This window comes from Mercenaria mercenaria, chromosome 1, assembly GCF_021730395.1.
Source record: "Mercenaria mercenaria strain notata chromosome 1, MADL_Memer_1, whole genome shotgun sequence".
Taxonomy (NCBI): Eukaryota; Metazoa; Mollusca; class Bivalvia; order Venerida; family Veneridae; genus Mercenaria; species Mercenaria mercenaria.
In genome coordinates, this window is record NC_069361.1 from 89,977,573 (window position 1) to 90,047,605 (window position 70,033).

General features: G+C 34.9%; 4 protein-coding genes across 8 annotated transcripts; 2 read left to right on the top strand and 2 right to left on the bottom strand.

The window, feature by feature from the left end:
• Nucleotides 1-3,386: 3,386 nt before the first annotated feature.
• On the bottom strand, nucleotides 3,387-6,067 carry LOC128546390 (uncharacterized). Of its 4 annotated transcripts, none has more exons than XM_053516886.1 (3): nucleotides 5,818-6,067; nucleotides 5,342-5,408; nucleotides 3,387-4,417 (listed from the first exon to the last, which is right to left on the bottom strand). In XM_053516886.1, the coding sequence occupies exons 2-3, from the start codon at nucleotides 5,400-5,402 to the stop codon at nucleotides 3,705-3,707; spliced, it is 774 nt and encodes a 257-aa protein (XP_053372861.1). In that variant the 5' UTR covers nucleotides 5,403-5,408; nucleotides 5,818-6,067; the 3' UTR covers nucleotides 3,387-3,704. The 4 variants fall into 4 exon arrangements, with proteins under 4 accessions (XP_053372861.1, XP_053372854.1, XP_053372842.1 ...); XM_053516879.1 differs by having other exon boundaries at nucleotides 5,342-5,404; nucleotides 5,814-6,067; XM_053516867.1 differs by having other exon boundaries at nucleotides 3,388-4,420; nucleotides 5,818-6,065.
• A 9,252-nt stretch (nucleotides 6,068-15,319) lies between these two features.
• On the top strand, nucleotides 15,320-21,511 carry LOC123545408 (uncharacterized). The gene is made up of 5 exons (XM_045331734.2): nucleotides 15,320-15,472; nucleotides 16,473-16,606; nucleotides 19,436-19,617; nucleotides 20,294-20,620; nucleotides 21,278-21,511. The coding sequence occupies exons 1-5, from the start codon at nucleotides 15,382-15,384 to the stop codon at nucleotides 21,429-21,431; spliced, it is 888 nt and encodes a 295-aa protein (XP_045187669.2). The 5' UTR covers nucleotides 15,320-15,381; the 3' UTR covers nucleotides 21,432-21,511.
• Nucleotides 21,512-53,953: 32,442 nt separating this feature from the next.
• On the bottom strand, nucleotides 53,954-57,485 carry LOC123545407 (uncharacterized). Of its 2 annotated transcripts, none has more exons than XM_045331733.2 (2): nucleotides 57,017-57,485; nucleotides 53,954-56,389 (listed from the first exon to the last, which is right to left on the bottom strand). In XM_045331733.2, exons 1-2 carry the CDS (start codon nucleotides 57,075-57,077, stop codon nucleotides 55,686-55,688), a joined length of 765 nt encoding a protein of 254 aa, XP_045187668.2. In that variant the 5' UTR covers nucleotides 57,078-57,485; the 3' UTR covers nucleotides 53,954-55,685. The 2 variants fall into 2 exon arrangements, with proteins under 2 accessions (XP_045187668.2, XP_045187666.2); XM_045331731.2 differs by having other exon boundaries at nucleotides 53,955-56,392.
• A 3,011-nt stretch (nucleotides 57,486-60,496) lies between these two features.
• On the top strand, nucleotides 60,497-68,219 carry LOC123531028 (uncharacterized). The gene is made up of 7 exons (XM_045311810.2): nucleotides 60,497-61,561; nucleotides 61,772-61,857; nucleotides 62,157-62,395; nucleotides 63,716-64,723; nucleotides 65,091-65,200; nucleotides 65,438-65,647; nucleotides 66,298-68,219. The coding sequence occupies exons 1-7, from the start codon at nucleotides 61,403-61,405 to the stop codon at nucleotides 66,562-66,564; spliced, it is 2,079 nt and encodes a 692-aa protein (XP_045167745.2). The 5' UTR covers nucleotides 60,497-61,402; the 3' UTR covers nucleotides 66,565-68,219.
• Nucleotides 68,220-70,033: the final 1,814 nt, after the last annotated feature.

Here is a 70,033-nt window from a genome sequence, read left to right on the forward strand (position 1 = left end):
CCTTTCCGGAAGATACCTTGAGAACGCTTGGGCCTAGGATCACAAAACTTAATAAGGAGATTGATCATGACCAGCAGATGACCCCTGTTGATTTTGAGGTCAATAGGTCAAAGTTCAATGTCACATTGAACCAGAACAGGAGAACTTTTGTTTACAGTGAGCAAATAATTTCTGTTCCTTGTGAAATTACTGAATGCATCAAGGGGGGCATTTCGTGTTCGACGAACTCTTGTTAAATTAGTCTTCATCCATATCTTGTACCATTTTCGGTATTATTTTCTAGATGATGCTTTTATTTTCATAAGCAGTTCTCGCTATACAACAACTTGAATTTCAAACTGTTTATGTAAAAATTTGAAAATGCTCCAGTAAAATGTCTCAGTACTGTTATGATAAAGTACTATGATTTCCGATCATAACAACTATTTATTGCTGTGGAAATTATGAAATATAAATAAATCACACATCCTCTGAAATAAATATTTTCGATTTCAAAGTGGCCGTTTATTATTTTTTTTCCAAAGTGCACTATAATCAAATGAAAGAAAATACAAAAGATCTGGGTAACAATAAATATGATATCATTTTCTGTTAGTTTGAATGCAGATTGTTTTTGTAAAATAAATGAGCAGCAATATCAAATAACATTACAAATCTATTTTTAAGAAAAAATCATTTAAAACTAGAATAATACTTATGCAAGTGATAATTGTGTAAGTTTGTTGCCATGGTAACTCACGCCACAACGTTCCTACGACTTGTCTTAAAAGCTAGTTATTATTTTGCTCAATTGTTTCAATATGATAAAAGTTATTGCAGATATTTGTACCCCCCCCCCCCCCCGAATAACAAAGTTGTAAGGTTGGGGGGGGGGGGGGATACTGTTTCAGGTTGTCTGTCTGTCCGTTCGTCTGTCCGTAGACACAATCTTGTGCGCACCATCTCTCCTCATCCCCTTGACACAATTTAATGAAACTTCACACAAGTGATCAGTAACAACAGTAGTTGTGCCTGGGGCATGTTAGGTTCTTTTAGAATAAAACATTGCAGAGTTACGGGACTTTGTTTTTGTTAATATACTATATACATAGACACAATCTTGTGCGCACCATCTCTCCTCATCCCCTTGGCACAATTTAATGAAACTTCACACAAGAGATCAGTAACAACAGTAGTTGTGCATGGGGCATGTAAGGTACTTTCAGAAAAAAAATTGCAGAGTTACAGGACTTTGTTTTTGTTATTATACTATATACATAGACACAATCTTGTGCGCACCATCTCTCCTCATCCCCTTGACACAATTTAATGAAACTTCACACAAGTGATCAGTAACAACAGTAGTTGTGCATGGGGTATGTTAGGTTCTTTAAAAAAATGCAGAGTTATGGGACTTTGTTTTTTGTTAACATACTATGTACATACAGTCTGCATATGCAATATTGTGCTCGCCTAATCTTATGAACCCTTGCACACAATTTCATGAAACTTCACACAAGTGATCAGTACCAACCCTAGTTGTGCATGGTGCATGTTACGTTCTTTTAGATAAATATTCTGCATAGTTATGGGACTTTGGTTTTTGTTGCTATACTGTATACATACAGTCTACATACAGTCCACATAATTATGCAATCTTGTGTGCGTCAAATTGCAATGTACTGTGTCAGTGCATGCGGGGGGGTACACTTTAAGTGATAGCTCTAGTTTGAAATGATTATGGTCATACATGTGAAAGCTAAGCCGATATTTACAATGGTAAAATGGAGCTATCATAAACCTTTAGGTCCTTCAAGCGTTGTCTTATTGGTACAAATAACGGGACAAAACTAAATCATTGTCATCATTGTGTTCATCTATAACCTGGCCAGAACAATTACGCTGGAATATTGGTACATGGTTGGGTTCGTACACATGTAAGTAAGTAAGTAAGTAAGTAAGGTAAGGGAAGGAAGCAAGCAAGCAAGCAAGCAAGATTTTTATTTATCGTTGCTGTGTTGCTGTTGTTATTTTACGGAAACTTTGAAGATAGAAATTTTCTGCATAATTAAATAAATGTGCAAAATATTATCATATAAAACAAATTTAAGGAAATAGCATTTTATTCTCTCTTGTTTTAGATGTGTTTGACCAGTGTATGGCACTCCAATTGTCTAATTATTAGGTGAACCCAGGTTCACGATAAAAAAACTAGGATTAACGATCGATAAACCAGGTTTTTCGAACGTAAAACCAGATTTTTTGAATACTAACCTATACTTTCGAGCGAAAACACAGGATAACGCCGTAAACCGTAGTTCACGCTCGTAAACGTAGGTTCACGCTTGTAAACCCATGTTCACGGTCGTAAACATAGGTTCACGTTTGTAAACTATGGTTTACGAGCGTGAACCGGGATTCACGAGCGTAAACACAGGATAACGACCGTAAACATAGGATAACGACTGAAATTCGTAGTTCAGTCGAGAAACCTAGTTTATTTAACGTAAATCATGGTTTACGGTCGATAAATTAGGATTATAAAATCAACTATACATTTCGGGCGTGAACATAGGTTAACGGTCGTGAACCTATGTTTACGGACGTGAACATATGTTTACGACTGTGAACCATAGCTTACGGCCGTACCGTGAACTTGGGTATACGAGCGTGAACCTAGGTTTTTACGTTTTATGATTTTCGGTCGTAAACATAGGTATACGTTCGTAAACTATGGTTCACGCTCGTAAACATAGGTTCACGCTCAATCGAGAAACCTAGTTTATCGAACGTAAACATGGGTTAAAGACCGTAAACTATAGTTTACGCCCGTTATCCTATGTTTTTGCTCGAAAATATAGGTTAGTATTCGATAATTCTAGTTTTTCGACCAAGAACGTAATTATTGGGTCATTGGCTTGTCATGAGCCATAGTTTACGGACGTGAACCTATGTTTACGAGCGTGAACCTATGTTTACGACCGTGAACCATAGTTTACAAACGTAAACCTAGGTTTAATTTCGATATACTAGGTTTCTCGAACAAAACTATGATTTTCGGTCGTTATCTTAAGTTCACGAGCGTAAACCCAAGATCACGGTCGTTAACATAGGATCACGTTCGTAAACTATGGTTAACGCTCGTGAACTCAGGTTTGCGCCCGTAAACATAGGTTCACGCTCGGGAACTTAGGATAACGACCGAAATTCATAGTTTAATCGACAAACCTAGCTTATCGAACGTAAAACCTATGTTTACGAGCGTGAACTATGATTTCGCTCGAAAATATAGGTTAGTATTCGAAAAATCTGTTTTTACGTTCGAAAAACCTAGTTTATCGATCGTTAATCCTAGTTTCTCGACCGTGAACCTGGGTTAGGGTTGGGTTCACCTAATAATTGGACAATTAGCGTGCCATATTATGTGTAAGGTAGATACTGCACTGCTGGATGGTGATGACTGATTCTTTTAAGCTTGTTATTGTGTCTTTCTGCATTCTAAATTCCGGATCTCGATATATAAACGTAATAATTTCTAAAAAGAGAAATGAAAAAAAAAATGTTGGAATCACTAATACTTTACTGACATGTCACATTCTAAATTAGTGGTAAACTCCTTTTTCAAAAAATATTTTATTTTCATTGCCATGGCAGGTACACAGTATACTGTGTAACTTTGTTCAATTTCAAGTCATATATATATTGACTCAAGCAAACTACTGAAGTTACTGTGATGTCCTAAGTATGTTTCCTATTAGGCGAGAAATAAAATTTCTCCGATGTATTTGGCGTAAACGAACAAACAGTTTCACCTGTTGCATTCCTGGCAATACTTTTTCAAGTTTTTCCCGTATTTCTGTTTTATTTCTTGTGTATTCTTCAATTAAATAGATGTTTGTGGACTGCAGAATAATTTCAGCTTCGTCTGGGATCTGAGAATATCTATGCATATCTAAACCACGAGCATCTTCAATCATTATAAAAGTTTCGCAACCGGTGTAGAAGTCTGCGACCTGGGGGTTCATGGATGTGCTCGTTATTCTCCGAAAACTAAATTCGGACCGAGACAGGTCAGGATTGTGCAAACAGCCGCGATAAACCACTTGGTATGTTTTCATCCCCAGAAGCTCAATTGCTTTATTCACAAGATTTCCAACCTGTATCCATAGCCTAGAGTTTGCGTCTCTCGGATAATTGTTTTGTATCTCTTTATTTAATTTCTCATTGAAAAGTCCACCTTGTCTTTTTATAAAGAGATAACAATTTGGGTTAGAATACATATTAATCAGAATAACCGCAAAAAATGCGTCCCTGCTTCGTAAAGTATCTAAACTATCTCTCAACGTCTCTGCCTTTTGAAGTCCGACCCTATAGCAGTCTGGAATACCATCATATTGTCCTAGTTTACGAAGTGTTGATTTTACCCTGCTTGCGAATCCTGCTGAATATAAATTACAGTTAAATATTAGATAAAAATCATAAAACATTTATTAATACGGAACAAGTACCAATGCTAACTTCCCTTCAAATACAATAAAATCACAAGCGCTCAAAATTTAAACACTGTGTTTTTTTAATGAAAGTAAATTAACCATTCCTTTTCCCATTTGATGCCACCGTTACAGTTTTGCCAAATGTACATATATGAACACTGTAATTACATAAACAGTATATAATATACATGATTGATTGAAAAAAAAAACGTGTATATTAGCGGGATTTATTTCATTTGCATCAGTTTAATTACAAAATAATGTATCCGTGAGACAATTTTTTTTTCATTCAGTTATTCTGCACGAATATAAATGAAGGTGACTGACAGTATGCAATCCATTAAAGGTCCATTACTAAGGGAAAGTGAGTTGGCAATTTTTTTCATAGCCAGTGCATAGACTTCTTCAAGACACTAAATAATGAAGATTGGCAGGTCAAAATTTACAGAAGGTCTTTGGAACTCAAAGAAATGTATGTGTATTATGTTGAAATTTCAATGAATCGACAGAATGACCCCCCAGGTCTTTTTAACTTTCTTCATACTTCATAGAAAAATAATTGTACATATACTGCGAATTATTTCGAATTTCTACCTACCAACTTTCATTTTCCAATAAAATGAAATAGTTTCTGTGCTTTTTAAAAGAAATTAAAATGTTCACTTTCCTTAGTATTGGACCTTTAATAGAAACTTTGCACAGGTGAGAACCTCTTTTAAATAACTGCTTCAAATTTACCCAGTAAAAATGAAAATCAATATAGATAACTGAGTTTCTAAAATAAACATTTTGTCCAAAAATTCATGTATTAAAGACATGTACACATATATCTGTTTTATTAAAATGTCTATTACAATATATAATTATACCTTTAACGAGAAATGAAGATAAAGCCACAGTCAAGCATATCAAATAGATGTTCCTCATCATGACTGCCTTTAAATAAAATAACAATGTTTTACAATTGAAAGTAAAATATACACTTAATATAATACACGTCATAATCCTGCTTGGCGATAAGATATCTATGTAACCGAAACGTCATATCATGTCATACAATCATGTCAGATATTATTTTATCTTTTAACGATACCTTTAGCGCTATTTTGGCGTTCACGGTAAAGTAATTATAAATCTTTTTTTTTCTTCATTACTTTCGTTCTTTATATCGCGTATACAACAAATAAACCATAATTCGAAAAACATTTTTTAGATACAAGGAAAATGTTACAACACAAACGCACATAGTATTTGCTCAACAATAAAACTTAACGCATTTGATAAATTTAATGTCAACAGAAGTGTCAGGGTGTTCAAAGAAAAAATATCACAAAAAAGTACTTACATAAAGAAGAAAGACTGTTACCTCATTTCCTTTGAATAAAATGTTTCGGTACCTTCAACTTCCTGGTAGATAGGGTTCTTTTTATAAAAATGAAAACTGACATAGCGGAAATGACATATGAATCATTTTTATAGTTATTAAATCGTTATTGTTTCAATTAAATGATCGCCTATGCAAATAGCCAGTCCTGAAAATTGTTATATCCAAAGATAATTGCAAGTTCGTCAAAATGTTTTGAAAACCTCAACTTAATTTTAGTATTATCTTGTAATAATCTTCACATAGTTTTGTATAACTGCTATTTTGTGTTGATACTTCAGTTAAGGTCGCTTACACATGATCTAAGGATTAATATTTTAATTTTTGGGAAGCGTAGCCTTCTCCAAGTCGCCAAACTACATATACCGACATTGGTGAAATTGTAGTTACAAATGTCGTTACTACCTTTCTCCATACATACGCTATAAAAGTAGTCCAGTATTTCTATGAAATTCAAGGGTCTGATAATAAACAGATCGATACCACTTATTTAGCATCTGCAATAAATGTGAATACTTGTTATTTGTAAATGAAAAATATGACAGGGATTAAACGGTCTTGTAAAGAACTTCGTCTACGCGTTGTACTACTTTACGACGTAAATATTTATCACGTGACCAAGACCAAGAACACATGGTTCCGGTTCAGTGCTACCTTTCTCCATGCATGCGCCGTAAAAGTAGTTCAATATTTACAAGGAAATGAAAGATATGAGAGTAAACAGATCGATGCAATTTATTATGGATATGCAATAAATGTGAACACTAATTAAGTTTTAAATTAAAAATGTGGTTTTGATCGGATACACTCGGAAATCTTATAAATATATTGATTTTTGTCTACGCGGTGAACTACTTCAATTACGCGGTAAATATTTGTCATGTGACCAAGGCGAATGACACACGGAAAACTACATTAATCGGCTAAAAATATAAGTCGCCGGTAGCACAAATCTTTATAACGTGTAAATCACGGATATATATATTTTAGTGAAGTATTTGCAAAAAAATAGTTGTCACTTATAATTAAAAATGCCATTAGGGCCCTTTTGTTATATATTACTGATGTGATGCTAGTCTTGCCAACCCTCTTGTGGTATTTTGTTTTGGGTTCAATGATTTCAAAAAACTGGAAGCATTTAGTGAAATATTGCAAAATGATGGAATCTTTTCTTGCCTAGCTTCTCGATTAAAATGCATACCGGTTCAGCTACGCTTCCCTACAGTCCTCTCAGGGCTTTGATTTAATCAGTTTCCAGATTATCCTATTCATTTGTCATATCTTTGCTCAAGTATGATAAAGCATTAAATTCTGCCATGTAGTACACTAATCTTCTCATTTCTTCTTGTTGCTTTGGAGACGGACTATCTGGGTATGTGAAGGCGTAAATATGCATATAATTCCCTGTGGCAGGAAATCTTCATACGAGGAAGCCATCTAGCTTGCTGACGGTACGTCGATGATTTTGTCAAGATACTCGTCCATGCCTTTAAATGCTCGGAGGAGCTCCCATTGGCTTTCTTCACAATCAAAAAAGTGCACAAGTTGTCATATGGTCGACATTGTGTCTGCTGTTTACGTAAAGGTACTCTTTTTTACTCAAATATTTTTCAGTAAATTTACAGCCTCGACTTTCAACAAACAAAACCTGTACCTGTTTTCTTTATTCGAAACTTAGACTGCAGACAAAGTCTAAAATACCTTTTGGAAATACAGAACGCAAGGCTCTAAGCAAAGTATACTTAGTATGAGAGATAATGAAATATTTAATATCCCTCCCACCCTAAATGAAAGCTAACGTCCATAGTCATCTAGCGTCAGCTAGTCTAAACGTGAAAGAGATGTTTACTTATAAGCTAAAACTCCTTTGATAAGTTTCATAGAAAAATAGGAATAGCAGAAGTGCAGAAAAATGAAATTAGTCAAGCTTAAGGTTCTACCTTGAAATGTTAATGAAAAGCACTCAAAGCATTATGCAGTTACTTACATTGTTAGGCCGCTTCAAGTGCGGGAGGTCATGGGTTCGATCCCCGGCCGCGTCATACCAAAGACGTAAAAAATGGTACTAGCAGCTTCCTCGCTTGGCGCTCAGCATTAAGGGGATAGTGCTAAGACTGGTCAGCCCGGTGTCAGTATAATGTGACTGGGTGGGGTATCATGCCACGTGTCTACGGCGTGATATTCCAGTGAGATAGCACTATAAAGTTTGGCATTGTGCTCACTGCTACAAGTAGACACCGTCGTTTATATGACTGAAAAGACGTTAAACCCGAACACACATACACACAGACATTGTAAGGAAAGTTGTTTCGGTACATAGCAACCTCCGTTATTATTTCCTTTCCAGTGTTCTATGCCTTCATTCAAATCCCCAGGAAATGCAAGCCCAAGACACATACCAGTACTGAAATGTTAAATATAATACAAGTTTATGATATTTTGTCAAAACACAAGACAATCTATATTTTGAATAAATCAAATATCTAGATTTTGTTTATATCCACACTAAAAACACATTCTGACAACAAATATGATTTGCTATTTTGCCAAAATTCTAAAATGACCAATGGGCACATTTGCTCATTTTCAACATTCAGTCGTATCGTTTCATTTTTTTCCGGTTTAAGAACGGGTATTTTTGCAAATGAAATATTAATCTTATGACGGAGAAGTAATAACTTCTACTGTATGAGGTGATAATGGACATACAGACATACATAAGTAAGAATATTCGTTAAATCAAATGCAGGCGGCTGAAACAAACTTGCACTGTGTTCCTTTGTTTGTTAGTTTTTGTCCTTATGTGTTGGCTTTGTGTGTGTGCGCGTGTATGTGTGTGTGTTTGTGTTGTGCGCGTCTGCGTGCTGTGGAGTTCGTTTTGGGGAGGCTGCGTTTTTGGTACGTGGCATTCCCTGTTTGATATTTGTCTTTGTTTTTTGGATATAAAACACGACCTTAAAATAAGGAAACTTAAATGTCAAACTTTATATACCCTGAAAGTAAGGCATCTTAAATGTCATAATTTGCATCTAACATTTTTGTGCTTTCAAATTGTGCCTATTAACTTTGCACTTCAGCAAGATTGGTATTTTATATAACAGAAAAATGAAGAACTTTTAACTCAATTAATGCATTTAATGTATACATAATTTATACAAGAAAGTGCAGTATAAAGACTTGTATAAATACACATAAAGGATTATTTTGAGAATAAAAGTACTTGTTAAATGTCATCATCTGGCGGACTAAGTTCGTGCACATAATCTTACTTACTTGCCATTTGCTCAAAGAATAATTTTCAGTAATACTGATTTGTCCTAAAAGTATTAAAATAAGCCCGTAGTAGTTTATATCACATACTTATTTGACTCACCGAAGCTTTATGTTTATGTATTATCTATTCATTTCGTTTCTGAAAATGTACCAGTTTCATAATATGTTATTTCTGTTGGGAAGAATCGGCGACCTTCTACTCAATTACCACTTATACATTTAACTACCTAAAGACCACTTTGTATTGCTTTCACATATTAAACATCACTGTGGGCTGAAAATCCAAAAAGACGAAAGACACAACGCTATAAACCAGTACAACTTTACAAACCTAATGTTTATAATGTAATGGCTCTAGATCAAATACGTTTTAAGATTATATGTGACGTAAAGTTTTATGCCTTTAATGCATTTTTTTTTTGCTAAGTCAAATGCCATGAAATCTCTAACAAAAACCCAGGTTTACAATTTCACATGCTGCATAATATTCATGTAATGTTTCATAATCCTAGGTCCCTTTGAGTTCTTAGATACATAAGACATAAACTTTGAGGCCATTTTTAAACATATTTTGCTACATTGAAGGGTCATAACTCTGGTCTGACTGTGTGAGATACCAAATAAAGTATTAGGTACAAAACCTCACATGCTGAATTACAATTCAATTAGGTCTCGATACTCTGGGTCACAGACTTTTTTGAGATATGCACGACACCATTTCGGACGGACGGAATTACAAGGGGAAAAGGAGAAAAGGGGAACTTTTAATGCCCCTCCCCAATAAACAATCTTTTTGGCGGGGGTGGGGTGTGGGGCACAAAAAAACTGAGTAAGCAGGTAGACAGTAGAAGCTTCGGGCCTATAGAAATGAAACTGTGGAGTAGAAACTCTTTGCTTATCATGGAAACAAGAAAGTTACAATTTGTTTCCTTCTTAAATTGTGCAAAACTTAATTTTAAGATTAGCTACGATAGACTTATGTTGGAGCTTAACAGAACAGAACGAAACATCAAAACGGTAAGAAAATAGACTGCACTTTCTGAAGCATATCGGTTACAAGTCTTTACTTAAACCTATATTTCCCAGGCTGAAACCACTACCGGAAATAACCCATAATGCCCCAAACAGGATAAACGGTGAAATATTAAGGAAGCAAATACATTCATTGAGATTTTATTGATTTCACTGATGAACACTGTCCAGTGAAAGCACTTGACAGATGTTAGTGTAAACTATTAATACTTTTAAACGGTCTGTTAGACAGTGTGTTTTTTTAAATTAAAATGAGGAACACTATTTCATTTCTTTGGGAATGAGCAAACGCTAAATCGACATGTCAAATAAAATGAAAATGTCTTTGCCAATCTTGCCAGTACTTAACAAAATGACAAAGCTACGTATGCGAGGATAAGTCATAATTCAAATTGTCAAAACATATCGTCGCCTTATTTCCAGACTGACGTAACTTGCATTTTTGTACTTTTGAGAAAATGGGGTTCAAAGTTTTGAAAGCGTATAACTTTTTCGTTAATTGACTGACTTATCTGGGATTTGAGAAATAGTTTATATTCATTACAAAGTAATTATATTCCAATTTTCGCTTTTATATTTAATATAGTTTTAATTCTATTAAATAAATTAAAATCATTTTTGTCGAAAATTAAGTCTAGAGGAGGATAATATTATTTCCAAAGTGACACATCGAGTTACGTCACTTTGGAATTAAATTTTGAATTACGTCAGTTTGGAAATATCTTTTTCAAAACAACGACTACACTAATTTTGACGTAACTTTATTCCAGAAACAATAAAACAGTGCACATTATTATATAAACGTTTGATATTTAAAAAAAATAAAATTCAGAGATGAAACCTTTCTTAGTTAAATTTTGAATTGAAAATTCAATTAAATAATAGTATCCACTGAATGGGATTATTATTTTACTTAACATGATGCATTGGTAAGTATTAAGTAGTTTTATTAAAAATCCATCTCTCTGATATACTGAGATATTGAATGGTCAATAGAGAAATTATAAACACTTTGTATTGGAATTCAAAACAAAATTGTTCGAAGCACATAATTATTTATCTTAAAAAGTAATTGCCAAAAGTCTGAAACAAAACATGGAAACTTGTATAAAAAGTTAAAATATTAAGAGCATAATTACACTATTGATAATGTGTACTAAAACCAGTCACCTTACCTGATACTTTAGTTCTAAAGCATAATCAAAAGCGCAAATTGATATTTTGATAGTATCATACAAGTTCTTCATATTCATTAATTTCTAGATTCAAGTATGAATACTGCTTAAATCACCCACTTTTAACTATCGAAAAAAATATAATGTCAATAAAAAAACTGTTTGTCTGTCCAGTTAAAATGTTCATAGCGTGTACTTATCATAATAAGTCTCTTCAAGAAGTCAAACACAAACATATTAAACTTTTAAAACTGTTCAAAACACATATAAATTTACCTCACAATGTCTTTGCAAAAAGTCTAACACAAAACAGATTTAACTGGTACATGTAAAACGGACTAAACACCATTATTGTCTAGAATAATGTATGTTGATTATGATTGTGTACAATCAGAGTACATTGTGTACAATTTTTAAACTGTCACCTCCTTGAAAACATTGGATTTAAAGACTAACCAAAAGAGTTTTGCAAAATGTCAATCACAAACATACCAAACTGGTAACCACTAAAAGACACACATTTTCAGAAAAAGTCTTAGCAACAAGTCAAACGCAAAACATTCTGTCACATTGGCTTTTAAAGCATACTTCAAAGCACAAAATTATGCTTTATTAGTAGCATTCCAGTACTTATTCATTAATAACTAGTTTCAATGCTTTGTCTATCGACCTCTGGCATGTATTTGAGCATACAAGTTATCTCCTTCTTTTTGTCTTGAGAAATAATTGGAACTTTGTTTGATTGTGCTGGTCTTGGTAAGAATTCTGGTTGTTTGTTGGTTCGTGCTCGTGTTTGTCTAATTTCAATATGGGCTGTTCTGAAGTCAGTCGCACTATACGAAAGTTTGTACCCAATGTGAAATTGCAAACACTTATCGTACTTCAAACACTTCACTTTGGTGAAAGGAATTTCGTTGAATTTTAACGGCATAATACATTTCTGATAATCCATGAAATTGTGCTTTTGCATTTGGATAATGCGTACTGAACTTCTACGTCGCATTGATTTCAGGTCTCTTATCAATGCGATGGGACTGTAAATCTCTGCATATCTTGTTATCCTCTCGATATTACTGTGGATATTATCAACTTCTTGTACACTCGAGTGGCCAGGACAGCCAAAGTTTTGTACATTGACTCAATATTATTGTCCTCCATGAATCTCTTGAGTGCAAACGACATAACAGAGTTCTTGTTCTGAGGAACACATGCATCAGACCACAATATGAATGAAGTAATTTCAGCGTGAACACGTTTAATATCTTTGAGGATTGTAACTACTGCACTGGCAATATCGTTTGCTCCTCTACCACTAATAGCTTCATGCCAAATGCAGTAATAAGCGCAAATCTTCATCAACGAGAAGACTGCAACCTGAGAGGTCTAATACACGAATATTTGGTGCATTGTATAACCAACAAAGCGTTGAAATCGGAGCTTCACTGATATTTAGGTGGTCCAAGTACGTAAACATGGATGCAGCAAACACTTTGTCGATTTCTGGTATTTTACATTTAAAAACAGTACATGGCATGAACAGATCAACAATCCTCACAGAATGAGACAGAATATTTTCCAAATTGGTTTTATTCAATTCCAGTTGTTCAGGAAACTCGAAATGGCACCATAGTATTGAGTGCTTCTTTATCACATCGTTGAACTTATGACACACTCTATTTACAGACTGGAGAAGGTGTTGTAGGTCAGTGTATATGAAAACATTCAGTATTAGTTCATCTGGAAGCACATCGAAATTCAGCCTGAAAAAACAAGACTGGTCTCACTAGGAAATATGATACAAAATGAGAAATATATATCAACATTCAATAAATATATTAAGAAATGTACACAGATGCATCTGAAAAACCTGAGAGAAAATTATGTTCAAACAATTAAATGGGGACTCTTTATAACTGCTACAGGTAAAATTCAATGTACATCTAGAAACCTGCCGCCTCTCAAACTGAAGACTTGCTAAGAAAGAAAAATTGGACATTCTGCCGAAGCCTGTAAGAAAAATTGAACATTCTGCCTAAGCCTGCAAGAAAAATTGGACATTCTGCCCAAGCCTGGAAGAAATATTGGACATTCTGCCGAAGCCTGGAAGAAAAATTGAACATTCTGCCGAAGTCTGAAAATGACATTACAGAAGCCATATACCTCCTTTTTCAAATACCTCACCATGATCCAAATATCTACTTTGTGGCCATATTGAAATCAATGAATGAATGAATGAATATTTCTATTTTTAACACTTAAAAGATAGATACCACAAAACAGATTAAAAAGTAAAGAATTCAGTTATATTTTTGTATCCGAAAATTGACATCCGAAATATTTTCAGTTTCTCTATACATGTAAACACATAATTTATATGCAAGTAGCGTTATTATACAGTACAAAATTGCAGATATGGTAGATTTATCTTGAAACAATGTATTAAAACTTACATATTTGTACAATACAACTAGCACGACTAGTTTTTCTAAAGAAAATCCACTTGTTGTCACTGCACAAATCTAACACAGCCATTGCTCTAAATCCAAGATGGCGACCAAATAAAACAACGCGATTGGTTGATTTTTAACGTCACTCTGGAAATCAACTGAAAGCCAAAAACCCGACATGCGTCAGTATGGAACTGAAATTAAACACATTTATAGACGTTCTATAGGGACACTTATAGTCTCATCATCTAGAGCTCGACGAGCAGAAAAAAATGATACCAAACACTCCATATTTTCGAAAAATCGAGTTACGTCAGTCTGGAAATAAGGCGACGATATTTTCTTTTGCACTAAGAAACAAGAAGGTGCAGGTCTATAAATATACTGAGTTCTGAATGCCAATTGCAAATATAAAAATCTGATACCAATTGCAGTCTTTCTGACTTTTACCCTGTTCAACTGATCACACATAAGGTCTACTTTAAAGCATATGCATCTTTAAGTCATCACCAGACTAGCCACTAGACTGACAATAAAGATATTTCTACATTTTTCCTTATTTGTCGTGTTTCATTTCGTAGAAGACAAAAGCAAGTCTATTTTAGAGATTTTCAAAGAGGAACGATGTTAAAATTATCAGACTATGATATTAGACATATGATACAAACTGGCTCAGTTCAATACATAAAACCATAAAAATGTAAAAAGATATATCATAGTCTAGGAGCTAGTCTAGACCATCACTACCAGCTACAAGGGCATATTATTATCAACTTTCTTATTTTCTAACGTTTTAGTCATAATTTTAAACTTTGCTCAAAAAAAGCGCTGGATGTGTGTCTTTTTGTTTCCCGTCTTATTAAAATTCATGGATCCTCCTCACAGCTAACAGCGAACTAGTCAGAAAAACACCAGAACTAAACCTGTCCTCGATTGTGTATCTAATATTAAATTATGGCAAATTCTTGCCAAAAATAATGGTAAAGATTTCATTTTCGCAACTAGTAGAATATTGTAGAACATAGACATATTTTCATGATTTAGCATTTATTTTCGGCATATATGTTTTAGAAAGAAATATTCAGAGATACATTTTTCTAAATGGCAGATATTCTGAAAGAAATAAGGCTAGTACATCCCTAAAAATATGTTGTAGACATGGAAAATGGTGGATTGATAGGTATAAAACAGTACAGAAATAAATCAGTTTGAAAGGCTGTAAGCTTCAACGTGTTTTGCAGACCTTTATATCGTTCATTTTATACATGTATTTACCATTTGTTTAATGTATAACAACTGTATAAGGAAACTGAGCATAGAATGGCATGACAACTATAGGAAATAGATGGTGCTTTGAGCACTACAGCGGACATTATGAGCTGACAAACGTTTCTGAATAGTACATACATAGTATAAATTAAGCATTTAATTGTAATCTTAACCAAAACTCTTACATAAATAATAATCGTGCATGAATTGTCGATATAAAGCATGAGTTAGAGCTAAGTTGCTAATTTTGACATTTTTAGCGCCGTTACATACATGAAATACTGTTAAAAACGACGTCAAGCCCAAGAAAAAAAAATTGACATTTTCAAATGTACAGAGAAAGTGTATATAAGCACTTCCTTGCTATATTCAGTATTTGTAACTCGAAGGACTCTGCCAGTATGATGAACGCTGTTATATGTAAGTAAAACATTATTTTTTATATTTAACTGGTGTCACCTTATAAATTTATTTAGAAGCTTACTGTAGAGTGGTGTTTACTTTTTCCAACTGGTTAATAAAATATTAGTCATCTATGACCGGTGGAAGTAAATACCCATTTCGAGACTATAGAGACCATAAATAAAGCAATATATGAGATAATGAATACCGAAAAGACGAAAATTAGTTTAGCTGTCTCTGCAGGTATTGTGTTGAAACAAGAGCGTATGATCTACAAGTACATTTTTACTAAATGCCAGTCATCATGGAACAATGCTTCGTTCAATAAACTTTATGATAAAACCCTACTTTAGGTAAACGGCACCAAGTGAACAGATCTGTTTGCAGTGCAGGGAAGAAGTTTTTCTTTCTTGCTGTCGAATAGGTCATACTCTTTTAACTCATTCTTATCTTCTGAATAATGAAGATCAACCAGAATGTGTACAATGTCAAACACCGCTTACTATTAAACGCATTTTAATTGACTGTGTGGACTTCGCTCCACAGCGCAATTCATACTATGATGTTCAATCGTTAAAAGAATTGTTTGAGCAAATTTCTGCGGACAAAATTTTACACTTTTTGAAACAGATAGGCTTTTATCATAAAATCTGAACCATATTGTTATTTTCATTCACATCTTTTGCAATATTATTATGTTTTCAACTGATATTTTTCACTATATATGAATATTCGTTTTAACTTTGTTTTAGATATGCTTTACAATTAATGGTATTAATTTAACTTTAATTCGGCGATATATGATCTTTTTGTGTCTATTCGCCGTAAAACCCAGCTCATTCATGCATTCATTCATTCAATTGATCTGCGGATTCGCGTATATGTTCTGAAGTTGTTATGGAAAGACAGCTCATAAGTATTCAATTTGCACTACAATGAAAGATAACCGATGGTGTTCTGTCGTTACAAAACTGAATTGAAAGTAGACACGTAAAATTGCATACTTTTAATATTTCAGTACTGCTGTGTGTCACTGTTGTTAGCACCGGGTTTGCATTTCCCGGAAACTTTGATGAACGCATGAGATACAGGAATGGAAATAACATTGGGCGGTTCTACAGTCAGCAGTATCGCAACAAATTCCCTGATAATGTGAGTAAATGCATGAAGCTTCATTTATGTCTCGCACGCTTGTAAAAGGGTAAATGAAATAGACATTTATTAACTGCTTATTGTAAGGTGGAATATTAAACAATTACTTGTTCACACAACAGCCGGTTCTAGTTTTACACCATGTGACTTGTAACATCATCTAACCCTCTCGTTTCTAGAAACATTTGCATCAGATTTGAGAATGCAGTGAGCGGCAGGTAATTTCTATTCCCATTTGAACAACATGTGCAACATGTGTGGCAAATGTTTTTGATATGTTATAGAACAGATTCTGTATTGACTCTATTTATAACAATAAATTCCATAAAAAGTTAACGACAAGAGATTGTTTTTGTTTCAGCATCGTTAATTATACTCATTCAAATGGGGATTAAGTTTCTGCTGGGACATACATTTTCAAATCTATAAGACTTGTCAGAGTGTGTAGACACTTATGGACTTGAGGACACTTATGAACGTACAAAATATAATTGAGCCGCGCCATGAGAAAACCAACATAGTTCAATTGCGACCAGCATCCGCGCAGTCTGGTCAGGATCCATGTTGTTCGCTAACAGTTTCTCTAATTGCAATAGGCTTTGAAAGCGAACAGCATGGATCCTGACTAGACTGCGCTAGTTTGGATCCATGCTGGTCGCAAATGCATTATGTATGTTTTCACATGTTACGGCTCATATTACCAGCTACCTTAGTCATCAGTTGCGTAAGTTTAACTTCGTTTTGCAATAAAAATACAAATTTTGTCTTAAAGTAGTAAGAAATCTTAAATCACTTCTGCGACAACATAGAAAGTTATTACATGCTCTGTTTTACTCTCCGTCAACTTACATTGGACCATACTGACGTCTCAGTCTATATTGGATGTTCGATGTCATTTTGTTGTGTGTCGTTGCGTTGTTTGCTTTATTTATGTCTATATTGTATTCACGGTATTGAAAAACCTCATAACATTTATTCAATATAATAATTATGCCTCTGTAAACACCTGACGTCATTCCGACGTTTGATTATGGTTGCATTTTTGTCGCGAGGCCGACGACCTAAATCCAACGTTTAACCAAAGTCATATCCTCGGGGTTCAACAGACGCCAGATTGAGACGTCTTCGGAGACGTTGGATTTAGGTTAGACAATAAGATAATAGAAAAAGTGGAAACTCCACAGGTCGCTCAACACGACAAAAATGTTGCAGGCTCAGATTGATTGAGACTGTTCATTGACGGTAGTGGAAATGCATGCTACCATCCACGCCCTCCAACCCCGGGTTGAGCAGAACTCAACATTTACATAGTTAGAAGTACCAAAATAACTTAGGAACCTAAGCACATGGAACCTCCAATGATACACTAGTGTGTAGAAGTATATTCAGTTCTTTTGCTATACAAGTAAAGATATTGATTCGTGTTTTATATTTAAGGCCTGAAATGCGCTTATAAATAAAGTTAAATTCGTACATAAAAAACATTATTATCTATGCTACCATCTACGCATCTATGCATTTTCTACTTTCAGTAGGCCTACTAAAAAAGTCATCCATTCAAAACTATTCAGGAAAAGCTAAATTCTATATATGTATGAAATATTCTTAGTTTCAGGTTAATGTATGTCTTGTCTGTAAGACACGCATTTGCTAGATAAAAACACAATCTTCCAGTAATTTGATATTTTTGGAGGTTGAATAGAGCAAGTTCATAAATACTTCACACAAAATGTTCCGCAACATGAGTAAAATATTTTAAAAATTATACTTATTATACTTTAATAGTTATATTTTTCACAAAGTAATGTTTTTTTTTTGTAACAAAGCATTGCAGTATACAAAACATTATTTTTTACGTTACAGAAGATGTTTAATCTGATCTTTAAATAATACATGTTTGTTTTGCACGCAAAATCATGTTATTTAATTAGCATTAGCTTATTAGTTTTCTTTTCGGTGGAATGATAAAACGGATGAAACTCTCCAGTTTTATACATTTCAGGTGAAAGTTTTCGCGGTGTTGCAGATTCACGCAAAAAAGACCCAACTAAAGTTTCTCATTTTTTGGATCACATTTTAGACTTTACATTAGACTGCGTTTGTCACAAAATGAAAAAAGACGAGAAAATACATATGTTGATAACTTGTTTGATCTCAAATTACGTTTAAAGATGGTCGTATTTTGGTTAGAAATGGATTTATGCTAGAACATGGTCGGACCTCGACGTCTAGTCAACGTCGGGATTCGACGTCAACACATGTGCCGTTAAGTCCTTCATTGTGTTCTTCTGTTTGATTTTCTTTTATAAAAGCTTTAAGGAAATTCATATAATACATATTATATATTTTATCAACCTGAACATTTCCTAACATATTGATGTTCAATATACTTTGCTTTTTCATTACAACTTCGCATGTTTGAGCATTGTCAGGCTGGCAAGAAGGACGCCCGTACTGAGTTAGATTCGATGCCCACCGTAAACTGATTTACACTCCAAAATTGTATTTTAGCCGCTGACGGTTCAAAGAGGTTGCCTCCCTTTGTTCCTTCGTTTGATTGTTTCGTCTGTCTGTCAGTTTGTCATCTTGTCTTCTGATGTCTGTGTATTTCTATCACAGGGATTTCGTCTAAACGTGTCCGAACTTTGGAATGTGGCTGTTTGTATAGGATCTTTGTCCTCGATTATTTTATTTTTGTGTAAATATTTCGTATTTATTCTGTTACGATTTCTTTAAGTCTCTGTCAAGCCTTTTTCAGACCTAAAATGTGCATGGCTGTCTCCTTTTCTTTTTTTTCAGTATGTGCAATTAAGGTTTGTCTTTTTCCAGGAATACTTCAACGGATGTGGCAGAAGAGAGTCAGAATTTGGAAATGACGCATGGTACTTTCTGCACACACTTGCTGCAAACTATCCAGAGAATCCGAGCTCTGAACAGCAGGCTAACATGATGGACATGATGCGGATATTCGCAGAGTTTTACCCGCATCCAAATAGTTATTTCAGAAGGAGGTACGTTAAATTGAACTTGATATGAATTCTTTATTAGTTTCATATATTTGAAACTATGTAATTTTGTGTAAATATAACTTCGTTGATATTCACAATATTACCTAGGCAGTTTTCTCTTTTAATTGAATCTTCGAGCATCTCTTTCTTGCTTTTTAAAAAATCTACTTACTTAGAACAAATTTCAACAATACGAAATACATTTTCTTTAAAGCATAAGTAAAGTTTAATGTATGACATTCGGTAAATATTTGCCAATTTTCGTGCAACTTTCATCTAATTTTGTTTGTCAGGCCACATTCTAGCTTAAAAAAAAACAACATAAAAGTGTTGCAGAAAATAAGATGTTAGTTGTTTTGTTAAACAGTATAGTTTTTGAGAGTTTATTGCATACATTTTTTTTCAGGATCTGACGTCAAATTTTAATGTCCTAAAGTTATGATCAATGACTGAAGTAATGGATAGATGAATTGTTTTGATTAAGAATAAACTATATTTTCCCAAATAAAAGAATTTGAAGTTACCCTTTCTTTGTATCGGTAATATGTCTACATCTCTGCACAGCACATGACTGAAATACAATTTATGTCATTTCACTTTCGATGTGTTTATTTCACCGGCTTGCTTTCCTATAGAAACAGCAAACGAAAAGTTACAAATACATTTTTTTTTTCACCAGCGGATACGCCCAGTCGGATACATCTAACAGGGAAAACTTTTCTCAGTGGATGTGTATGCTACATAACAATGTTAATCAGCAGATGGGCAAACCCGAGTTCGACTGCAGTACGGTGCTTGATGTCTGGACAAACGAGTGCTATCAGAACTCGGGAGAGAGCTGTGATCCAGGCAGAAGTGAGTTTGGCCGAGCCACATGGAATTTGATGCATACATACGCCTTCACATACCCAGAGAATCCATCACCAATGCAACAAGAAGACATGAGAAGATTTATGTACCAAATAGCAGAATTTTACCCATCTACAAATTTTTACTATATAACCAGGTTTGTGAGATGTTATTTCACTTCATAATGAGTTATAATTTTTCGTATGTTTATCAACTTTTCAGAATAAAATCTGCTTCATTTAATCAACTATAAATGGTACTAGGTACAAATCTAACAAAATAAAAAAACAAAAAACAAGGCTGAATACCTAACAGAAAGCTTCCCAAAAGCGCAACCCACAGAACGCAGGGTTTGAGACGGGTAGATGTATGGCGCATAAAAACATCAGTTTAATTTAAAATGTACTTGCAGATGCCTTTTTAAGAATCAAAAGATTTTGCGTCGGTCTGTATAGAAAAGTTTTGTAACGGGAGTCATAAAATGATAGGATGCAAGAGATTTGACTTAAAACGCTCAAATTCCTGCTTAAAATCAAATACGGAAAAGTGTGTAAATACTAAATGATTTATTTTATTGTGCAATATAAACAAATATGTGTAGATCCGAATTACTTCAGTAGTTTTATTTTCAAACTAAAACTGTTCAAGAAAATGTAACTGTCAGTCATTTTGCATAATCAAACCTGCTATTGAGTTTCAAAGTAAGATTATTAATGTCCAATGTTCATAATTTTATTCAAAAGTTATAATTCTTTATCACTGTATGTCTTTGGAGAAAATTGTCACTGTCCGGAGCTTTGAATCTTTCTTGCAGCTTGTTCAACGACGAGCCTGACACCACAGATAGAGAGAGTTTCATGAACTGGATGTGTAGAGCACATAACTATGTGAACGCTAGGCGAGGAAAACCCGAGTTTGATTGCAACGAAGTTTGGGATCATTGGCAATATAGAGGCTGCGAATATTAAAAACATACACACACTAAATGTGACTGACTTTTATGGGTTCGACTTCTGTCTTTGAATAAATCTTTCTTTCAGCATCGAAAGTATTATTTTTATGTTTGTCTGACATAGAAAAAAATCAAATATATAAGAAAACCCCTTTGAAGCTTAGAACGCTAACAAGCGATTGCAATGAAATGTGAAACACTTATCACAACTCAACAGCGACCTAAGCATAACTTTAAAAAGTAGTAGATTGCACATATACATTGAGTCGACTCCAGATGTCAGAAAAATATGACAATACTGAGTCAAAGTAGGTGGACGCTGTTAAAGGGACTAACACACAATGTGATTTTTGAATTTTAAAACAATTCATAACCGAAGGCTAAATGCCGCCACTAGCTGTTTCATATATTTACATAAAATTTAATGGTTGATCAGTTTCCAGCAGCATGAATCCTGACCAGACTGTGTGGATTCGCAGGCTGGTCTGGATCCATGCTGATCGCAAAAGAACTATGTTGGTTTTCTCATGGCACGGCTCAAAAAATATATTACTGGACAGCTAGAAATCCCCGGGCTAGGCGTCAGGTTATCGGACAGCTTGACACTTCCTTCAGTATTTGTCGAATATGCGATTGTATTTTCACCGGAGATTAAAGAATTACAAATACTTATGTTTCCTGTTACTTACCATATAAACGGACAAGAAACAAAGTATGAGAGCAAACTTTTGAAATTATCGCCTGATTTTAAAGATAAAATATTTCTCCGCTTTGTAGTTACCATTCTCAGTAATCATTTTGTCCTGGATGTGTTGTCTAGAGGTTCGGTTTTTGGACCCCTAGTCACTGTAAATTTTAATATTTTCGTACCGATGACAATTCAACTTTGTTATTTTTTTCTCTTACTGTGATAATGTCTGAATACTGAATATGAAACATTACTATATATCTTTCAGATTTTTAAATTTTAACAATTTTTACTGGATTTTCAAAAGTAAAACAGTTTTGAAATAGTTACAATTTTCACATTTAGTATTTAAATATTTTTTTAATGAATATCTGTTTTAAATGACATTTAAGAACTGGGATGTAACAGGTGTATCATTTTGACTACAAAAAGACGCCTCTTCTCAGACACACAAAACATAAGTAACATCCATGTAACATCCTTGTTACATCTATATAACACTACTAAAGACGTTTTTTGGCCAAATTTAAAAAGTGGGGTGTGGGGGCCTCCATGGCCGAGTGGTTAAGGTCGCTGACTTCAAATCACTTGCCCCTCATCGATGTGGGTTCGAGCCTCACTCGGGGCGATGAATTCTTCATGTGAGGAAGCCATCCAGCTGGCTTACGGAAGGTCGGTGGTTCTACCCAGGTGCCCGCTCGTGATGAAATAATGCACGGAGGGGCACCTGGGGTCTTCCTCCACCATTAAAAAGCTGGAAAGTCGCCATATGACCTATCATGACATGTGTAAGTTGTCTCGAGTGTGTATTAATAGATTGTGATAGGATTGATGTAAATCGTTTTGTGAAATATTGTGAAATACTTGCATTTGTTTGTAATTTTTCAATATATTCGTGTCTTTTTTCAGAACAGAACAGAACAGAACAGAACATATATTTTATTAGACTTGTACATAGTACATCGTCATAATCAAACACACATAGGGTATACAATAATAATAAAACGTAAAAATCAAATCACGTGTTACAAGACAAATTAATTATACATAATATCAATTAATATATGCAGAGGATGAACATAAATTATGTTTCAACATTTATTAGAGAACGTCTAACAGTTGATGCGACGCTAAGGTACTTTGCTAAATTTCTTAATATAAACCGGTCACCGTGGCCCAGTGGTTAAGGCGTCCGCCTCGGGATCGGGAGGTCGAAGGTTCGAGCCCCATGGGGAGCGTTCGTCCGGGGGATGTTTGTCATGGGACTCATTCGAAATGGCGGTTCGTGAGACGGCGAGACTAGTTAAAATGAATTGGTTACGATTTCATATCCGCCTGCGCGCTGGCATAGTTTATAGATTGTGAAGTAATTGGTACGCACAATAAAAGGGTTAAATAAGTCAAAATTGGCTGACCCTTTCAACAGGGGTGACACTATAATAAACAAGACCTTTACCTTTTATAGTCTTATTTGTATTTTCCATTAGTTCAATAAACTTAAACATAGATGGTCTATGGTAATAGTATTTCTTAATATACTTCTTTCTAAGATCAGCAAAACAAGGACAGATACAAATAAAATGAAACTCGTCTTCAATATCACGAGAATACAACATAAACATATCTTTCATGTCTTACTATTCTGTTTCTGTCGAAACGGCCAGTTTGGATCCTAAGCGAATGAGACGATAACCGAAGCTGCGATAAAAATTAGTCTAGAGCCGCAATTTAATACATCTAAATAATCTTCATATTTAAATTGCTTCTTAAAATACTTATATGTTTCCAGAACAGGACTACTTTCAACAGACACATGCCACTGCTGAATAAAACAATCAATAACACGCTGTTTAAACAAAGACTGAAACACCTGAACATTTAAGTTGTTATGATCATAAAAAACATACGTGAAAACATATTCATTCAATAACTTCTTAACTTTGGATACCCAGTTAATAGGACCCTTTTCACAATCCTCAACTCCTTGCTTATACATTGTTTGTAATAAAATGTTATCAGTCTTTATTAATTTGCACCAGTACTTTATGATTTTAAAGTGTCTCAACACATACATTGGGTACCATCCAAGTTCACCATATACCCCGGCGGTACAAGTATTTTGTCTAACTTTAAGCAGTCTCTTGCAAAGTTTTAAGTGAAATCTTTCTGTTGGTTTGGATTTGGAAAATCCCCATATTTCGGCGCCGTAGCAAAGAATTGATCCTACAAAAGCATCAAACAATTGACATAGTAATTTAGGTTTAATTCTAATCTTACTACAGTTGAATAGCAAAGTATTTAGAGTTTTTAAAGCTTTACCGATTAAATGTTCCTGATTCAACAAAAAGTTGCCAGTATGATTAAATACTGTTCCAAGATAGTTAAAATCATTGGTAACTTGGATAACATGGCCATTATAGGACCAGCATTCATTTGGGAGTAAACCTCCTCTTTTTCTAAAAACCACGATTTTAGTTTTGTCAGTATTAACTTCTAAGCCCCAAGTAGTGCAGTAAGTGTATAAAAGGTCTAAACTATGTTGCAGATCTTCCGGGCTGTTGCCTAAAATGGCCATGTCATCAGCAAACAGTTACACTATTAATACGATGTCATCTATAAGAAGCCCAGAATCAACATTATCTTGTAGGAATAACTCTAGATCTTCTATAAATAGAGAAAATAATACAGGTGATGTTATCTCCCCTTGACGCAAGCCGATTGCGCATTCAAAATAATCTGAGTATGTATAACATTTCTTTACACATGATTTCACTTTGCTGTACATATCTCTAATCACTCGTAATAAATTCCCCTGAATACCAGTTTTGTAGTTTATACCATAATGCATTTCTATAAATGCTGTCAAAACATTTTTTTCAAATCCACAAAGCATACATATAAACGTTTGTTCTCGTTTAAATATCTTTGAATAACTGACAGTAATAAAAACATGGCATCAATAGTACATCGACCTTTCCTAAATCCAAATTGAGCGCCTGAAATTTTACCGTTACTGTTACAAAATGCTTCAATTCTTTTATTCAGTATAACTGTAAAGAGCTTTGACATGCAGCTCAGCAAAGTTATGCCTCTATAATTATTTGCACAATTGATATCGCCCTTTTTATGAACAGGTATGATAATACCTTGAGTCCATTGTTCCGGAAAATAGCCAGACTCTAGGATTGCATTAAAAATATCACATAAATGTGAACATAATATATCAGCACATTCAATGAAATATTCGTTCAGCAGGGAGTCAGGCCCTACTGATTTGCCTGTTTTCAAAGATTCTATAGCAGCCAAAATTTCTGCAACCGTAATAGGCGTGTCAAGTTCTTCAAAACAACAATTACTGTCATCAAAATTATGTTCATTACAGAAATTCTCAACTTCATCATTTCTAACTTGAAAGAAATCACTTTCTAAAGAGGAAAATTAGTCACAAAATTGCTCAACTGAAATGTCATTTTCTTTCTGTTTCTTATTGCTTTTAAAATACTTCCAAAATTGCTTTGGTTTGCATTTTCTCAAATTTTCTATTTCGTCGATTCGTTTAATTTCAAAGACCCTTTTCTTTTTTCGACAAATGTCTTTATATTCCTTTTTACGTTCACACAGATATACTCTACTGTCTGTTGATCTGCAATTATTAAATACTCTAAGCGCATCTAAATGAGCCATTTTGGCATTTAAGCAATCTTGATCAAACCACTCTTTATTTCTTATACCAGAAGTGTCACTAAACTGGGAAAGTGTTTTACGCCTAAAATGTTTTGAAAACAAAGGATCGGCAACTTCTCGGACTGCTGTTGTAAAGTTACTCATCACATCTTCAATCGAGGCACGCTGTGACAAGTCAATATCGTTTATAAGTCTTTTAAACTCTGGCAACTTAGCAATAAGCCCCGATCGGAAATTGTCTCTTAAAGCACTGTTCCACATAAATTTGACCTCATTATACGCTTTGTATTCGGGACCCTTTACTTTATTAAAAATTGAAAAGGTAATAGGGGTGTGATCACTCCATTCATTCAACGATTCAATACTAAAATGTGCAATATTGGAAAAATTACTTTCTGTTGTAAGAACATAATCGATAACGGAATTCCCGTGCGTTGACACAAATGTATAGGCACCCAATCCGTGATCGTCGCCGATTCTACCGTTAAGAATTCTCATGCATGAAGATTTACAAAGGTTAAGAAGTTTTTCACCATGGCCGTTACAATTATTATCAAGTGAGGCGCGACTGATGGGTACATCGGGAACATATTCGGGATCATCAACGTCAAAATTATTGCGATCAAAAACAATGAAATCACTTTTTGCCCCTACACGACTATTAAAATCGCCCATCACATATACAGATCCTATACTTTCAAAACAGTTTACAGGTATATCATTTTCCAAAATATCGAATAACTCAACATTTGTGATATTGTAAGCTGGAGAATTTTCACCCCATATGTATGTTCCGCAAAGGTAAATATCTGTTTCTAATTGAAAGAAACGGCGGTCAAGTTTAATCCAAATTATAGTATCACAATGGTTTCTAATAACCTCAATTCCATCTTTAAGGTGGTCCCTATAATATAGAACTATCCCACCGCTAGCCCTTCTTGCGTTCCGATGTTGAAATTTACGGTGGAAATTATGCGAAACGAACCCGTTTAAGGATACATCACTATTTGCACTCGTCCATGTTTCATATAGGGAAACAATATCATTCTTGGTAATAATATCTACAAAGTCGTCCCTTTTATCACGCGAAAGACCGTGGACATTCCATGAAAGGATATGCAGTTCACCTCCGTCGTATTCCTATGCGTCCACCTTTTTCCCATCAATATATAGGGTATCGTATGCAACCCATGCCGTTTTCCCTTCCCGTCTTGCCGCCTTCATCTTTGGGAATAACTTTTTTCGTTTATCAACAATATCCTTGGGAAAATGTTCGTGTATGTAGTATGGCGTTCCTTCAAGAGCTTTCCACTGCTTACGCACATACTCCTTTTCTGGATAATCTCTGAATTTTGCAACAATTTTGCGATGTCTCCCGTTTTCCTTCGGACCTATACGATGCACTCTCTCAAATGACATTTTGTCCACCACATGTTTTGCGACCTTCAACTGTTTTTCAATAAATTCTCTAACTTTTAATTCACAATTTTCTGTTTCATTTTGCCGGGCCTCAGGAATATTTACAAAAATTAGGTTATTCCGCATCGATTATGATTGCAGGTACACGACCTCTTCTTTTAGACTAGAATTTTCCTTTTCCAGATTTACAATTTTATCGTTTACTAGCTCCACTGCAAAATCGACACTGTCTGTTTTCTCCCCCACCTTGGACAGTCTTTCGTCAGAAGTTTTACGACCCCCATGTATGTTAACCCAAATTTTTTTCAACTCCATATCGAAAGCGTTAACCTTCTGCTCCAGAGTTTCCAAAGTATCTAACCGTTTTTCCATATTGCTCATTCTGGTATCCATGCTGCAGAGTTTAGTCTCAATAAGCGATAAGCAGTTCATAATGTCAGCGTTCGAAGGTTCGTTGGACTTTTTCATCGAGCCACTATTACTCTCACTACTCGCCATTTTGAATGGGTCTTGTGATATTTGGGAGGTGGGTTTTACTGTTAATATGCTCGATCTCAGGGCTTGAAACCTCCTCAAATAAGTTACTTTTATCTAATGTACTAGACTCATTATCGTCAGAAAATAGTACCTGGTTTGCTTGACTAAGAATGTCAGTAACATTTACTCCCTTCGGTGATTTTGTGAAACGTCCCGCTTTGCATATCGAGTCATTGTTCTCACTTTCTTCACCTTTCTTTCGTTTATCCCTCCTATTTCTAATTCCTTTCCACATAAATTACAAAACAAGCCTTAATCACATAATAGTCCAATAAATACAATCAAAATCCAACCGTAATGATTTGAAATATTATTTATATTCAAGTTTTTATCTCCCGAAAAATTTTCACCTGTTTTTTACCTGTCACGTGACCTTATTTATTATTCAGAATAACATTGAAATCTTAAATTTGATTTCTCTTCACACACACAATGATTGATCAATTATCAGTTGTAGCTTTTCATGTCAAACAGCAATACAATAGACGTGAACTACTTGATATTGGAAAGTATGCCCGGAGGCAATCTCGGCCAGATGTTACTCTTTTAATAACAATAAAACCGTTAGGTACTTTAAAATACAGGGGTACAAGAGGAGGTAAACATAAAGTTAAGTCAATATGGGATGTCAATGTAGGGGTCCATTTGTATAATTTACAAGTACTGCCTGAAGCAATCACATTTACAGTTCGACCACGAAATGAAACCTGCATAAACAGTTCAAATTGTATGGACAGCAAAAATCTTGAAATTTATCAGCAAAATACCGAAAATGTTACCAAAATTAGATGTGAATCCATTAAAACAGGAAGAAGTGAGAAGAAAATTCGTGTATGCAGTTTTAACCCAAGATCTGTCAAAAATAAGACAATTTCTCTGTGTGATTATATAGTTTCAAATGATTTTGATTTGGTAGCACTCACTGAGACTTGGCTCGGAACTACCCTGGATGAAACATGTATTGGCGAACTTGTACCGAATGGATATTCAATTAAAAATGTTTCATGGTGCGGCGGCAGCCGTGGAGGGGGTGTGGCTCTCATACATAAATCTGCATTTACTCTTCGTGTTGTTGCATCTAGTCGTGGCAAAGATTTTAAACAATTTGAATACATGGATTGTAATTTGAGCATCAATGGATTTTCTGCACGAGTGGCAGTGATATACAGACCACCACCAGCACAACAAAACGGTTCAAAGACTAGTGTGTTCTTAGACGAAGAATGGCCTACTTTCCTGAGCAGGTATGCTACAGTTGATAAAGACATCATCATTGTGGGAGACATGAATTTCCATCTCGATATTCCATCAGACCGAGATGCTGTCAGATTTAAAAGTGTACTTCAGTCATGTGGTATGCATCAACATGTGAACGAACCAACCCATACCCGCGGTCATACATTAGATGTTGTAATAACCAGGAACGACAGCAAAATAATATCATGTGTCAAGGTCATCGATCCAGGTCTTTGTGACAATACTGGTAATATGTCACAGGATCACTATGTACTTCACTTCAACGCCTGTGCCACAAAACCAGCGCCGATACGGAAGCCAGTTTCATTTCGGAAATTACGCTCTATTGACGTAAGTTCTTTCAGACAAGACATCTCAGCGTCCCTTGAACTAAATACATTTCCAGAAGACACAGACGTGGATCAGCTAGTAAATGCATATTCAAAAGGATTATCCTTACTGATAGATAAACATGCTCCCTTGCGCACAAAAACCATCGTTTTTCGACCTAGCTGTCCGTGGTTCACAGACGAACTTCATGAGGCTAAACACTTGAAACGCAAGCTTGAGCGGAAATGGCGTAAATCTAAGCTAACAATCGACCATCATCTTTATAGGGACCAATGTGCTACCATGAATAAACTCCTAATTCAGGCCCGAACCGACTACTTCTCTGAGAAGGTGAAGTCGTGTGGCACTGACCACAAAAGTTTAGCCAAGATAACCAAAAATCTACTAGGAGACAGCCATGATGCTTCCCGTCCCTCTAACTCATCATCAAAAGAACTTGCGCAGAAGTTTAGTGACTTTTTCATCGAGAAAATTGAAAACATTAGGAATGACATTATTTTGTACAGCCAAACTGATTGTGATTTAGTTGACTTGCATTGTTCAGAACACCAAGAAGTAGCAAACTGTCTTATTGATTTGGCTCCTACAACGATAGAAGAGGTAAAACAAATACAAAAATCTCCAAACAAATCCTGTGAACTTGACCCTTTAACAACATGGCTTTTGAAGAAATGTCTCGATGAGCTCTTGCCATTGATAATAAACATCATAAATACATCAATGGAATTAGGTTATGTACGAAAAGAGTTTAAAAGTGCTATGAAAAGACCCCTGCTTAAGAAACCAGGTCTTGAACCAAACATTCTCAAAAACTACAGGCCTGTGTCTAAACTCCCTATCATTTCAAAAATCTTAGAAAAGGTAGTAGATGCGCGTCTTGAGCGGCACTTGAGTGAAAACAAGCTACACGAGGGACTGCAGTCTACTTACAGAAAGTTTCATTCAACTGAGTCGGCTTTGATTAAGGTACAGAATGACATCCTCACATCCCTTGACCAAAATTCTGTAACAGTCCTCGTACTACTCGATCTGTCTGCAGCTTTCGACACGATTGACCACCAAACGCTGTTACAACGACTTGAACATCATTTTGGAGTCACAGACAAAGCACTTGCATGGATGTCATCATATCTTAGTGACCGCTATCAAACTGTGTGCGTTGACGGTAAGTTGTCGACGCCTATGTTGATGAAATACAGTGTGCCCCAGGGATCAGTGCTTGGTCAAAAGAACTATATCATGTACACTAAACCCGTGGGTGCCATATGCAGACGTCATGGACTTCTACGCCATTTCTATGCCGATGACTCTCAATTATACCTATTCTTTAAGCTGATAGAAGCTGTGGCTAGAAGTGAGGCTTTGCGCCGCATTGAGAGCTGTCTGGCTGAAATTGTCTCGTGGATGCATTGCAACATGCTGAAGCTTAATGCTAATAAAACGGAGGTAATGCTATTCACATCAAAGCGTAACTCCAAGTACATTGATGACGTCTCTATTAAGGTCGGTGACTCTGTGATAAAATCCACAAAATGTGTTAGGAATCTTGGTGCAGTACTTGACAGCAATATGGATATGGAACAACAAGTCAACTCTGTGTGCCGGGCTGGATATGCACATTTGAGTACATACGTTTTTGGTTCTAAAGGTTTGCTTTTTATATATTTATACACGAGCATTTTTGTGTTTTACATGCCATTCGTTTTTGTTTCCGTTACGTGTGTTAGAGATTCACCTGGAGGGGATTACTTTTATTTACACTGTCCCGTGTCTTTGGAACATGGTGGGGGTAAGAGTGAGGTTGGGTGTGCACCATAAACCGGTTTAAGCTCCCCAGTGGTGTTTTTTCCACTGACCATTCCAAGGCGGTGCCCCACTGTGTTCCTTTGTTTGTTCGTTTTGTCCTCGTGTGTTGGCTTTGTGTGTGTGCGCGCGTGTGTGTGTGTGTGTGTTTGTGGTGTGCACGTCTGCGTGCTGTAGGTTTCGTTTTGGGGAGGCTGCGATTTTGGTACGTGGCATTCCCTGTTTGATATTTGTCTTTGTTTTTTTTTCGCAGAATCAGAATTTTGAATCGTAATTCAAAGTAGTATGCAATATTTTTTTGTAATGCTTACCAGTTGTAAATGTACATTCTATACTTAAACTGTCTGATGTTGAGTATTTTTCAGGAGTTGATATTACATGAATTATCTCAAAAAAGGCTACAGATATCACCCTCGAGAATTTCAAGGATTTTTGCAACAATCGTCTGGTTTTCCTGTTCGACTAAATTTCAGTTTCTCTATGGGAATTCGCTGTTGTTTATTTCTGGTCGCCATTGCCAAATATTTTCCATTTTGGAGATTTTCGGGAAATTTCACGTGTTATTCCTCGGGAACGTTTCACACTTACTTTTTTTACACTTACAGTAGCTAGATCTTTTTCTCCTCCCGTAAGAAACAGAATGGGTGTGAAATAGAATTTACAATTTAGTAGACACAAACGAAATTTTGAAAATTGTAAAAATGAAAATTAGAAAAAATACTTACTTTGCACGAAAGAATCCTGCCATTAAGTATTCAGTTATAAATTCCTTTAATCATATCGATAATTCCATTTAGACCTATCCTTAAATCCTTCCAATCGAAAAAAAAAGAAGATTTGTTACCTTTATAACATATCGACACTGCTAATTTAAAATTATACGTGTAAAAGGGATTTTTCTATCACCGACAAAAACAAACAACCTTCACGTTACCGGTTACGGAAGGTGCGTTATAAGGTAAGATAATCTTTTATTATAGTGACTTGTGTTTACGTACATAATAATGAACAGGCATATATATAATAATAACACCCGGCCACACGGGCCTATAAGTCACCTTAATTAACAATGTGACATTTAAACGCAATTATACACAAATGGACAAATTAATGCTCATTCTATATAGAAACTCAATAATCAATATCAGTTTAACGTTTTTAAATGAAAATGATAAATAACAAACGTAGTTTCAGACCTGTAAACATATATACACATACACACACATATGCTCTTGTATGTTATTACCATTTTCATAAATATATTCTGATAATTACAAAATGTAAAATAAAGAAAGTGGAATATGTCTTCTAAAGAGAAAATGATTAAGAAAATTTTATAAAACATGCACAAATTTACATATACAAGACGACAGTTGAATATCACTGGTTATACAGCATACTTCTTCTAATATAATAAGCCTGAACAATAAATTTTGCACATTTTCTTGGGTGGCCTCGGACTAAGAAGACTAGTTTATCTTTGTTTGATTTGCTTAAATATTCATCACAGTTCAAAATTTCACCAAAAATGACAGATCTGGTGTTATTATATAAAGTACATTCAACAAGAAAGTGAGTTTCGTCTTCTATCAAGTTCCTATCACACAACCTACATAGTCTTTGTTCTGGGGATTCACCGATATACCTTCCGGTTTCAATTCTGAGCGGAAGAATTCCAGTTCTAAACTGAGCAAAAAGGACACGTTCATTTCTTTTTAAATTCAAGTTGATATATTCTTCACAGGTAAACTCAGTTTTAAAGGTTCTATATGTTCTTAACTTTGACACTCTTTCATAGCCTTGAGACCAGAGTACTGAATAAAACTGATGCATGTTTTCTTTGGCTAAGTCCATTGGAACGTTAAGTTTATTGTTATAATAATCCGTAAGGTGAAGTCTAGACATAACGGTATTTAGTTCACTGCACCAGTTATTGTTATTTGATGATCTATAATCCCTATTGAATGCGCGTTTAGTTAGTCTATTGTCATCAAATTTAATAAGTCTATTCCAGAATCTAATCATTGCGAGCCACCTACGGTAAACACTGGGTAACCATCCAACTTCGCCGAGTAACGCTAAAATTGGTGTGAATCGATGTACGCCTAGAAAGTATCGTATCGCTCGATTATGAATGTTTTCTGCTGCCTGAAAATGTTTGAAGCCCCAAACGGACGCACAATAATCTGAAATTGGTATGACACAGGAATGGTACAGCTTTTCAAACGTTTTAAATCCGACTTGTTTTAAATTATGAATTTTATTTATTATAGATCCGAGGGCTCGCCCAGCACTTTTTGAAAGGATTTCACAGTGAAAAGTATAGTCATGTTTCTCGTGCATCATAACACCCAAATATTTATATCTGTCTACAATTTCAAGCACATTTAATCCAATTTTGAAGTCAAATTCTGTACGTTGTGTGCGACTTTTACGGAAGTGTATGACTTTTGATTTTTCTGTATTCACGAGTACTCGCCATCGCTTACACCAGTCATGCATTTGGTTCAACATTTTCTGAAGATCTGCTTCCGTTTTGGCGACAAGGACTATATCATCTGCGTAAAGTAACATTGAAACAGAAGCGTCATCTATCTTGACCCCAAGGTCAAGGTTGTTGATCTCGGCTACCAGGTCATTGACATAGATTGAGAAGAGCGTAGGGGAGAGGTTATCTCCCTGTTTTACCCCGTTATCGCACTGGAACCACTCTGTAAGCCGCCCATTAATACGTACGCAGGACACTGTGTGGCTGTATTTACTTTTTATAGAGTTATATAGTTTACCGTCTATTCCATTTAGTAAAAGTTTGTACATAAGCATCTCTCGATCTATAAAATCAAAACATTTGCGGAGGTCGATGAAAGCTGCAAATACTGAGTTATTGTCCCTTATGATACTATCTAAAGTGAAAACATGGTCTTCACATGAACGGCCTGCTCTAAACCCATTTTGCTCTTCGGCTAGAATATCATTATCGTCAAGATAAGATGTGAGTCTCTTGTTAATAAAGGAGCTGTATAATTTGCTAACACATGACAATAAACTGATGCCTCTATAGTTCATAGGTAAACGGGCGTCGCTAGCTGGATCTTTCAGGATTGGACAGATAATAGACTTCCGCCATACTGTAGGTATTATACTGGTGTCCATTATCAGTTGGAAAAGCTGCTGTAATACCAATATGATGTCTGGGAATTTCAGGACATCGTATGGTATTTGATCAAATCCGCATGTGGACCTCGACTTCGACGTCATAACGATGTTTGTTATTTCATTTATAGTTATGTTACAATTTAACTGTTCATTTTGGGAGTATAACGGGTCTAACATATTCAGTTCCAGCAGCTGCTTATGAACCTTGTTGCGATCAAAGAATTCCTCGTCAAAGTCAGAATTATCGCTAGTGTTATACAAATTTTCAAAATCTGATCGCCAACGCTCGAACACAGACTCTTCGTCACGACATATACGCCCGTTACTATCTACGATCTCTACAGGTATACTGCTTTTTTGTCTAGGCCCAAGTTTATTTATTTTATTCCAGAAGTCTCTTGGGTTATTTGTTGATATGTCTTCAATATCAAGGGCGGTCGCCGCCCGGTATTGACGTTCCGCAGTTCGCAGTTCCTTGTCAAACACGTTTCTTGCCACTGTATACTCCCTTTTTAATGCATTTCTCACCGATCGAGCACCATCACATTTCAAAAACAGTCTTTCTTTTGTTCTTAGTTCATCCCACAGCTCTGACAGACGTTCACTCCAATAAGGTTTTTTGTTCTTATATCTTTTTCTAACGTGTTTAGAATCTCTAAATTTAGGTACAGAGGTATTTATAAATTTGAAATTTCGACTTCTTACCTGTAAGGTGTAGATGATTGTTAGTTAGAATACCCAGAATTATTAAGGACAGTCGAAGATCATCAGAGGATATTGGCTCACATTCAATTATAGGACTGGGACGATTACTCGGTTAATCGGATCCGATTCGATTACTCAATTTTGCAAAACCGCTAATCGCTTTCAAGCAATAAACATCACAATTAGAATTTTATCATTATACATCTATTTGACCATCACATACTATATGACAGACCAGTATATTTCCGCTAAAACAAATCATCTTGAACATAATCAATGGTCTCAGATTTGCCTGTCGTGATATATCTTAAAAGAATACATTAAAATATGACTTATTAACAATCACACTGATTGCAAACGATAAACTCCGTAAGTTCCTGATGAAATCAGCTGCTGGAAGTATCTTGATACGGTCGTCATGAAAGAAAAAAGCATTTTAAATACGACGGCCGATTAACCGGTTTGATTCGATTTCATACAAACAATTAACCGATTTCAAAATTTAGAAATCGTCCCAGCCCTAAAATTTCAATTCATGTTTACACCGACTCACGTAATACAATTGGACAAGAATAATACAAAATGTTCTGTATTAATAGTTGTATCTCACAAAAATTTAACTAGTTGAAAAATATAAACATATATCACATGTACAGATCAATTCAAACTTTAGTTTCGAAGATTATTGAAATTTCATCAAATATTTTAAACGGCATGTGTAGTATAAATAAAGCGACAGTGAGATTCATATGCCTTTAAATGAGAATTTTAACAGGTCTGGGGTGTATTTCAATTGGCCGCCGTTAAGTGGGCTTCTCGGCCATGTGGTTGAGGCTGCTTACTTCGAATCACTTGCCCCTAAATGCCGGTGGCTCGAAACATCCCTTAGTGTGTAAAATTCTTTCATGTTAGGAAGCCATCCAGCTGGCTTTCAGAAGGTCGGCTTAGGTTCTCGTCCGTTATGAAATAATGCCCTAGGGTCTTATTCGGCCATCAAAAACTGTAAAATCGCCAATATGACCTAAACTGTGTCGGTGTGATGTAAAAGCAAGTGTAAAACCAACAACACGAAAACCAACAAATGTATCGCTGTTAAAAGCATATAGTCAACAAAAGGTCTTGAAGTTTCATGAGATTCCGTATGATATACAATGAAAATCCATTTGGTATGTGACTATATCACGGCATACACATGACCGCAGTGATTTTTGCCAGAGTATATTTTTGTAATGAAATGGGTAGATGTATTTAATAAGCTAATTATACACAGTACGGTACTACGAAATTTTCGACTGAATTTCTATAAAGATTTCGAATTGCTACAAATCATTTTTAACGCAAACACTTTTTGATTTATTTATTTTATTTATTTATTTATTTATTTATTTATTTTATTTTTTTTTTTGCGTTTAACGTGTTTTTGGAGGAATTTTCAATATAGCTTTCACTGCCCCCATTTGTAAAAGAAGTAAATGTTTCGTATACGTACTTTTTGGCGAGAAAAAAAAAACACTTGTTTTTCATACCATTGAAAATGAAATTAACTAACGCGCTTGAACATGCTTCATTTATCTGGCCGAAGAACAAAATACCCCTTCAAAATGTCATATTTTTATTTCGTGTATAGATCTACCATGCCTATCAATAGCACAAACATGTTTTAACATGCCCCACTCTACAACGGCCGAGCATGAGAAATAAAGACGCGAGGATGGAATTGATAAAATAGATATTATGTTATTATAATCAATAAAGGCAATTATTAATTTGTTTAACGTAGTCCCTTATATAGGCCGTTGTCTCAAATTAAAATATGTACATCTTAAATCATTAATTGCATTGAGGAATAATGTTTTACCTAGATAGAACGGTCACTAAAAATAGTGAGACGTAGGTAACAGAAAGCACCAGTCACCAGTACACAAACATGTATTCATGCTAAAAACAACCTTTTAACAGACTGTTATCATCCGAACCTTTGATACGATTGTAATCAACAGTAACCCATAATGAAAATTAGTTAAATGGGTTGCGTGCATCTCAGCTGTCCCCACCTCTGACTGAAACAATGATACGCACTTGACTTGAGACATGTATTTATTTTACGTCAGTGCTAACGAGTATTACTGTAAGTACAAACACGTTTTCAGAAAAAAAGAGCTGAAAACCTGAAACGGAAAACCTGAAACGGAAATAACTGCTTAATTTGAAGTAAAATGTTAATTCAGCACCTTCCGTACAAGTAAATCCTACAAGTTTTGGACAAAGTTTGTTTTAATTTTCCATGTCTGTTATTCAACATTCTAACATGACTCGGCTTGATTTCCAGTTAAACAAAGAAGGAAATCAAGCTCTGTATATTCTGCGATAAACAACGGTTTATAGCCCCTGAAATAGTTAAAAAGAATGCACATATTTACCTTGCGACGCGCCTAACTTAATAAAGCACTTCATTTAAATTTGTGTAACTTTGCATGAGTCTATATCATAATAAGACTTTGCGGTACCCCACTTTTTCAGCCTGGCTCCATCCCCTATTTCCAGAATTATGGCCCTTGAAATAGTAAAAAATGCACATTTTCAATATGTGACGCTCCTCATTGCAAAATTATGTGATACAAACTGATGAAAACTTGCATGTCTTTATCACAATAAAAATTTGAGCAACTATTTTGATGATGAGACATGTTTCTTATACGACATATCTACTCAAGTTTAATAAATATAGTATATACAAATATAGTTTTGTACATGTACGTCAGGCTACTTTGCCAATATTTCATACAGTAAATATTAGGTCTGTGTGACCTACCTACATTTTGAATACTTTGTGAATAACCCTATGGATGTACGACACAACCATGCACAGTGTCTAATGTTGTTTTTCTTTGTATAAGTACATGTAAATTGAATACTCTTTGTATAACCGTAAGGGTTTATGACACAACCGTGCATATATTTCAATGCCTTTTTATAAAAGTGTCTGTATCTTGTATACTTTGTGTTAACCTTAAGGATTTAAAACACAACCGTGCATAGTGTTCAATGCTCTTTTATGTCGGCATCTGTATATTGAACATTTTGTGTATAACTTTAATGACTTGTGACTCACTGTGTATAGTGCTCTGTGCACTTTTATGTAAGTATCTGTATATTGAACATTCTGTTTATAACCTTAGGGTTTTGTGACACAACTGTGCATAGTGTTCTATGCTCTTTCATATAAGTATCTGTATATTGAACATTTTGTGTATAACCATAAGGATTTGTGACACAACCGTGCATAGTGTTCAATGCTCTTTATAAGTATCTGTATATTGAACATTTTGTGTATAACCTTAAGGATTTGTGACACAACCGTGCATAGTGGTGCATGGTGTTCTATACTCTTTTTAGAAGTATCTTGTTCAATGCTCTTCCATATAAGTATCTGTATATTGTATACTTTATGTACAACCTTAAGGACTCGTGACACAACCGTGCACAGTGTTCTATGCTCTTTTAAATAAGTAGCTGAATCTTTCGTGTATAACCATAATGATTTGTGATATAGCTGTGCATAGCGTTCAATGCTATTTTATATTTTAAGTTTAAATATTATCCTTGACTTAAACTCACTCGCGCATTTTACATATGTGAAGCTATTCACATATCCACCTTTTTTCCCCCAAAACAATTACTACTGAGTATCAGCAGTGCTATTTGAACAGAAATGTCTCATTCTTTTGCGTAATTACAATTTTCGTTAAGTACATGTATTTCTATATTTGCAAATATGTTACCTTATAAACATTTTTTCGTCATCACATGCGTTACGTTAACCCATTGATTTTTTTTTTTCTAAGAAACTACAATACGCGATTTTAATTATGATCGCCTTTCTCATTGACCGAAATTGTCCAATTAGTTATTGCTAAATATAACCGAATCTATTTCCCTTTTATATTATATTCTCTTTAAACACGTTTACTTTGCAGTCCTTAACTTATTCTGTGTAAATGTATCTTTCAAGTCAACTTAATCATTATTACAAATAATGATGTCTTTTCTTCTCCTAATACTCACCATTAGATTAGGCCCTTTCTATTTCTTTCCAAATGCTTCTTTGGCGACAGAGTATTTTCTAATACCTTTTCGATATTTCTCTTGTATGTTAATATACTGTGTTTTGGTTATGTTCCTCCTGTTGGCTTTTGAATTCTTCCTGTTTTACCTCTTGCAAATAACATGACCAAAAATACTTATAGAAAACCAGCCATCATGAGGAATTTTTGCTTGCAGGGACGGTTTAGATTTTTAGTCCTCATAAGCTTCATGTTTAGTCTTCATTCCTCTTTATTGTCAATATTCACGGCCTTACATTATATAACACAACAGTCAAGTCAAATGCCAGTCACCGCAGGAGTGAAAAAGAATTATCCTAAAAGCGTCAAACATCTAGATAACTCAAGGTTTTCTCTTGCTGTTATTGCCGGTGTCTTTTTGATGAGTTTCCTGGTATATAGTTATCTTATCTTAAAATTTTTGTTATCTGGCGACGTCCATCCGAACCCTGGCCCGACGGTTTCATCACAAGATACTTCCTCTTCTTCTTTATCATCTTCGTCTGTAAACAGCTTAGACTTGTCTAGACATATTTCATTTGTTCACTATAATATACAAAGTATATCAAATAAACTAGAGTTGTTATTTGCCGAACTCCGTGATTTTGACATAATTGCCTTATCAGAGACTTGGTTAAACCAGTCAATCCATACAGAAGAGCTTCTTTTTGCGTCTTTTCATCCTCCTGAACGGAAAGACCGTATGCACGATCCACACGGAGGTGTTTTATTGTATATTAGGGATACACTCCATTACAAAAGAAGGACAGATCTAGAAATTCCTGGTACTGAGTGTATTTGGGTTGAATTAGTTCTTGAAACTAAAAACATTTTGTTTGGTTTATTCTACAGACCACCAAATACAGATGCACTTCAACACTCAAAAATTGTTGATTCTTTACACTTGGCGGTTGACACTGGCTTTCGTGATATAATAGTCGTAGGTGACTTTAATCTTAACTGTGAAAACCAACAATCAGCCCGCAAGATCCACTCAATCTGCCAACAATTCTCGTTCATACAGCACATTGATGAGCCTACACATTATACTGAGAATTCGTCTTCGTTAATTGATTTAATATTTACATCTAATGAAAGTCTTCTATACTGTTCTGGTGTTGGTGATCCCTTCTTATCCCAAGAAATACGTTATCATTGCCCTACTTACGGACTTTTAAATTTAAAGAAGCATTCTAACCCAACTTTTAAGAGACACATTTGGCTATTTGATAAAGGAAACTATGATCTTCTGCGCCAGAAAGCATCGATGATAAATTGGAGTTCTTTTAAAGATGAAAATATTAGTACTTACTGTTCAAATATAACTCATCAAATTTTGGAAATTGCAAAATCGTGCATCCCAAACAGGGAAGTTTTCATACGGCAGAATGATCCATCATGGATTACAACTCGTATAAAAAAACTTATAAGAAAAAGAAAACGAATTTATCGAAAAGCTAAGAACACTGGGTCTGAAGAACACTGGTCTAGATTTCGGCATCTTAGGAATAGTATTACTACACTTATCAAAGAAGCAAAGAAAACTCATATTTCCAAACTTGCCAAAAACCTAACAGATCACTCAAAGTCTTCTAAACCGTGGTGATGTTGTATGAAATCCTTCATTAAACCAACAACCAAAAGTACCATTTCCAACCTTGTATATGATGATGAAGTTGTTTATGATGACAAACAAAAGGCTAACCTGTTAAACAATTTCTTCAAAGAACAATCCCTGTTAGATGAAACGTCTGCCCAAGCATTGCCTGACAGTCCAAACAATCAGCATCCTTCCCTAAATTCACTTCAAATTTCACCAGAAGAAGTTCAGTCTGTACTTAAAACCCTACCACTCGGCAAAGCATCCGGTCCCGACGGGGTAAACAACCGAATTCTGCGTGAACTTTCTTTTGAACTTGCTTCACCATTATGTGATCTTTTTAACTACTCACTTACTTGTTGCACTTTTCCAGAAGGATGGAAGGAAGCAAATGTTACACCCCTATTCAAATCTGGAGATCCATCTCTTGTTACTAATTATAGACCAATTTCTCTTCTAAGTACAGTCGGTAAGGTCTTTGAGAGAATCGTATTTAAACATGTTTTCAACTATCTTCAGGATAACAAACTTCTTACACCTTTACAATCTGGTTTTGTGCTAAGAGATTCCACAGTCAATCAACTAGTTTATCTTTACGACACATTCACTCATGCAATTGACTCCGGCAAAGAGATCAGGGCCGTCTTCTGTGATATCAGTAAAGCATTCGATCGTGTCTGGCATACTGGTCTACTCTATAAGCTTAAGTTATTTGGAATTTCTGGTCGTCTGAACTCTTGGTTCTCATCTTATCTTTCAAATCGTAGGCAGCGTGTGGTAATATGTGGTGCAAAATCTGACTGGAATTCTATCAATGCTGGTGTACCTCAGGGGTCCATTCTGGGCCCTTTACTTTCCTGATGTACATTAATGACATCGTACATGACATCGGAGCTAATATACGTCTATTTGCTGATGACACAAGTCTTTATGTCATCGTTGAAAATGAACAAGAAGCGGCAAATACACTCAATGTTGATCTGTCGAAAATCTCTGAGTGGGCTGCAAGATGGTTGGTTAAATTTAACCCAAAGAAAACTGAATGTCTTCTCTTTTCAAGAAAAATACACCAGTTCCCCCATCCACCAATCATAATGCAGAACCAAATCGTTCAAGAAGTTCAAAATCACAAACACTTAGGTGTACTATTTTCTAATGATCTTCGATGGAACCAACATATTGAATACATTAAATCCAAAGCTTACAATAGACTAAATGTAATGAGGAAACTCAAATTCATTTTAAACCGGAAATCATTAGAAACAATGTATATTAGTTATATAAGACCAATACTTGAATATGCAGATGTCCTTTTTGATAACTGTACAACTGAAGAGTCCGATGAACTAGAAATAATTCAATATGAAGCCGCCCGCATCGTGACCGGTACTACTAAATTAGTTTCTATCCAGACATTAATGAAAGAAGTTGGCTGGGACACATTGAAAGATAGAAGAAGTAAACATAAACTAATTCTTTTTTTATAAAATGAAACAAGGTCTTACGCCTGAATACTTGTCATATTTAGTTCCGCCTCTCGTAGAAGACAGGTCTAATTACAGTCTCCGCAACGCAGACGACATACAAGTTCCACGTGCACGCACAACACTTTATCAAAACTCATTTCTTCCTTCAACTGTACGTCTTTTCAATGAATTGCCACGACCTACTCGGGAAGCTGAATCACTATCTAGTTTTAAACACCACCTCAACTTGAATATTGTATATGTTCCTAAATATTATTATTATGGGAGTCGAGAAATTCAGGTTTTACATTCTAGGTTACGTACCAACTGTAGTTCACTTTCGCAAGATCTTTATTCAAAGAACATTATTGACTCTCCAAACTGTACTTGTGGCTACGCTGAAAGCGCTAATCATTACTTCCTTCACTGTGAAAGGTACAATGACCTACGAATGAGTCTCCTGGAGACAGTTTCTAGTTATTGCCATGTATCTTTAAATGTTCTCCTTTGTGGTGACCAGTCTCTCTCGTACGAAGACAATATTACTATCTTCTCTGCAGTACACAGATATATAGAGAAATCGAAACGCTTCCTTAGATAATTTACTATTGTACAAAACTAAAAACCCTGTCGCCTATCTTCATCTTCATGTCCATTTACTCTCTGATTTCCTTTACTTATCTAAAATCTATATTATATTTTGATTTTGATTAATATACTTTTGCCTTGTTTTTGCTAGTTTGATATGTTTCTTTTCCGATAACTTAGATCAACTCATATACAATATAAGAGAGCATTTCCTTTTTATAATTTCGATTACGCCAGGACTCTGTGTAAATTGATTATATGTATGGAGAGGTCTTCAATAAGCCTACTGGCTTCCAGTCCAATCCAGAATTTATGTATGTAAATAATCATTTGATATGTACATATTGGGAAATAAATATGTTTAAACCAAACAACGGTTGACGCGCGAGAGCGTTATGACGTCAATTATGACGTCAAATTGCCGCATGACGTCTGATACATTACGCCTCGCGTAAATGAAGTCCAGCATAATATTTATTAAAATATATCAATGAGCATGTCAGAATGAAAACAATCTAGGCCTTCTTGTGATTTATCATCTAATTTACCACGTTTCATCGTTCAGATGCTTCAGTATTTAACCACTCGGGCTAACGCCCTCGTGGTTCAATTCCTACGCATCTGAACTCTGAACCGTGGTAAATCAGACGATAAACCACTCGAAGGCCTAGATTATTTGTTAAATAAACATATCAGACTTCGCCAACTGTGAGCAAGCCCCCAAATAACGTTTGTATGGACGCCGCCATCTTGGAATGGACTTCACGTCATTTTACAACGCAAGTCTAAGGGGAAAAACATAAAATCTTGATTTTTAACTTCATTTTACATTTTTTCAAAAAAATGAAAAAGGTGCCTAGAAATATTAACCTTCTGATATTAACGATGCCATTTTTGACAATTTTACATACAGTATAAATAAATTATCGGAGGTCCAAAATTAGGTGGGACAGACTATAGTTTATTTCAACGGGTTTTCGAAATCAATTTGTACAGACTGGTATGTCTTCGACAACAATATGGCGTCTTCCTCGGCTATGACGCGAAGAAGGGGATCATGTGACCCGTCATGTGGTCAGTTTTGGCGCGATCTTTTTGCATTAGAGCAATACTGGGCTATTGGCCTTTGGAAATTTATATAGATACACCACTTCGATATCTAACGTTTTCTCGGAGAATACGGAAATGCATCACAATGCATATTCCTACGAACAAAATCAATAAATAAAAGGACAACTTTTAATACAACTGTTTTGTTACAATATTTTGGTAGCTCTGTATCACTCTTGATAATAGATCTAATTTTGCAGACTCGCATTTTTCAAGGTGACTCATGAAGGGAACTATTTTATATCAACCGGAGTTTTACTAGATCTTGAAGTGATTAAAAAATGGATTAAGGGAAAATATCGTCTATGTAAATTGTTGTGCAGGGTTGGAGAAGGTGTGCGGGGGCGGGGGGGGGGGGGGAAGAGAGAGAGAGGGAGAGTGTGGTTGCAACCGTCCAAAAATGAAAGAAACTGAAAGTTCGTTATCATTTCACAATAGCTCTTAAATATAATCGAAGTTCCTAACTTAAAACAAACTATAAAAGAAGAGAATCCCGCGCTCAAGGGACGATAATACCTCGTAGTTTTTTTAACAAGACCTGCCTCTATCAAGTCCCGAACCTATCCCTTAGGCTACCGCAGCTCGATATGTATTAGAACAAAAATTGAAGTAAAGAAGTTTTATCAACTTAAATGAAAAAAGACAATAACCTCCCGAATTTGCGATACTTAAGGTATATTTCAAACGTCATTTCTTAAGGGTCTTGATGTAACAGTTTCCTTACGATATTTTAAGGGAAAGCAACTTGAAGTGTTTTTTTCCTTTTTCACTCAGAATATAATCATAATAAAGTATAAAAATGTACATAATATTTGTAGAGTAATCAAAAATCTGTATAATAATATTTTATTAGAGATATGTACTTCTTCCTTTTTTCATGCGTGACGTACTCATTACAGAATTTCTAGAATTATACATTTGCGGTTTTAATGCATTAAAGTAAAGTTCTTATTAAATATCGAAAACAAAACCGGTATAATGTAGATTTGAAAGCTTACTCGCAAATATGATGTTAGCTGACTTTAATAATGGCTGTATTGGATATGTGCATACGGGGTTATTCACAGAGTTAATACTAATAGTCTGATAATGAATACATAATTATGATGGGGCATTTTCATTCTTCAATTTAAATGGTTTGGCAGAAACAACAATACACACTCTGCGCTTTATTGATATTTTACTACATATATGAAGTTCGTACGACAACTATTTTAACTTCGAAAATATTTTCTTAAGTTCGCAACTTCGTACGATTGTAGTAAAAAAAAAAACAACAAAAAGACCCAAAACAATTTCGTTTGAAGATTTGTGAAACAGGCCCCAAATTCGATACGGACAAAGAGAGACAACTCGTATTGTAATATGTCGCTATAACTGCTACTTATTATTCTGAATGTATGTGATAAAGGGTTATTTCGACCTGGTTTATATGTATTGTAAATGTTATACCAAAGATATTATACCGAAGAGAAATACAATAAACATAAACTGTAAAAAATAAAAGCGCCATAATCCAATCCTGTGCGGTACTCAGACGGGAAAAAACTTTCATTTATGCTACTATACTGTAATTTTGGAACATGATGATAGTGAAAACTCGATAGTTTGATTTTGTTAACAAAAATGTACCCTCGATATCATAATAATAACCGAAGAAGCTTTCGTTTGCACGAACCCTCCGTAAGGATTTTACTTTATCTAGCATTAAAAATAATTGAGGTTTGAAGAGAAGTCTTAGAAATTATTGCTGTTCTCAGAAACATTCATTTGTGTTATACATGTATTTCAAAAGATAATAGTATTACAAACATGTTTTCTATTTTCATTAAGGCGTGATTTCCTACTGTATTCAATAATTATATTCTAGATATTTTTATTTATTTTATTTATTTATCTATTTATTATAGTCAAATCTGCATACATACATATATACAATGTACTCATATACAAAAAAAACAACTTTTGTACGCAGCCAGTCTTTTCAGACTTATAAATGACTATATTAGATAAGTATTAAACATATCTATTATATTAAAAGTATGTATATAAACCGTACTCTACAAGTGATACGTATTTATTATCACAGTTGTTACTAAGAACCATACTTATAAACACAAGATAAATTTGCGAAGCTGGCATTAATCCTGAATAGTTTAGGCCTAAAAAACTGTTCTAAGAAAATTCACATAAACTATGAAAACTGAAAAAGGGCACACAAGTGCACTAAAAAAAGATTTAAGAGAACTGATAATACTTCAGATCAGATCTGGAGCAACCTGGTTAATACCAACTTCCCAAAGAAATTTACCATCATAGCATTTCAAAAGGTGATTAAAACTTTAATCAAATGTTGTAAAAAGTAAGTCTCTATGTAAGATTATGCACACAAATACAATTTGCGACATATCTTATTAACATTGGGTTTGTAAATACAGCTGTTCATAATATGTTGTTAAATGTCTTAATTGTCGACTGCACATGCGTTTTTTTTGCACGTGTATTCAGTTAAGAACACAAAGATGCCTACTTTTAAGCAGGAAATAGTTTTTAGACTTAAATAAAGTTAAGGCTGACTTTTGGCTAGAAATGTGTTATAGTACGCATGTAATTAAAATTCTGGATACATCAGTTTAATATCAATTCTTACATGGCTCCATTTGACTGCCAGATAAACAAAGAAGAAGTTCGAGCTCTGTATATTCTGCGGTAAAAAACTGTTGACGAGCGGACATTTAATAGAACACTATGATATCAATCATGACGTCAACTCGCTGCAAGACGTCCGTCCGGTTCATTACTACTCGGATAAATAAAGCCCAGCATAATTTTTTTTTCAAAATATTTCAATGAACATGTAATAATAAAAACAAGGTTTGTCGTCTGATTTACCACGGTACGCCCTCGTGGTTCAATTCCGGCGCATCTGAACTCTGAACCGTGGTCAATTGGATGACAAACCACTCGAAGGCCTTGAATATTTGTTAATTGATACATAGATGTAACGGACTGCCTGCGATATAGATATGGGCTATAAAGTTACGGAATAACCCGTTAACTCATGGCTTGGAATATTTAATGTATATTATATAAAAGAACATTACGAAGAAGAACATTAAGTAGATAAATTATTGGAGAAAATGTGACTCTTGTTAGCTGTCAGTATTGTATATATACAGTCAACACTTAATGCATGCATTAGATGTTTCTCTTTTATTTAAAGATTTTACTGTTTCTCGTTTACGAAATCAAGTGTTTTAGAATAGATAGTTCTATTTCCAAATTTTTCATAGTTCAACGGTATCATAATGAGATTAAAGATCTCCAGTGTTTGGAGAGTGGTTCAGCAAATTTATTTTTGGAAATCCAGTGCGCCGTACTAATTACGTGACTTTTCAGCATCGTACACACGGAGATTTAAGTAGGATTTTGCCTAAATATATTACTTGACGGATTTTCATCAGAAAAAAGAAAGTCAAAAAATGAGTGCGAAAGTTTCTACGTTATCTGCAGTTAGTTGAACACGAGTCGGACACGCTTTAGTAATTTTTTTAAAAATGAGATAAAGTTATGCAACGGAAGTCTATGGCTGTTTAAAGGGTACATTCACTCATCAATATGTTTATCTCTCTTTCTGATTTTATTCCTGAATTAGTAACAAGTATTTTGGATACTTGGATAACTACAGTCTTTCGGTACTGTATTGTGGTCATAAAGGTTCTTCCGTACTTGTTACCGTTTTTTATATTTTTCCAGTCATTTGAGGCCATGGAGCTTAAGCTAGTTCTAGTGACGTGAGTGCTGTCAATCATGTCATTCATTTACCCCTTTTAGAATGACTCAATAAATAAAGCCAATAAATTGAAAAAGTGGAAAGCCAGAGGTTGCCCAGCAAGACATAAAAGAAAATGTTGCAGGCTCGGCGGAAATGCATGCTACCGTCCACGCCCTCTAGCTCCGGGTTAAGCAGAACTCAACATTTACACATGTTACACGTACTAAAATAAAACTGAGATACACACAGAGGTGTATCCATACGGTGGTGTACATGGAACCATCACTGATACACAGAGTGCAATTCCATGAATAGCGGCGCATGGTCCTCAGTTAAAATAACTGGGTTGCCCTAAATGAGAAAACAACTTACAGAATTTAACAAACCGTCTTCGTCTTATTTGCTTGCTTCCAAAGGATGAATCTTGTTACAATGTTTATGTACTATCAAAACAACAGTAAAAGTGCCGTAAAAAGTCACCCTATACTATACAAAGTTTTTTATATTTTTTGTCCTTAGGGAACATCGAGTCTTGTGAATGTTTTACGAAACGAACCATATAATATCGTTTCATCGCTATTCAATTCAAGCACTTGTACCACTACAAATATTTCTTATTAACTTCATGTCTAAATGCTGTAAAAGCCCATGTGAAAAGATCGCGACAAAAGACACAAAAAATAACTCTTGTAAACGCTTGTTTTCGTTGGTTTAAAATTCTTGCGAAATCATGGATAAGTTTAAAATTAATAATTAAACGGTATCTTCAGGCAGTACAAACGACATTTCTACTTTGATTACCACTTTACCACATAATCTGATAAATGACGAACGAACGAACTGTCCTAATTCAAACATTTGCCAGGGAAAATGCTATCGCTTGCAATTTCGATAGAGTATTTTTTACAAGATGCAAAGTTAAAAATTTTACTATGTGGACCTATGACGGAATTTGTAAAGCCCTTTTTCTATTGATTGATATTTACGTAAGGTTTGGGAAAAATGATTGGTATTCCCATGGGTACTTATTGTGCACCCACTGTCGTTGATTTGTTTCTATATTATCATGAAAGAGATTTTATGTTGAGTCTTTCTCCAGATACGCAAAAAGACATTATTACCGCATTTGATAATACTTCACACTTTCTAGATTAATTCTTAATAAAAATAAATATTACTTATCCTCGGGAGCTCCAGTTAAATAAAACTAACAATTCTGATACTGCTGCTTCATTTTTAGATTACCATCTCTCTATTTATGACAATATTATTTATATCAAAATTTATGACAACAGGGATGGTTTTGATTTTAGTATTGTAAATTTCCCCCATTTGGATGGCGATGTACACCAGGCTACCTATTTCTCAGTTAATTAAGTTTGCAAGAGCGTGTAGTCATGTTTAGGATTTCAATACTAGTATATTGCAAATAAATTTCTTCAACAAGGCTACCGTTATTGTAAATTGCGTAAATTATTTCCTAACTTTTACTATTGTAATTCAAATTTGGTTTTAAAATACAATAATAATAATAAAGTCACTTCTGCGAGAAGGTATTTCACAACCCGATTTTTACTGGGATGTGTTTTACAAACGTCGTAAAATTTTGGGTCATGGTAATTTTCCAACTGTATTTGGTTAAATTATAAAACGTGTAATTTAAAGAGGTTATGACTCAACTGTTCTCAACCCTTGTACAGTTTGACGGCTGTTTGTGCGTGCGTGCGTGCGTGCGTGTGTGTTTGTGTTGGTCGTGTACACGTCCGCATGCTTTGAGTTGCGATTTTGCAAGTGGCATTCCCTATTGGATATTTATCCTTGTCTTTAAGCTGGTGCTAGGGACGCTAGGGGTGTTGTATGTTTCATTTCCTCTCTTGATAAAGCAATATTAAACCAATCTGCTTTGCGTTCTATGCTTCAAAACGATCGTGTTACAAATTTCATTCTGCATACTGTTTAAGGCGTTTGAGGCGACCTGTGGAGTTTCCATTTTTTTCTATTTTATTGTCAAAGCAGCGTTGTTTGTGCCGTGTGGCGGCCGTAAAAAGTCTCCCCGTACATTCAATCAGGGCTGTTACATTTCGATCTTCTCAGATCGTTCAGCACAACTTTTATGTCGTGTTATTGGTACTGTTTAGTTTCTCAGCATGACCATTTCGGCCTGAGTGGTTCCAATACTCCCGCTTTCATAGCTTTGGATATGGTGCCTGCTTTTTAATTTCGCCTTTTGGCAGTTCCTGTGATATGCAGGCTCCTTAACCCCAGATCCCCTTTCTAAATTCCAGTTTGTTTAGTTCTGCCCATTGTTTACTCGTTTAGGGCAAACCCATTATTTTATCTGGGGGCCATACGCCGCTTTTCATTGATTTACACGCTAGTGTATCATAGGTTCCATGTGCACCGCCGTATGAACACATCTGCGGATGTCTCTAAATTCTTTTTTTTTTGTACTTTTAGCATATTTAAATGTTGAGTTCTGCTCAACCCGGGGCTAGAGGGCATTGACGATAGCATGCATTTCCACTACCGTCGATGAACAGGCTCAAATATCAAACCGAGCCTGCAACATTTTCGTTTTGTCGTGTTGAACGACCTGTGGAGTTTCCACTTTTTCTAGTTGATTGACTTATTATTTTGCAATTCGAAAATATGACATTTTAAGTCTTTTAAATGTTTAAATCATCAACGTTATTATGTCCATAAAACTGAACTTATAACTTTTTGGCCAATACCTTTTAGAATGTTTTCTGTAAATTGAAGTATATAAAGGTTCAAAATTGCACTGACAGATTTAAAATGATGTAAAGAAATATATGTTCTTCAAGATTTTTCTAAATATGACATGAATGCACAATTGTAATTGAATCCTCAAAGAAAGTGTTATTATGTATAACAAACTTAATCTAGACCCATAGACCACGCTATGTACCCGGATAATCCTAACTCTGTTCAGCGACCCTAACTCAGTGTCAACATGTCTGACAGAAAGACGATGTATGTAGTTAATTTCCTCGTCTTTTTTCATATTTTTATGTTAGTATGCAATGTTAGCGTAAAAATTTTGATAGCCATAATATCCTGTATTGATAACATGTTTTGTGTACTAAATATTTCAATCGAAATGTCACATTATGTGGCTGGAATTCATTAAAATATACTCAAAGAAGTCTTCAAAATGAACATGTTTTATGTTTGTAACTGTTTTAAAGTACCAGAAATTGCAATAAGACCTTACTTATCAACTGTATTAGTTCAGTAAACATCTCTTTGACAATGTTTAACAGTATCAAAGTTTGAAATTCATTTTTATAGCTTAAAAACTGTATTGATTATGAGGTGGGTTTAAATTTGCGGATAATTCCTAACTGGTATAGGAAACAGTGCTGGATAAATACAAACTTAGAGTGGATAAACACCTAACCAAACGAAAACATAGCTGTTCGTCTGTGCTTTATGTACGGACTATAGATGCTCGAAGTTCGTTGACCCACCCACCCCTGCAGGGATGTGGGATTCCTATGTCCAACTCGTGATTTTTTGCCGGCAGACAAGTGCATTTTTCATTCTGTGTGTCCGCGGACAAGCAGACTTATTCAGGTATAAAATGAGAAAACAAAAATATCATTTAGATTGTGTGTTGCTTCAAGTGTATGGAGGTGATAAAGATAATTTAATGTATGAAATCCGTGATGTACTTGCTGAAAGCCTCTCGATTGCTGCAGTTTTAGAAAAAAACATTCATCTGTGTCTTTAAGCATCACTTTCCATGATCTGATTGGTTCTTTGGCTAGGTCTCGCACACACTGTAACTCGGTGACCATGATAAATATCGGAAACGTAAACAACTTAAAAAAGTATTATGACAAGTTTGTAAGTAGAATTCCAACTGCTGAGACAATAAGTCACTGTCAAAGGAAATATGAGAGCCAGTAGTCAGCCAAATGAAAATCAAAAGCACACAGAGATCGCAAGTATGACTAAAAACAAGTCGGAACGTTTCAAGAGTCTTTCTCTGAATTCATCTGGCTTTGCACCATTGCGTGGGCAGTGTTTCGGGCATGACATCAAAAGATCCCGAACCCTGCTTACGCGATTTCAGACTTTTATAAATGTTAAAAGGCAAATATTTTAACAGCTTATTTTTCACCACAGTTACTGTGATATGATTTTCTTTTCATTGTCCTAAATAAAGAACTCTCCAGTCTATTTGCAGTTTCATGAAGGTTTAAAGGTTTAATATTACAAATCAGAGCAAGTGAAATTTGACTATGGACAAGTGGATTTTACAGTGTCCGTGGACAAGTGAAAAATGTAAGGATATCCACACCCCTGCCCTGTCAGTCCATGCATCACTCCCCCCCTCCCACCCGACACACACACACTCTTTTCTTCCCTACTTACCGTCTGGAAAATATCATATTTAATAATTAATCATAAATCTAAAATCCCATTTAAACAATATCACAAATATTCCATTAGCACCTCTATAAAATCTCTTACACTATACGATATACAAGATTTGAAACAAACACAATTCTTCTGAAACAGTGTGTGAGAGAGAGAGAGAGATGGAGGGAGAGAGGGTTGGGGGTTACAGAACTTCGAACATCTGTGGTATTAAATAATTTCTTATATAATTATATAATAATTTTGACTTTTATACTGAATTGTTTTCGAGGGTTTATCCAGATTTTTAGCAAACATTACTATTTGCATAATATTAAAATTATGAAAAAATATTTGACTGCAGTGGGCATACATATAACATCTTGTAAAATTAATGACAAAGTTTAAAGACAATACCGCTTATAAAGTAATGTTTACAATGATCAGACCATGTACATGTCAACTCATTCATTTCTATAGAATTCTAGTCAGTTAGGTGTTTTTTCCTTCCCGCAATTTCGTGTAAGTTAGGTTTTTATCCATTCATCATGTAAACGAAGTTAGGTTTTTATCCCTTTTCTCGCTGTCAGTACATTTGAACATGTATTGTGTCAACATGTAGTGGGTTAACAAATAGTGTAAACGGGCCTATAAAGCAGTATATTTTTGCTTTCAAACAACAAAATAGTAGAGGCATCAAAAGCATATAAGTATTTTTAAAGATTTTTTGTAAAATTTTTCATTGAAAATTTTGCCTTGTTCGTCTGTATTCCACCTGAAAACACAAGGGTTGATATATTTAACATGATACATTTTGAAATAAATATACACTTGACCAATGGAGACAGATATAACAACCGAAACATTCCTTTATACATCGTAATTACACAGAAAACAAAGTTGTATCGGCTTACATCCGCCATGCTGGCACTGAGATAGGGTCGCTGAACAGAGTTAAGATTATCCGGGTACATAGTGTGTAGACACGCATACGTTAACTTATAAACTTTTCATTCATCTTACTGAACGGCTACTGCTGAAGGCCCGCCCGCTTAGATCAGTAGGTAGAGCGTTGGTCTACCTATCAAGGGGTCGTGAGTTCAATCCTCGGACGGGGCGTATGATCTCCGTGACTATTTGATAAACGACATTGTGTCTGAAATCATTAGTTCCCCACCTCTGCTTCGTGATGGGGAAGTTGGCAGTTACTTGCGGAGAACAGATTTGTAAAGGTACAGAATCCGGGAACACTGGTTAGGTTAACTGCCCGCCGTTACATGACTGAAATACTGTTGAAAAACGGCGTTAAACCCAAAACAAACAAACAAATCTACTGCTGAAAGGCGTCTTCCATTTGTGCAAATGTTTTAAGAACGTGCATGAAGATTTTGTCCATTAAATGCACTTTGATTACCTTAGGTCCCCGTGACATGAAAACAAAAGTTTGTCATGTTAAAGCATCGAAATATTTCGGCCGTTTTCTATTTGCACCCTAAAATCATCACCCATAGTCACAGAGCTTAGGGTTTACTAAATTAGTCTTTATCCATATCTTGTACCATTTTTGGTATTATTTTCTTGATGATACTTTTACTTTCATCAGCAGTTCTCGCTATAAAACAACTTGAATATGTAAAAAGGGAGGAAATTTAAAAACAAATATTTGAAAATGCTCCAGTAAAATGTCTCAGTACTGTTATGATAAAGTACAATGTTTTCCGATCATAACAGCTATTTATTGATGTGGAAACTATGAAATATATATAAATCACGCATCCTCTGAATTAATTTTTTTTTCAATTTCAAAGTGGCGCGCGCCGTTTAAATTTTTTTCAAAGTGTACTATAATCACATGAAAGAAAATACAAAAGAACTGGGTAACACTGAATATGATATCGTTTTCTGTTTGAATAGTTTGAATACAGGTTGTTTTTGTAAAATAAAATGAGCAGCAATATCAAATAACATTATAAATTTATTTTTAAGAAGAAATTATTTAAAACTAGAATAATAGTTATGGAAGTGATAATTGTGTGTTTGCTGCCATGGTAACTTACGCCACAACGTTCCTTCGACTTGTCTTAAAAGCTAGTTATTAATTTGCTCAATTGTTTCAATATGGTAAAAGTTATTGCAGATATTTTGAAATGATTATGGTCATAATGTGAAAGCTATCTAAGCCGATATTTACAATGAAATGAAGCTATCATAAATCGTCATCCATTGTTTTATTGGTAAACATAGCGGGACAAAACTAAATCATTGTGTTCATCCATAACCTGGCTGGAACATTGGTACATGGTTGGGTTCGTACACATTTAACTGGTTTCAATGCAGCTCCTTTGCGTAACTGTCATCGTGTGATAAAATGTGTCTATTTCTGTGCACACTGTGTCCTCAAAGGGTTCTTTGATCGTGAATATTCCGTTTAGATCTTTGTCCTTGGTTCTTTAATCAGTAGTATTTAAATGACTTATGTATGCAGCAACAATTTATTTATTATGTACTACAATTATTTCATTTTACAATTCTGTAGTTATACGATCCACAATGTTTGAGAGTGTGTGTGTTCGGGTTTAACGTCTTTTTCAACAATTTTTCAGTTGTCTTCTTGCAGCAGTGAGCACAATGCCCAACTTTATAGTGCTGCCTCACTGGAATATCACGCCGTAGACACGTGGCATGATACCCCACCCAGTCACATTATACTGACACTGGGCTGACCAGTCCTAGCACTATCCTCTTAATGCTGAGCGCCAAGCGAGGAAGTTACTAGCACTATTTTATTGTGGTTGCTGTGGTGTTGTTGTTATTTTACGGAAATTTTGAAGCATTGTGCTCACTGCTCATATGACTGAAAAATTGTTGAGAAAGACGTTAAACCCGAACACACACACACACACACACACACACACATACACACTTTGAAGATAGAAATTTTCTACATATTTAGATAACTGTATAAAATATTATCATATAAGATAATTTTAAGGAAATAGCATTCTATTTTCTCTTGTTCTAGATATGTTTAACCGCTGTAAGGTAGATATTGCACTGCTGGATGGTGATGACTGATTCTTTTAGGCTAATATTTCTCCATTCTAAATTCCAATTTTCGATATATAAACGTAATATTGTCTAAAAAGACAAATGAAAAAATGTTAGAATCACTAAAAACAAAGAAAAATATCAAACAGGGAATGCCACGCACCAAAAGCGCAGCCTCCTCAAAACGAACCCCCCAGCACGCAAACGCGTGCACCACACACACACACACACACACACACACACTCAAAGCTTACACATCAGGACAAAACGAACAACACACACACACACACACACACACACACACACACACACACACTCAAAGCCAACACATAAGGACAAGACGAACAATAAGCATACACACACGCGCGCACACAAAGTCAACACACAAGGACAAAACGAACAAACAAAGGAACACAGTGGGGCACCGCCTTGGAACGGTCAGTGGCAAAAACACTAATACTTGACTGACATGTCACATTCTTAATTAGTGGTACACTCCTTTTTCAGAAAATATTTTATTCTCATTGCCATGACAGGTACACAGTATATTGTGTAACTCTGTTCAATTTCAAGTCATATATATATATTGACTAAAGCAAACTACTGAAGTTACTGTTATGTCCAAAGTCTGAAAGCGTTTTCTATCAGACGAGAAATAAAATTTCTCCGATGTATTTGGCGTAAACGAACAAACAGTTTCACCTGCTGCATTCCTGGCAATACTTTATCAATTTTTTCCCGTATTTCTGTTTTATTTCTTGTGTATTCTTCAATTAAATAGATGTTTGTGGACTGTAGAATAATTTCAGCTTCGTCTGGGATCTGAGAATATCTATGCATATCTAAACCGCGAGCACCTTCAATTATTATAAATGTTTCGCCACCGGTGTAGAAATCTGCGACCTGGGGGTCCCTGGAAGTGCTTGTTATTCTCCGAAAACTAAATTCGGTCCGAGACAGGTCAGGATTGTGCGAACAGCCGCGATAAACCGCTTGGTATGTTTTTATCCCCAGAAGCTCAGTTGCTTTATTCACAAGATTTCCAACCTGTATCCATAGCCTAGAGTTTGCGTCTCTCTGATAATTGTTTTGTATCTCTTTATTTAATTTCTCATTGAAAAGTCCACCTTGTTTTGTTTTAAACAGATAACAATTCGGGTTAGAATACATATTAATTAGAATAACCGCAAACAATGCATCTCTGCTCTGTAAACTATCTCTCAAAGTCTCTGCCTTTTGAAGGCCGACCCTATAGCAGTCTGGAATACCATCATAGTGTCCTAGTTCACGAAGTGTTGACTCTGCCCTGTTTGCGAATCCTGCTGAATATAAATTACAGTTAAATATTAGATAAAAATCATAAAACAATAATTCCTATGGACAGGTACCAATGCTTACTTCCCTGCAAATGCAATAAAATCACAAGCACTCAAAACTTAAACACTCGTGTTTGTTTTTAATGAAAGTAAATAAACTATTCCTTTTCCCATTTGATGCCACCGTTACAGTTTTGCCAAATACATAGATATAAACACTGTAATTACATAAACAGTTTAGGATGAACATGAATGATTGAACAAAACGTGTATATTAGCGGGATTTATCGGTTTAATTACAAAACGAAGTATCCGTGAGACAAAATGTTTGTTTTGTTTCTTTGCAGCCGTTAAAAGGAACTTTGCAAAGGCGAGGACAGCGTTTTTAACCTCTTGCTTTGAATTTATATCAACATAGTTGCCTATTAGAAATGATTACGACTATAAATAACTGAATCTTTTTTTCTAAAATAAACATACCTTTTCTCAAAAATATTTATGTCTGAAAATTGGAAAGATTGCAAAAGATCAATAAAGACATGTACAAATGTATATATATATGTTCTATTAAGTTTGGAACTTAATCGACGCATGTGAAAATAAAATGTCTTTTATAACATATATTTGTACCTTTAACGAGAAACGAAGTTAAAGCCACAGTCAAGGATATCAAATAGATGTTCCTCATCATGCTTGTCTTTAAATAAAATAACAATATTTTACATTTGTAAATGAAAGTAAAATATACACCAAATATAATACACGTAATCCTGCTGTGCGATATGATATCTTTGTAACCGAAACGTTTGAGTCATGCCATGTCAGATATCATTTTATCTTTTAACAATAGCTCTACATTTGAATGCGCTATGAGGCGTTCAGGGTAAGTTATTATAAATAATATTGTTTCATTACTTACGTTATTTATACCGCATATTCAACAAATAAATCAAAACTACGCAAAAAATGATTTTAGATACATGTTTACTTTTTCACCACAACATAAACGCTCATAGCATTCGCTCAACTTAATAAAATACAACAATATAACTTAATGCATTTGATGAATGTCAAAAGAAGTGACAGGGTGTTTAAAGAAAAAAACCCCCACAAAATGTACTTACATAAAGAAGAACGACTGTGACCTCATTTACTTTAAATAAAAATGTTTCGGTACTGGTTTCGGATAATCAACTTCCTGGTAGATTTGGGTTTGACATAGCGGGCCATTTGTATAGTTCTTAAATCGTTCTTGTTTCAGTAAAATGATCACTTTGAAAATCATTTTGATTGTTATATCCAAATATAATTGCAATTTCGTCTGAATGATTTTTTTTAAATGTGAACTTAACTTAATTTTAGCATTACCTACTTATTATCTTCACATAGTTTTATATAACCTGTTATTTTGTAAGATATTTCTGTTAAGCTCGCTTACGCAAGATGTAGGGATTATTTTTTTTTCTTTTTATTTTAAAACAGTTGACAAAAATCTAGTAGTTATACTTATCATTACCGGGTGCGAGAACAGAAAAAGTAAATTTCTCATTTAACGTCAAGTTGTAGTTATCCTCATAAGTATAGGTATTTTTTTCCTCCTTTTTTCTTGTACACTGGACTGGCGTTTCCGGTGATTTAACCCATGCCGGCAAAACCCATCTGGCACCCCCATGCCAGACTCTCGTGCTGTTAATGACAACCAGCGATCCATACACTGATATATTGTTTATATGAAAAAATCAGGTTCCTTGATGGTTTCTCTCCGTTCCTTATAGTAGGCCTATATTTTCCGATTCAAAATACGTTATTTTATGGTAAGAACATACCGTTACGCTACAAACGATAAAAATAAAGTGGAACTTTGTTATTGTGCGTCACTGAAACGTCCTGGCGTCACTTCTGATTACGGACGTAAATTTCCCGCGCTTTGTATACATACTCCACTGTAAGAAAGAGTCCCAAAAAGAAAGCTTTATTTATTTATACGGTATGCAAGTAAAATTATCTGTCAGAATAAAAAGTTTATATGTATATGATATGCAAGAAAAAATATTACAAAAGGGATAGAAATATCCGTCCATCGACCACCTGCGCATGGGCGGTAACTCGGCTAGCCTCGTTACCGCCCAACGCGACGGATATTTCTATCCGATTTGTAAACAAATGAACAATATTATTACTCTATATAAATGACGTCATCAGACCAAGTGGAGGGACTTTTTTAAAAACCGATACGTTTGTAGCGGATGATCTAACAATAGGGAGCCCCACCCTAAGCGATTTCCAAGCTTTAAGCACTGGTATTGGCAATAGGGATAAAATGACCTCAAGGGGAGGGGTGCTGTCATGACTGTTTATTACAATAAGGCTGTTATTATTATTATTGTCATTATTAATATTGTTACAATAACTATTGTTATTATTATTATTATGTACAACGCCATTGAATATATCATTGTATAAAAATAGGCGTTTAATCAAATTGTTCAGTTAACTTGGGAGCTCTTGGAGCGCATTTTTGGAGCGCTTCGAGAGCATTATAGGAGCGCCGGGAGCGCGTTTTGGGAGCGTCAGGAGCGCATTTTGGGAGCGCTTGGAGCGCATTTAGGGAGCGATTGGGGCGCATTTTGTGGGGACCGCCGCCCCCACCGCTGCACGGGTATATCTGCTAAACGTTTGATCGAGGTGGTAGTTTTTATCCTTTCTACATGTAAAGTGAGAGATAGTATCGAACATCTGCGGTTATAGTAAGAAACAACAACAATATAGGATTTATACAACAGCTTTATTCTTTTTTTCTTTTGTTACAGTACGCAGGATTGCATAACAGATATCTGCTGTAAACATGAGTGAGTAGCTACTTTTACAATTACTGACACTGACTTTGGCATTACTCCTTTGTTGCCGATGTCATGTTTTCGACTATGTGACATCTAAAAGAAAATGGATACGGCTTTAAGTGAAGTGTTATGTGTAACGGTTCTTTCAAATTTGAAGCAGAACTACCGTCTTCTTGCTTTATATGCAACTGGAATTTTCCCAAATCCTTTTCCCTCAAGGGTAGGTAGTGCGGACTGTCAAATGTGTAGTCCCATTCGTTTTTCTTGTTTATTTCCACTCGCCTTAGCAGCAGACGTTCTTCGCCTTTCACGATGCTTTCTCCGCAAATGTTCGAATATATGTAAAGTACGTTCATCGTTTAAGTTCTGGACGTAGAATCCTCCGAGGCATGAAACTCATTGAGCGCCACTTTCCAATTACCTTCTAAATACAAGGATATCTTTAATCTTTAACTGTACTTTGAACTGATAAGTCGTGTTATCGATGAAGTAGTTGTTGCTTTCGTCACTTCTAATGTAAATGTATCGATCCATTTTGCTTTCAGGTCAAAAGTTGTCTAAAAATAATAATAAAAATAAATATTAAACACCACTTGACCCTATTAACCTAATCGCGTGCCAGTATCAAAAATATCTCAAAGTCTCACAAACTTTAAACCCTTCATTCCTTTTTTACAATTTATTTAGTATCAGTGTATTCAAAGGTAAATAAAAGTATAAAAGAATTGTTATTAGTCATACCGTATTATCACCGAAGCATGAAAATGAAGGTTCACCTAGAATTTAAACCGCTTTATCTTTTGTGGTAATATCATATTAGTTCTATATCTATAAAACTGATTAACTTTAGTTTGAGTGTTATTGTTTATATTGGGCTAAAATATGTTGTGTCCTATCTCTTGGCTATCCGTCTCTTCATTGATCAACTGTTGATGATATTGTTGTATAAGCCTGTGTGTGTTTGGACACTTCCTTGTCATTTATGTAGAATATAAACGGGGTCATTTTGTGCGTTACAGTCTGTGAATATTTTAAATGCAAAAGCACACACTTATATACACGAGTATATTGCATAAAAATTTGTCCATTTTGTAGGACACAAGATGTATCAGTAGCCATTCAATAAATTACAAATACCGTTAGTATCATTTTTCACAGACTCGGTCAATCCTATAATGAACTATAGAACTAATGTATTAAACCCTATACTATTATTCAGTATATTGCTATCTAATGCTTTCATTTTGAATAGATTTACAAAATAATAGCTTTAGAAATAATGGATTAATAAATGGATATTTGAATTTATATCAAGATGATATAAAACAATTGTTTAAAAATGAATAGAAATTAAATCTGATTGCTGCGTGAATCATTGGAAATCGCTTAGGGTGTGTCTCCATATTGTTAGGTAATCGTCCGCTACAAACGTATCGATTTTTAAAAAAAGTCCCTCCACCGGGTCTGATGACGTCATTTATATAGAGAAAGAAGGAAAAAATTTACCTATACGTATGAGGTTAACAAAATTAGTAAATACTATAAAAGCTCTCTATGGCTTAAAAGCAACTTTGACAACACTGACATTATTAAACAATGAATGAGCTAGTTTTACGATCACTACAAGTTTGTTAATTGCTATAAATAACAAATATTCTCAAATCCCACCCCGTAACGTCGACACCTTTACTCATTGTATTATAGCACGTAAATATTTTCCAAAGCATGCTTCTTTAAAACTGGAAGGAGTTATCTAAATCAGGTATTAAATGCAATCTGGCGGGTGGACAAAACTATATGTAACTGGTTATATTGTAAGAAAACATTTAGTTGTTATCATTTTGTCTATCTGCATTAAATCATCAGATACAAATATTTTAATATACAATATAATAAACTTCCTGAAAGTATAGTGAGATCAGATATGTCCCGGCTGAAAGATCCCCGTTGAGCTTCGGAAACCATGATGAATCATTCTGAGATATGTCCAATAACGTGCAGAAAGTATAAAACTAGCACATCTGAATAACGAAGTCATTTTTGCCAGCGTTTTAATAAAGAACGTATCATCTTAATTAGAAAAAAAAGAATAGTAAATTAGCATCACTAAATATAGATTCTAAAAACGAGACTTCTATATTCGGCAATTTCAATATACCTTACAAGAAACAACTGTATGGAAGCCAAATATTTAGAACACGAAATGGAGCCATTGGATAATGGAAATCTGAATGATGTGCAAGTTTCAGTTGAAAATCCAGAAGAGGTAAACATGGCGAAATTATACAAGATACAATGTTCAATTCAAGATGCCGCAAAGAAAACGATGAACACGGTATGAACTTTATCTCTTTAAAGCTTTTATTAATCTGCTGTTTTTCATAAATCAATTCGGCTTAATAAGTTTGCCTGTTTTATAATTTAATATTTTCCGTTGGTCACCCTTTAATTATACATAGTGCTGTCTCAATGTCTAATCAACTGACTATTCCTAATATGATATCGAATTAATTGTGTTATAAACTGTTCAAGTTGTGTATTTCAGAAATGTTGGTTGGCCAAGACCTGTCTGAAATGTGTTGCTTTGGTAGCGGCTGTTTTCACTTTTATTTACCTCACCCAAAGCATCAAGTAAGATCAATGGCATTTATTTCATCAATTTAACCTTTTAATTTGTTTGAGGTTTTAATGTGCAAGTGTCAATATTTGTAATATTTGTAATTTGACACATTGATGGGTTTATTTCTACTAATGAAAATGTAATAATCTTACAGAAGAAGATAATGGGTATTTATACGCCATGAACTAAATATTGAAACCCGATGGCTGAAATGGATTTCCAAACCCTTTGTAAAAAAAGTTAGTGCTGACGTTGTACAAGATAAGTTAAAGTGTATGCAATTAGTTATATCTTTTCTGTCCTGCTATAGCAAAATACAGAATGAAGTACATGAGGACGATGAGAAACAACCAGAACATTCAAACCAGTTAAGCCTACCACAGGCATTGAAAAGTTCCAAGTTTGGCATCTCTTTGATGAACAGCAAAAGTGCTGATCAGTCGGCATATTTTGGGCAGTTCCCACCCGATCAACAAGATATTGGAAATACTGATGGCAATCGTATGTCGGCAGATGATAGAGCATACTTGAAACATTATTTTAATATAGGTACGACTTTCATATATAGAAGTGATAAAGTAACAAATGTCATCCAAATCGAATCACTTGCAAAAAACTGCTATAATTGCTTTGTTAAGGGTAAACTCGCTTTATTTGAACAAAACAGCTTGCTCTATAAATTTATGTGACTCTACTCAGGAATCTACTTTGGACAAATGATTCCGTTAGGAAAATTTTGTATCAAACCCAACGGTAATACGTCCCTGTGTGTGTAACTACATCTAAAACAAAGAGATGGAAATCACGTTTCAGTATAAGTGTTGATGTATTCTAACAACACGACAACACTGTAAAACAAATTTTCTTAAGTGACTCGCTCACTTTCTATAATTTACATTTCCCTTCCTTCATAGTAAACCGTGAAGAATGGTTTACTCACAATTCCACATTTGATTTTAGATAATATTGTTACGAGGGCAACACCTTAAACGTTTCTGAGGTAAATTGTTAAATTGCGAAATAACCTAAGTGCCACAAAAAATAAGGCATTTGCCCTCTAGGCCCTGTAGTAGTGTGCTTACAGACTATATAACCATTTCCTTCTTTTTATTTCACTAATAAAACAAAGCATATTGTCAAAAGTGAGATTACGTAAAATTATCACTTAAGGCCCGTTTGTCATGAGAATGCAAATACACATTCTCATTAGTAGCCATGTCGTTAAAGCGTCGGAGTGGTGATCGGACTGTAAATTGGTATTTTGTGTTCCTGAGTTCGAATTACGGTCATATCAGTTTTAACAATGTTTCGCTCAATGGTTGTTTCATTAAAGCTTAATTGTTTCCAAATTGTATTTTATCTGCATATGGTTGTCTGGTAACTTAATTTAACCAATGCGCATGTTATTGTTAACTGTTTTAATTTTTAAACACTCAGTATCGCTAAAATGTGCTCATTATGACTCAATTTTATAAATATCAATTTTGCAAAGTGTAGCTCATTTCGTATTTCATACCTTCGCATGATTATTCTTAAAGTATGCGTAAGCCGGTATCTCCTGGGCTTTCCCTGCATAATTATTATTCTATGTTTCATTTTGCCGAAATTCTACTACAAACATTGCTATCTGATACTTATTTTCTATTTTCGACTTATTTCTAAATTTGTAACAAACTCCGCGTTATTAAAGATATTCATTTTTTACGAACGAGTAGCTATATTCAAGAATGGATAAACGTAAATTGTTTGCATTTTATAAAGTAAACATTGTGTTTCTTGAAATATGTGAATGAGAAGAACACAAATATGCTTTTACACGCATTAAATGTATGTGGGTAAATTCATACATATATATATATACATTTCCAGGTATGAGAGAAGACGACATGATGCAAGATTGTCATAACTCACATATGAAGCATTCGTTCCCGGATATAGATTATGCCTTCCTTGGGTATGATATTTTTCGAGGATACCCTTTAGCAGATGGACATGATCCCGGATTTACTTACCCAATTTTTGCTGCCGACTATTCACATGGAAAGCAGACAGCTGATTGTCGTTATAGCGTCCCTAAGGGATTTGTTGTTATACCAGACGTGTCCTGTGTAACGACTTTCACGTCTGATGTCATACAGACTACTACGGAGCTTGTGCGCGGTCTTTCAGTCAATGCAGGAGCAAGTGGTGGCGGCTTTGGTGTGGCATTTTCAGCCAGTGCTGGCTATAAACAGGCCTTAACTGATTTATCTTCCAGTGAGTCTGTGTATATCGTTTCTACAGCGCATTGCAACTACTACATTAGTAAGTTTAAGAAGGAAACCCCACCACCTTTCACGCCAATGTTCTTCGATTGGATTCGTAAGTTAAACAGCTCTACAAGCAATGATACTTACTCAGATTTCTTTGACACTTTCGGGACCCATTTTGCTAAAGAAATTACTTTCGGTGCTAGATTCACATACGAACATAAGATGAAAAGTTCTCTATATAAAACGAAACGAGAACAAGGTGTGAACGTTGCTGCTCAAGCGAGTTACAGTGGTATATTTAGCGTCAGTGGTGGATTCAGTCTGACATCTGAACAGCGACAAGAAGCGTCGGAATTTTCAAAGTCAGTTGAAACAAAGACTATTACTGTTGGTGCAGCTCCACCGGCAAATGGGGATGCAATGACATGGGCCTCTACAGTCCAGAATAACCCAGTACCCGCCGAGTATATATTAGAACCAATAGAAATGTTATTCCAAGAGGAGTATATGGGAAACCTTGGGGTAGATTATCAGAAAATGTCTTTTAACATTGAGAAACTGAAGATGAACTATTACAACAGGTTGATTGCTAAAAAGTACAAAATCGACATCGAGAATCAATCCAGTAAGTTATGATTAACGTATTTGGTTTGCAATCAGTTCTGAAAAAATACAAAAATGAGTTAAATATGGCAAGTATTAAAATTTATGTGTTTGAACTATTACGTTCTATGTGATAGTGTTTCTTGTTAAATGACAAATGTAAGCTTATAAAATGACATTTAACGTCTATTCAAAGTAAAACTAAATGATGCTGATTTCTCTTTTTAGCAGTGTGTTTATCAACAGATGCTATGGAATATAATGCATCCAGAGGACCTAATACTTATTTCACGCCTTTGGAAACATTGTTTCATCGAAATCTAGACTGCCGTATGTGGTTTCGTAGCCATTCATGTGGAACATTGCATTATCTATGACTTTCATTTCAGACCGCTGGATAACAAAGACTTTATTAGTGGATACTGGTAGTCAATATGGTACATGGTCTCCGCCACAGTTCTGTCCGCTGGGAACATTTGCAAAAGGCTTTTCTTCAAAGGTATATCACTTTTTGATATTTCAAATGCAGTACATATATGTAATTTGTGAATATTTGAACAATCTCCAAGATGTTCATTTTAAAAAAAATCCTTTACATTCTGAATAGGGATAATAGTTGGTCTATCAGGATGAGTGGTGTTAACATATACGTATGAAAATTAACGTCCATGGTAAGATATTTAATGTAGCTCTAATTTTCTCGAGAACTAATCGAGTTTATTTCCAATTGTTTCAGTTACAAAACTTACATGGACCGACTTCAGATGGTGCGGTAGTGGACGGTGTAAGATTAATGTGTGCTGACAAACTCGGGAAACTGATAAACGGTCATATGCGTACTGTGCAGTCCGGAGAGGGCCATAGGGGAGAATGGACAGCAAACATATTTTGTCCACAGGCAGATGTTACACTCTTTTTACAACAATTTGCTCTGAAGGTTCAACAGGTAAATTTCTAATATATTATTACTACAATGGAACCGACACTAGAAGAATAAACAAACATATATGAAATGGGAGTAAAACATTTAAAAATATTTTGAAATTACATAGAACTTAGCAATAAGGACACTTTCCTGTTTATTTTACAATATTTATCATTCCGTCTAGTTATCATACAATTTGTATAATAAATAGGATAAATGTATTTGATAAACTATGTCAAAAACATTCGGTTTTCTATATGATATAAAAATATAAGACATACGGCTATATCTTACGGTTGTAATAAACTCTATAAGAAGACCCTTAAGAAATGTAGAATACAACCAAGCAAAATAATAACGGGTTTGAATGAGTCTGTTGATAGGAGGCTATAAAATGTGCAACACCCCTCACGCCTATAGCACAGGCTTAAACGAACTTTTAGAATACAAATTCATTGAATGGACTCCATGATCCCAAAGAACCAAACATATAGCAATGCAGAGACCAAGCACTCGTACAGTGATACTTTTAAACTTACATTTTAAGTTTTACCTGTGGTAAAAGACTCAGTTTGCTATTATGTTTCTTGAATGTGTTCTATTCTTCCCAAAGATCTTTACACAGATTTTGTTATCTTTTGTATGCATACATATATATACATCATTTTCAGAAAGAATACACGAGAGACTTATCTGTAAATGGCATTCATTTTTCTTGCCGTGACATGCACTGGACCAGACATTCTATAACAGGAAGTCCTTTAGCCGGACAAACCGGCACTTGGAGTGAGAGGTGTCCGCTGGAGTCTGCAATATGTGGAATGCAAACCCGTATTGTGGGAGATCATATTAGGGGAGGTAATACGACACTTAATGATATCAGGTTCTACTGCTGTGGAGACGACTCTGCATATTTGGACAGAAGTGTGATATTTTAGGCCAAGAAGTCAATAATGAACAGAACTGTGATATATTAGATTAAGTATTTGTTTAAGGCAGTAAAAGTAAAGAGTTCAAGTTTACGGTTCATGTAAACCCAGCTTATCTCAAAGGGAATGTTGCATCCGAACGTTCACTCATGTAACACGCATATAGATTAACTGATATGACAGTATAATTTATAGTATATGACATCGGTTGTTAAATGTTGAATTATCATAACTGCAGATGAAAAAGCATCGGCATTCTGTCATTATAAACTGACTTCAGTAATTCATTTATATTATTTTGCAATACACTATCTTTATTTGTATATATGTTTTTGAATTCGTAATTCAATGTTATGTTTTTCATGCTGCTTTGTTTTGGATAACCGTCGTATGATAGCCCCGCCATTAAAACCTGTGGCGCATATTGTGTAACACATGTCAGTTGCGTCTGTCCGTGCCTATAAGAAGCTCGCTCGGGGGCGCGCGTGTGTGTGTATGTGTTGGTATATCCAACCGATAACTTTGCTTTTCATTGTCAAACTTTTCACACATAACCATCATAACAAGGCAAAATGAAAATCTTGAGTATTCAAATTGAAATTTCCATTATAATTTAGTGCAACACCTAAATAATTAAAATCATTGACTACCTCTATAACATCTTCTCCGTATGTCCATTTTTCATTAGCTTTTAGACCACCTCTCTTACGAGAAACAACTACTTTAGTTTTGGCCACATTTATTCCAAGCCCCATTTATTACAATATTCGAGTAGTTTATCCAATAGACATTGAAGATCAAAAGGATTTTCACCAATAAGAACCATATCGTCGGCGGACAAAAGTAAAATCATACATACATCTTCAAAACTTATACCAGAATTATTCGTACTTTGTGAAAAATTGTCGTTTATTGATTTATTAGTTTAGTCAAAGAAGTATAAAATACATTTTTGTAGTTCTTTGGTTTATTGTGCCTCCTGAAAATTATTATGTACTCTCTCTGCTCCATATCATATAATGCTTTCACTTGCTGTAGGCATTATATTTATGCAATAAATCGAAATTGAATTGAACTTAATGTATGCACAGCTAATCTCAAGAAGGTATAGCACACGCTAAAAGATATGAAAAAACCTGTAATCCCTTGTTCATTTAGTAAAGATATTCGTGATAATTATCATGAATAACCTTTACACTACTTTAGTGTCACATTATCCTAAATCTTTCCTGAAATACTTTTTGCTATGATGAGCTTGTTTTGTTTTTCTGTTCATTTTTCATTAGTGTGTGACAATATGTTTTTCAAATGTTCATTACTTAGCAAAATAATTTTTGATAAGTTAAATATGATTAAATGCAATCAATTGATTTATTACTTAAATTTTCACTCCGCAATAAATTGATTAATTACTTAACTTTTCACTTCATTGAATGTAATAAAAAAAAACGCATTTCACATCTATTTATGATAACTGAAAATGAAATTGTCAAGTTTGTAAGTACTTTTAAACATTATAACTTTTTCCTGCTTTCTATTTTTTAAGATAATAGTAGTTTCATCTACATGTATGTTATGCTCGCCTATTACTAAATAACGTAGTGTCTTCTTTTTTCCGTTCCGTATATTACATTATTGAAAAACAGAATTAAACCAAGTTGATGACTATATTTGCTGTTGTTGTTTTACCAGTACTTAAAATTGGTGTAAAATAACTACGTTTTTACCGTAGATCTCTAATCTATAATCCTTGTTTTTTGTGATCGGCACCTCCCGTGATACGATAAGCGGAGATAGCCGAACCATAACGATCTGCAACACTCGCTAAAAAATATCCGATACTGATCGATATTTAGCTAGACGGTCGAAGGGAGACAACAAGGTATAGCGTTGATCTCAATAAACAAGGAAAGATAATAGAATCGATTTTTTGCACAATTCTTCAGTATGTAAATTGATAAAGAGCATGTTTATACAGACGCTTTGCCTCTCTACAGTCATAGTCAAACCATTTAGACGATTTATCTTCTATCTTCTTGTGACTTCAAAGTTGGCAATTTTACTGCCATATTTTAAAAAATAAGGGGTCTGCCACCTCACTAACTACGTCTGTGAATGACCTCACCACTTCATTTACACTATTTGCATTGTTCATATCATATTGTAATAATATGCCATTTAAAACTGGCAAAGTTGCTATCAATCCAGCACTGTATGCTTCTTTTGCATAATCATTCCAATTGCGAACTCGTAGTTAAAGGATGTGGATCAATTTTCAATCTCCGAGTGACACAAAACTTCAAATGTTAATGCAGAATGATCACTAAACTCGTTAAAATTACTAACATTAAAATTTCTTATCATTTTAAAATCTTTTTCACTTAGTAAATAATCAATCACGCTGGATCCATTATTACTATAACACGTGTACACACCTTTCACAAAATCGGCGCCAAAACGGCCGTTTGCTATTCGAAGGGAGGTTGACTCGCACATGTCTATCAGTCTATTACCATTGGAGTTACTTCTCTTATCCATTGAAAATCTCGGCAGGGGTGTACCAATGATTTATTCATCCTCGTCGATGTCAGACACATAACTATCACATATAATGAAATCGTTTTTACATGATGTCCTTGCGTTACAATCGCCGGAAATCAGTACCGTGCCGCTGGATTTAAGATATTCTATATCATTTTGCAAACAGTCAAATATATATACTTATATGGACACTTACTATTTAACTTACTTACTGACATGGACACTTACTAACGAAAAGAAAAAGAAACATAACACATGCCTATTGGAGTATATAACTAGATGACGAATCTTCGTATCTGACGACGTTCAGTACTCCCTTCGGCAGGTACCGCTACTTGAGATTGCTATTTGGGATATCATCAAAGGTGTTTGACAAGGGAATAGCCTACACTCTTTAACATTTATGTCAACGATATAGATAGTATTTTCGGCAGCACTGACTGTGAACCGGTTATTATTAATGATATAAAAAACAATCACCTCATGTATGCTGATGATCTGCTAATACTTTCAGAAAGTAACTCTGGGTTGCAAACATGCCTTAATATGGTAATTTAGAAACATTCTGTGTTCGTTGGAAGCTGGATATAAATATCTCTAAATCGAAGATCATGCTAATGAGTAGTGATGATAATCGGACAGCATAATGATAATCGATTAATCGGAAATAATCGGAAGGCCTTCCGAGCGATTAATCGGAAAATAATCGGACTTTCACACTGAACTTTCTGTAACTTATTAACCATAAGCTCATTTGACTAACTGTATTAGCATATATTTAGCAGGCGTAATGTAATTTGTGTGTGAAGTTTTAGCCCTTGTATGCAGATATCAATGTGGCAAATTAAAAAGTATCTTTTATTTATTGAGGTATAATGTGGCATATTTATATAATTTGCACCCAAACGTCTGTGGGACTATCAGGAGTCCCTGAGAA

Bases quoted from the DNA above. Each gene is read 5' to 3' on its own strand.
- LOC128546390 (XM_053516867.1), bottom strand. From the start codon at position 5,402: ATGATGAGGAACATCTATTTGATATGCTTGACTGTGGCTTTATCTTCA. The intron at 4,421-5,341 runs GTATAATTATAT...ATTTATATTCAG, and splicing joins ATCTTCATTTCTCGTTAAAG to CAGGATTCGCAAGCAGGGTA.
- LOC123545408 (XM_045331734.2), top strand. From the start codon at position 15,382: ATGTACAGAGAAAGTGTATATAAGCACTTCCTTGCTATATTCAGTATT. The intron at 19,618-20,293 runs GTACGTTAAATT...TTTTTTCACCAG, and splicing joins AATAGTTATTTCAGAAGGAG to CGGATACGCCCAGTCGGATA. The intron at 20,621-21,277 runs GTTTGTGAGATG...TCTTTCTTGCAG, and splicing joins AATTTTTACTATATAACCAG to CTTGTTCAACGACGAGCCTG.
- LOC123545407 (XM_045331731.2), bottom strand. From the start codon at position 57,077: ATGATGAGGAACATCTATTTGATATCCTTGACTGTGGCTTTAACTTCG. The intron at 56,393-57,016 runs GTACAAATATAT...ATTTATATTCAG, and splicing joins AACTTCGTTTCTCGTTAAAG to CAGGATTCGCAAACAGGGCA.
- LOC123531028 (XM_045311810.2), top strand. From the start codon at position 61,403: ATGGAAGCCAAATATTTAGAACACGAAATGGAGCCATTGGATAATGGA. The intron at 61,858-62,156 runs GTAAGATCAATG...GTCCTGCTATAG, and splicing joins TACCTCACCCAAAGCATCAA to CAAAATACAGAATGAAGTAC. The intron at 64,724-65,090 runs GTAAGTTATGAT...CTTTCATTTCAG, and splicing joins CGACATCGAGAATCAATCCA to ACCGCTGGATAACAAAGACT.